Genomic DNA, 70882 nt, shown 5'->3' on the forward strand with positions numbered 1-70882 from the left:
ATCCTTGAGTGCCACCTAACAATTCTCTCCACTTCGCTCTGCAGAAATCAAGGTCTCTGACCACGCACTCGTGTGTCTGTCCATGAATCTGGGAATACAATATTTCATTGTGAGGAAACGCCCCCAGGTCAAGGGAAAGGAGGTAAACACCTACCTTATTCAAGCTGTGCATGTGCTGCCATTCCACTCCGACCTGAGGAAATAAGAAGCCTCAGCACCTGGACATATTTGCTGGAAGCCCATAGAGCCAACTGACAGTCTGGGGTGGCTTTCTGTTTCTGGGTTTGCTGATGTTCCATCCCCCACAGTTCTCAGAATCAACCTGCAAGTCCTCCAGGCCGCTTTCCCACAAGCAGGTGGGAGACACCTGCTTAATTCGTGTCCACCTAGAAACACAAAGTCCAGAGATGGCCAAGAGTGTTCTGGTAAGCCTGGGAGCAGGGGTGTCCCGTGGTGCTTACACCTGGGTGGGGAGCAGACACTGGTCCAATACCATGGACTACTCATGCCCTCTTGAATTTGGAGCTTCTGGATGATCAGGAGGATAGATGGGAATCAAGAAGGGAGAGGTCAGTGTGAAGGGCTGGAGCTGAGATGAGCGAGTGCAGCAGCTTGTCCACTGCCATGTCTGAGGGAGTCTGTGTGTCAGGTGGCAGCATGCAGTCCAGAAGGGCAGGGACAGGTATGGGTGACAGATGAGAATAGGACAGGAACTAGGTTGCAGGTTCCCTTGTATGGGATGCTGACGTCTATGGAGGAGGACAGCAGTGTGAGGTTCTGCATGTTCCTTGAACAAGGAGCTGAGAGAGTCTCTCTGCAGAGTCGATATGGATGTGGAGCAAGCACACTAAATGTCCAGGTAACCCAATGACCACCCTTGCCGGATGAGGTGCCCTCCTACATCCCAGCCAGCACTGAGCCTCTGGAGGCCAGGAGCTCTCGTGGCTATCTTTCAGCACTCCTGTGTGTGGTCATGTTCCTGGGTCTGTTTTTGGCCCTGGCAATCCAGACCAAAGCCTCTAGGTTTTGTGCCTAGGCCATTCCCAATGCCGCCTGCATCCTCGGGCAGACCTGGGATCTTGGAGGCTATTGTCCCATTCCTCCCAACTTGTGGGATGAGATTGCATCTGTATGCAGGTAGTGGGGTCCTTTCACTCCGAGAGGAGTGCAGCTCCACAAAGAGCAATGGCAGGCCCAGGAAGTCCTATGTACACGGATTGGGCTAGTAGCCTGTGGGAAGAGCCCACACGATGAGCAGGAGGTCAGCCTCGGGTAGTAGGGTCATGGATGTTGCCCTTGTATTTAGAGTGGAGGTGCCTCCAGAATGCCCCTGCCCACTGTCCTTGAGTAGTCACTTCAAGGCCCATTTCCTGAAGGCCTGTCTCCCATGCTGCTCCAGGTGACCTGCCAGGATAGGGCTCCTGTCGTCATCCGCAGCGCCCTCGACCTACACTTCCTTACTGAGGAGAATCCAGAGGATTATGAGCTGGGCCAAATCATCTCTCGCCGTCAGAGTAAGTGAGACAATCAGATAGCAGAGAGCAAGGGTCAGGATGTGGACTCAGGTCAACTCTTAGCAACAAAGAGTAGTCTCTGACCCCCAAGAACACTCCAACAGGTGTGTTGGGTTCGTGCACAAAGCCAACTGCACTTCTGCTGGTGGAAGGTCTTGAGGTCCAATAGTATACCCCAGTGGATGTTGCGGCTCCCCACCAGGTGCCCTCCCCTGGACATGAACAGGCATCCAAAGCTGACATCTTTGAGGAGTGAGGAGGAAAGCCTCTCTCCAGGAGCAGTATGTTTTCATGGTCTGGGATAGGAGTGGTTTCAAAGGAACATGGGAATGCATGGGCTAAAGAGGGAACTGGCATTTTGTGGACTGAAGCAGTACTATTGAAAGCCTTCTGTGTGACCAGAAAACCACTGCCTGGGCAGAGCATTGCCAGGATTCTAGCAAGCAGTAACAGGATGAAATTGGGAAGAAAACACAGCCTGGGAGACAGCCTGAATCATCTGTTTTTGCATAAATTCCATGGTCTTACGCACCTGAGTCCACTAGGCAAGGAGTGATCACAATAGCCAGGTTGTGATCCCTAACTAAAGTCAGATGAGGGCTTCCTGAGCACTTAGCCACAGAGCTCATCTGATAATAATGCCAGCGCTTTTTTGTTGGTTGGTTGGTTGGTTTTTGTGAGCCAAACACCACAGCAGCCATTATCCCAGCCTATGTACCCTGAAGACCACCATCCCTATGAGTTCTAGGATCACTTGTCTCCTATCTTAACCTACTGTTAGGTTAGTAGAGTCTATGGAAGAGGAAGTCTGTCTGGGGCCTTGGTAGCCTAAGAAATTCATAGCAGAGATCTCCACATCCAACCCAGAAGGGATGGAGAACAGGCTCTAGGTTAGAGGAGGGCGACAGGAAACACATGTTCAGAGGAAGGAGAAGCGGCTGTTGTATTCCCCCACTCGGGGTCATGGCACCACTGGGCCATACACCATGTTGGAGGGAAGCAGTCCCTTTGCTGGTCTTTGGAACCATTGTTCTCAGTAGGGCAGTATTTGGAATGTGGCCTCCATTCTCAGAAGCCTGGTCCACATGGAGGCGGGCTCCACCAACGCAGAAGCATGGCTCTAACGTGGTATCCGTGCTGGTCAGCCTGTCCTCACTGTGGCCATACTTGAGGAAAATAACTCAGAGGAGGAATCCTAGGCCTTTTCTCCGGGTTTCATAGCTTTCTCTTTGGTTGTGCACTGAGGCTGTCCATAAAGCTCTAGTGTGTGGCAGTGGAGAGCTCCTCAGCCCTTGCCACAAAGGCATAGACTGGGAGAGAGAGAACGAGGCTGGCAGAGAGGGAGAGAGAGAAAGATGGAGAGGGAGGACCTCTACTTGGAGAATGAGGATTCAGTGGAGCCAACAGGAACAAGGTACTGTTGCCCAGGGCACAACCCTGTTTAGGTCTTCCTCCAACCATGCTCAACCTTTCTTCCAGTCCCTCCCACCCCCCAGTAGTGTATTCATCTTGAATGAGAATTTCATGTTGACATCAGAGCACTCACCATCCAATGCTTCCCTCCAAACCCACCTATGAAGATGGCTCATGTGGGGACTGAATCTTCGGCACAGGAGCCTTTTGTGGGAGATTTCAGATGCAAACCCTAGTGGTGTGCTTTGGCAGATGCAAGAGGACCTGAGATATTCTGGAGTCCAAAGCCTTTGGTAGGAACAGACATTAGGTCTGTTGAAGTGCTCTGCCTAGTTCTTCCTCAGGGAGGACTGTGGAGGCTGTCTTTGTTGGTATTGGTGCTGAATTGGAGAGCTCTCAGGTGTGTGGCTCTGGCCTTTTCTGGCACAGGCTCTCAGATGTTGGCGTGTCCTAGGGAGCACCTCCTGAGTGCCACCTTCTTTTTGTACACCCCTCTCTCCCCAGAGCTGAGGATTCCAGCAGAGGCCAACGTATTTTATGCCAAGAATCCTCACAAAAAATCCAACTTTGTGCTGAGGAAAAGGAGCCTCTCCCAAAAGAATGATGGGTGGATCCAGCCTCAACCTCCCTCTCGTCCTGGAAAGAAGGCTCCTGCCCTCCTGAGGATGCTTGCAAAACCATTCTGCTGCTGTGTGCCTGGGCGGGGCTGAGGCAGCCCAGGAATATTTACATTGATTACTATTTTCTTCAAAGTTTGAATCTATAGTTTGCCATTGTCCTTGACCTTGTTTAGTAACACAGTTGTTACTCTATCCTGTATTTGTTGTTTCCATTAATATATTATTATTTTAAAATATATATGTTTTTGTTACCTGATCTACTGTGATGATTTGAGTATACTAAATGTAGCAGTGATTCCTAAAGGACACATCCAAACCAACAGGAAGGAATGTTTCATTCTATCAGCAAGAACTTTGGTTTTTAGGAGTTTGGCAGATGGCGTTATCTGAGTCAGTTTTCCAGTGGGGGCAATGAAGTATCAGCTATGATGGTACAAACACAAACAAAGACACACAAACACACACAAGAGCACACACACTCACTGAGAGATAGATAGACAGATGGAGTTGGTCTCTGCTGAAATACTTTGGAGACACGGTTCTGATTTCTCCCCTTTTGGAGTATTTTCAATTGCACAAGGTGTCTTGCAAATGAACCCATGTCTGAGGAAGACATGCATGTGTACTTCACATGCCACTTTTCACATAGCAGGAAGGTCATGTCATGTAATATTTTTCATGCAGCTGTCTTTTGACTGTGAACCATCCCATGAGGTCAGCTGTGGAATTTTCAACTTGTAGCATCACAATGGGGATCCACTCTTTGGATTTGGGGATATTTCCGATTTTCTTGATTCAGATTGGAATGATATATATATTAGTTTTTGATGAAAATTCTGCATTTGATGGTAATGAATGTCGTGCATCTAGGAATCTGTAGAGTGCAGACAATGAATGGATGCCTCCTGTTGTCTGGACTGGTCTGAAAAGTCCTGTAGCATCTGAGCATGTGTGAGGGCTGTACAGGTCTTGCAAAAAGTCCAGGTCAGATGATCCTGCACAAAGCTGAACTCCTAGTGGTCTCCACAACAGTGTAAGGGCCAAGGAGAAACACACTTCCACACAGAAGTTGGGAAGCTACCTTATGAAGGTGATCATAGATACGGGATTATTAATATATCCAGGTTGGCATCTATTATTTTTTTAGCTTTTGACTTTCGCAGCTGTGGGCATCTTGACAACCATCAACTCCCTGTAAGCACAGACAACTCTATAAGAACCTGAGGATAAATTTCCCTGTGCATGTCCCCTTGTGAAACTGCTTAAGCACCGCCTGGTTTACACACAGGTGGAATTTCTAGGTCAAAGTGTGCATGTTTACTTCTTTGACTAAGCACTGCCAGGTGGCTCTTCTGCATAGCTCTACCTGTGGCCAGGATTGTATTATCTAGCTTTCTAACTTTTGCATGTTGAGTAGATACATAGTGGGAGCACACTGTTTTTGTTGGTATTTTTCTTGGTATCTATTCTGATGCTTTTCACTGGGGGATTTTTTCCTGTGAAAATGGGCTTCCTCTACTTGACCTTATTTTCTTCTTTTTAAAATTTTTTCAATGTGACTTTTTAATTTTAGTTTTATTAAAGACATTGCCCCTTGCTTGCATAGTCTATATCTAAAGCACTAGTCCTTGCTCCAAGGCCCAGCTTGCTCTCAGCTGCCCCAGGAGGGGAACAGTCTTTGGCGGTAGACAAGAGACACCCCTGCAGGGGGCACAAGTGCTTTGGCCCTCTGGTGTCTTGCCAGCAGTGCTTCCCATGCTCACAGAGGGTTTCAGACACTGAGTCAATGGTCCAGGTGGTCTTTTGTTCAGTCTGATCTCAAATTGAGCTCCTCTGAGAGGTCATATTGAAGTCCTTGTGTGTACCTGATCCATCATTTTAAACAATATTCCAAGTTCACTTTTTGTGTGTACGTGGGTTCTGGGGATTGAACCCAGGGCCTTGAGCCTGTGAGGCAAGTGACCTACCTGAGCTACACCCTCAGAGACCCCTGTAAAAGTATTTCCCCTTTGCCTCGGGGTCTAAGTTGCCAAGGCTGACCTCAAACGTTCCTCTTGCCTCAGCCTCCCTGGTGGCTGGCATGACAGGCATGCACCTGGGACTGTCACACTCGAGCCTGTGATGGGAACTCATGTGCATCTGTCCAGGGCTGAGCATGGTTAGGCAGAGCTGTGCTCCAGGCTCCCTGCAGGGCTGTGGAGGCTTCTGCTGCCCAGCAGCCCTGGTGCCATGGCCAGGGCTCCTCCCAGCCGAGGGCAGGCAGCTGCCCATTGCTGTAGGCTGACCTTATTTTCTTCTTATGGCACTCGTCCGTTCTCTGGAGTATGTCGTATGGTTTGTCCATTAGGAGTCTAACAGGTCCTCTAGAACCTTCAAACAATTAGTAAAATTCCTGAACAGTAAGTGAGCACGCGCAGAAATTGGGCTAATATTTTGGGAAGAACAATGTTGGATGATATATTCATGGCTTGAATATATCATCCAACATGAAGTTATATTTTATTACTTACAAAATGATAAAATAATGAAGCAATACCATGGGCTGAGCTAAAATAGATCCTTAGGATCTTAGGCATTCTGTAATAAATCTGTGTCACTTGAAGTGTAGAGTTGATCGACTCTGAGTAATGAAACAGAAGTAAAGGTATCAAAGCAAATGATCATCTGTTTCCAATTTTCTGTGATTTGGTTCAAGTGGTAAAGTGGTGATATTTATTAATAATGGATCAAATAGGTTCATAATTGTTTTAGAGTACAATTAGATGCCTTCAAACTTTAGGCTACATGGGCACATTTGAGAACGGTTCCAGCCATTCTCTCATCCTTTGGGTCATTCCCCTCCTATGTCCTGTGAGACATTTTCTATGTGAGGCTTTAAGAAGAAGAAGAGAATATTCTGTAAAGAAAACCTTGTGATCTGTGCAGTATGAAGTTGAATGGGTTCATTCAGAAATCAGAAATTCTATTGAAAGATATTTATTTGCATGAGCCAAATAAAACCTATTTTTAGGCATCCTGGTGAAGACAAGGTTTTATCTTTATGTCTCATTTTCTATGTTTTGTTGTTGTTGTTGTTGTTAGAATGAAATTCATATGTTGCCAGACCATTCTATCAGATGTGTAACTAGATGCCATTTAAATTACCCACTTTTACATGGTAGACAGTTTTTAATGAACACTGCCTGTCTGCACCTTTTTTAAAAACAGGACTGGGATCAGAAGCCCAAATACCAATGGTTAGCTGGAACATATTTTTCATTTGGCCTATCTGTCAGTATTCCCTGAGGTCATCTGTGCAATCAGCTTCGTTACTCCTGCTCCCTCACTGGATTTCATAGAAACCATATGCTATGTATGAATCAGGGACACCAATCCCACAACATAGCATTCTTGGAATATCCAAAGTCCCACTTTTCACTTCGCCATGCCTGAGATCAGCAGTAATATTTATCAGCAAATGTGAGATTTTCAAAGATCCAATTCTATGTGCTCCTTTCTCATAGAGCCTTAGGCAGGGATATAGCATACATAAATATTAAGTAAAGTCCATAGTTTTTAAAATGTCATCCATTGAATAGTTGACACATGTCTGAGATACTTTTTATTTTGGAGGAGGTCTTATTTAATAGGGAATTCCAACAGCTACCTAATAGTGAAATGAGAAGTCTTGCATCCATTTTATTTTGTTTCTGATGATTTTTATGAGTAAGGGTAAGATACTTCCTTGTTCTGATGCAGATGTTGCCCACTTTTGTGAATGGATGCGGGATGTCACCTACTACTTGCATATCTGCATATTGGGCTTGACACTGCTATCGTACTTGGTAGTTGGCAAAAAGTCAATACTGAAGTTAAGCTCTTGTGTTCTAGCAGCAGAGCTGAAGATCCTTGATGTGCCACCTTCTGCAATCCATGCTGCTCTCTTCATGTTCCTTATTGACTTCCTGGTGATGAGCATCATGGTCTCCTGGTCTTGAGAATGGCCAAGCATTGCTCTGTGAATGTGGAAGATGGGCATGTGGAAGGCTCCAGGGAGGAGGGATCATTGAACATGTACTCGAATCCATGTGCCTGTTGAATGACCTGTTTTTTTATTTTTGGGTTTTAAGGAAGACACTGCCCTCAAACACTTCTGTGCAGCTGGGGATGCAGGCTTCTGCTTCACCTTGCAGGAAGCATTAACGAATCCTTTCCAGAAGACATGAGAAGAGAGAAGTGAGCCTCTGGTATCATGCAGGTTCCTTGCATTGCCCATGGGCTAGAAGAGAGAAGAGTTGCTTCATGAGATTTGATCCCCTTTTTCCTGAAAAGTTCCACACAGAGGTGAGTCCCCAGCATGTTTAGAAATCATTTCAGACACCTTTCTGGACGGAATTGAATCAGAGCCCCTGATGATGTGGAAGAGCTAAAGATGGGTTTGCTATGAATTTTCTATTTCATTCATCAGGGCCTGAGTCAAGTCAGTCATTGTGCTGTCAACACATGAGCTGCTGGTCAAATGTGAGGAAGTGGTCTTGCTTTATGAAAACACCACCCTGATTCAGTGAGCCAGAGGTAGCCTGCAGTCCCTGTTTTCCTGTAAAGGCAGATTGCTGTGGATGGCCTCTGGCCTCGTCATGCAGCCCTGCTCGGAGTAGGGGATTGAGGGACCAGGCAGATCCCTAGTTCCTTTTGACCTTTATTGCCATTGGGCCACCCCAGGATTCTTGGACTCTACCTGGTCTTCTGGCCTGGGTCAGGGGATGTGAGGTTTGGAATCCCCCTCTGTGGCAGGATCCCAGCCCCCCAGCCACTTGAGGTCAGCACATCCTTCCCTAATTGTGTTAGAGTTGGAGACTTCTCCCACCCATCCTCATCCATGCTCATCCCACATTTTGTAGCTTGGCACCTGAGGACCTTTATTCATTGACTTAGTTGTTAGTGATGATGGTTACTAAGACTAAGTGACTCTTTCAAGTCACATCACTTGCATGGTAGGGCTAGAGCATGGATCTTCCTAATTGATTTCATGGGACTCTCTCATGGAAACTGTGACTGCTTCCTAAACACACACTCTACATTTGGAGTGTCAAAATTCTTGCCACTGCCTCCTTGGCAAGTGTATCTTGTCTTCTACGTGGGAATTTCACAAATATTTTCCTTTGGTTTGTGGAGGTCATGCAGAAGGGATTTCATTTGAAATAGCCCAAACAAGAAATACCAGTTGTCTTTTTCGCACATGGATGTGTGTAGTGAACACCCCTTTCTGTGTGCTTGCATGAGTTACTCCTTTGAATTTGTTGAAGAATGGTTGGCTGGGGAGCAAGTTAACGAGAGATGGATATCAATGGTTGTCAAGTATTCTGACGTGAAGAATGTATTGAGGATGTGAAGGCTTTTCTAGCCAGTTCCTATGGCTCAGTCAGGGATCAGTCAGAGGATTCTGTCTGGTAGACTCTTTGGAACATATGTCAAAGTGGCCTGGTCTTACCCTGTCCAGGACTGAATGCTGAGCTTGAGTGGGAGCTTCTTATCAGTTCAAGTACTTCCATGAGTCTGTCCTCTGTTCTCTTTGTTTTTTTTTTTTTTTTTTTTTTTTTTAGTTTTCAGTGGACATATCTTTATTTTATTTTATTTTATATGGTGCTGAGGATCGAACCCACTGACTCGCGCATGCCAGTCGAACACGTTACCACTTGAGCCACATCCCCAGCCCCCTCTGTTCTCTTTTTTCCGAGCAGTTTCTAACAGGAAAGGAGAACAAACATTGAAAGTACAGTGATTGGTTATGTATACCAATGTTATTTGAATCAACTTTGTATAATTCAAAATTAACTTTTTGCTAGTAAAATTTCATATGTTGAGGAAATAATGAAAATATTGGGGTTGGGGGATGAGGATGGGCAAATCAAATATTTTTGAGCACCAAGACCTGTTTTTTTTTTTTTTAACTTAAATCATAAACTGCCTGAGGACCACAGCAAGTAGATATTTCCAGAGACAGTGGGAAGGTAGTAGCACATGAGGAAGGGAAGAGCTCTCAGGATGGGAAGAGGGGGCCGCTTCAGGACTCACCGGGCAAGGCACGAGGCTGCTGGCCATGGTACATGCCTGGGCCCACTGAGTGGGGAAGATCCATGCTCTGTGTCCCTCCACCCTCCTCTGTAGCTTGTGTTGGCAGCAGATCAGGGAATTGGGGTCAGAAGTGCTCCCAGTAATATAGGCACCAGCCCCCAGAGTGTGTTCCTAGCCCTTTCCCCACCTGGCCTGACTTGGTGCTTGTGTTGATGCATGGCTGAAACCCTACAGTCATCAGAGTGTGTCTGCGGTCCAGATCCACCCTGCATGGCCAACATGCTCAGACCTTCGGCTGGGTCCTAGGCCTGCTACAACCAAACTCTGTCAACTGGGTGGCCAACAACAGAGGAAGGGCCTTCCCTCAAGCTCCAGGGGCTCAACACACAAGGTGTTGGGCGGTCTCACTGCCAAAACACCTCACAGGTTCCTAGGGGACTGTCCCCCCAACTCTCCCAGCCCTTGCCCACTCTCCTATTGCTGCCCACGATCTGTGGTTCCCATATGGGCATCCCGCCCTGGCTCCAGCCTCACATAGCTGGTATCCCCAAGTCTCCCTGGTATCTGGGTCCAGACTCTCCTCTTCCTACAAGAATATCAGATATTGGATTTGGTCCCAGTTGATGCTGTGTTCCATCATGTGAGCTCTTAGCTTCATCACTGTGCAAAGACTCTTTTCCCACACAAGTTCGCACGACTTTTGGCTGGCTTAAGAATTTTCAGGCGACACTTTTCTAATGAGTACACTTTCCTTCCTTCCGATCTCCCCCCAGTGAGCATTCCTCGCACCCTTGTCCTAGTTCCTTTATGGCAGTTTCCCTCCTTATGGCTGAGAGGACCTAGTGACCCCTGGATTCACACGTTCTCCTTAATCACCAACACACTGCAGAATTCTCCAAAGGGCCATATATGCTCCTGGAAGTTGGTGTTGGAAATAGTTCTCCATCCATTAATCACTCCCTCACTCACTAATGTCCTTGTGTCCTTGAGAAAGGCTCTCCCTTTCCTGGTTTTCCTGAATAGAAATCCTCTTGCCTCTTGGGTGAATAGGGTTATGGGTTGTGCAGAGGGTGTTGGTCCACTGAGCATCTTAGAGACTGTCCTTTATGGAGCCTAATGATCCTCACTGGGGAATGAGGCCAGGGTCCTAACTGTGGTTAGTGTGAGGACACCCTGGGTTCAGAGAGGGAAAGAAGGACGAGGGAAACTCAGATGTCCCTTCATGGCCCCTGGAGTTAGAGGACTTACCCCTTTGCACCTGGGATCAGGAGACCTCATTTCCTCAAGGACACGCACACTCAGACGTTAATCTTGAGTGTGGGTTCCTTTCTGGGGTCCAGGGCTGTTGTTAGCCACCAGGAATGACAGTGCTCTCCATGCTGAGTGGAGCCATTTTTGCCAGGAAAGAGCCCGTGGTCACGCCTTGTGCAAAGCATCCCGCGCCAGGGGCTCCCATCCCTACATTCCTGTCCTGAAAGGAAACCACTCAGAGGCAAGGTGGGTCCAACCACCTCCCATGTGTTCACTCATCACTGTGTTCCAGCATCACCCCAGTTAACAGTCCTGATGGGATTGGATGTGGCTCAGAGTGTCACCCTCATGAGCTCTACCCTGCCACAGCTGCAGTTCTGCAGTGGGAGAAACTCAAAACCTCAAAACACATGCACATGAAAGAAAAGAGCAAGAGCCAGAGCCCAAACAGGCCAGGTGTGGCAAAGACAGCTGGAGTGCCTAGGTTGGGACTCAGAATTATGTCAGTGGGGTGGCATTGCTGCTGGCACCAGCATGATAACAGAGAGCCAGCCCTGCTCATTTTGGGGAGCAGTGTGTTGGGGAAGGCAGCAGAAATTGAGAGGCAGGATTGAGTTTGGCCCTAGGAGGAGGTTGGGTAAGAGGCCAGTGTGGGTTGGAGGGCCTGGGCAGATAGAGAGAGGCCAGGGCACACCCCAAAGCCTGGAGACTGCACTGGATGTCCGGGGTTGTGAAACACCCTCCCCTCTTACTCACAACTGAGAGCAAGGGGCATTGATGAGTTCAGTTTGTGTGCGGCTGCATCCAAGGTGGCTCGGCTAGGCACCTCTGTTTCCTTGACTCAGGAGGCTGGGAGTCCAGGCTCCACTGAGGCTCGGCTGGGAGGATCGGAGTCTGAGTTTATGCCTGTGTTCCCTGTAGGATCCATGTTGGCTGAGCCTCAGTGTTTTTGTAATGAGAGGATGGGTGACCGTCATGTCTTTATCACAGGACACACTTGCTAAATGGATTTGTTTGCTCTGAGGAGGAAAGAGAGAGGGGGGAGTGGTGCTGGAGACAGGGATGCAGACAGGGGTCATGGACTTGGCATAACTCAGTCTTGGAGGTGATATCCCATCACCTGTACCCACTTCAATTCCCATGAATCCAGAGGCTGAGCCCCCTTGAGGTGAGGGGTGAACCGGTTCTGGGCAGCAGGATGCTGTGGTACCTCGGAGTCTCTGTGAGACCCCAACACTAGACACACTTGGCCCTTTTGAAATCTTAGGAGAAGCCTTGGGAAGTTGTATGGCAGAGGGGAGCAGCCTCTGCATCTCAGTCCCCTCCAACTTGCCATGGTGTAGAGAGGGAACTGCAGCCACGATGGGACGGACATTGGCCATGTCCCTGTGTGGGACACAGGCCTGATTGAGTTAGGGTGCATTCTTTGTCTCTCCCCTTCTTGTGATTGTCCCATCTGTACATTTGTGCTTTAGCCACCTGTGAGTCCCATCTCTGGTTTCAGAGAGAATAGAGGGTGTTAGGGGCCAATAGACACAATAAACCCTAGAGATTAGATGCTACCCTACTTTCCAGAAAAGACTGGGCACACCATGAGTTGCACAATGATGGGACCAGGGTCCAAAAGCTGCTGAGAGGGAAGGACTGGTTGTGAATGCATTTTTGAAGGCTCCAAGCTGGAACTCTAGTGGCACCAAGCAGGGCAGATGCTGGTGGGGATGTTTGGGTAGTTGTTGGTGAACACCTGCGCACCTGAGATGGGTAGGCATGGAGGAGAAATCGGCAGCCCATAGGGCTGTTGAAAGTGGTCTTATGTGAAAAGAGGCTCAGGTATGGGCACAGGAAATGACATCATTGCCTTGACAATGGATCAAACAGAACATGGAACCCTGGTATCCAGGCACCCACTTCACTGACCAAGCCATCCGAGCTCACTTGGTTGGAGCCACTGGAGGGAGAAGGATGTTCTCCTGTGGTTGCAGACAATGCCGAGCCTCAGGCTCCCAGGAATCTCAGGGGGGCCAACTAGCCCTTTTGTGGATACACTGGGTGAGGCTTCATCTTAGACGCCAGAGCCTCTGGCGATTGTCGCAGAGGAGCTCAAGAGTAACAGTGAGTAGCACAGGGCAGGTGAGCCCAGCAGGCCCTCTAGTCTGATCCCTGATGAATGGCCCAGGACTCCTATTCTGACTCTGTGTGTGTGTGTGTGTGTGTGTGTGTGTGTGTGTGTGTGTGTGTGTTTGTACTGATGGGAACTGTCCCATTGTGCTTTGACTCTAGTGTATTGGCACAAGTCATTTTTCTGTTTGTCACCATTTCCATTTTGACCCCACCATTCTTGGTCCCAACCCAGGGTGAAAATGATCAGAACACGGAGGAGCCCTTCAGGGTTCAGAGCCTTGAACCTTACAGGCAGGACCAGCTTAGGAATGAGCTCCTGCCTGTCATTTGTGGGAGGAACCTACATTTCAGCAGCAACATGGGGTTAATCTCCTGGGATTTCATCCCCACCCAGCAGGTGCTGGATCTCTTGTTCCCAAAACAGCCACCTTCTTCAGTCTTTACTCCTGGTGCCACTCCACATCCTCCAAGGGGACAAGAACCTCAGGTTCTGGATGGATGTTGTAGAATGCCCACAGAGCCAACTGCCAGGCTGGGTGGGGTGCAGTTGCTGGGCTTTGCTGATGTTGTCATCCCCCACAGTTCTTGGAACCTTCTGTGGCAGTGGCATCCAGGACCCCAGCAGCTGTGAGTAGCAGCTCCTCACTGCTTCACTCCAGCGAGCAGGTGGAAGACAGCCGCGTTGTTCACGTCCTCCTAGAGGGACAGAGCCTGAGGGAGACAAAGCGCATCCCGGTAAGCCCGACAGCAGGGCTGCCTCCTGGGTGTCCACACAGTGGAAGGCAGGAGACACAGCCAACCCCAGGGCTATGGTGGGAAATAAAGAAGAGAGAGGTCCGTCTTAAGGGCTTGACCTGAGGAGGGAGAGCATCAGCATGCCCAGCTTCAGTGGTGAGTGGGCCTGTGTATTGTGGGTTTTGCAGGCCAGAAGTGCAGACGGAAGTGCTGTGGACAGATGAAGGCAGAGATATGTCCAGGGTGCAGGCTGCAGTGCCTAGAACTTGGTATTCTCAATGAGTGAAGTTGGAGCAGAGGAGGTGGCAGTGACTTGTCACATGTGTAGGAGGGGATGTGTTCCTGGTGGCAGGGAAGAGAACCTCCTTAGCATGACTAGGTGTAGGAATTTGGGGTCGGGATCACCTGGGGGGGTCATGCCAAAGCTTCGGAAATGTTAGGCTTTGCATGTATGTAAATACGGAGCTAAAGGGGTTCTTGGCAGAATTTCTATGGATGTGCAGTAGACACGCTAATGCTGCAGGTGTCCAGCTGCAGAGGAGACATGTTCAGTGACTGCCAGTGCTGAGTCAAGTACATCATTACAACCAGACCCGCACCGAGCTTCCAGAGGCCAGGGCCTCTCAAAGCTATCATGAAGCACTCAAGTGCACACTCTTGTATCTGAGTCTGTTTTGTGTCGTGGCAGTCAGGACCCAAATTTTCAGTGCATCTGCCTCTTCCACCCACAAAGGCAGCCTGCATCCCAGATCACACTTGGTGCGCAGATCCCTGGCCCATTGCTCTCATCTCAGTGAGATGAGAGTGTGTCTGTGCATAGGCAGTTTGGTCCTTTGACATGAGTGGAATGTGGCTCCCCAGGGGGAGGGGAGATGGCAGGTACAGGCAGATATTTGTACCAGGATTGTTCTAGTAGCACATTGCAAGAACCCAGGTGGTATACGGAGGACACACTCAGGTAGCAGGATAACAAGATTGTGCCCTTGTATATGTAGCTGAGATTTCTCCTGAATGTTTGACCACAGTCTTCTGGGTAGCTCTTCTAAAAGCCATTCTCTGATGACATTTGTCCCACCCTGATCCAGGTGACCTTTCAGGAGACGGTGACAAGCCTCATCCGCAGGGCCTTGGACCAAAATTTGTTGCAGCATGAGGATGTGGACAACTTTGAGCTGCTGTATATGATGTCTGAGGATGAGAGTAAGTAGGACAATCAGACAGTGGGGAGACATGATCCACAGTGGGCTCAGGATAACTGACAGCCAAGAGAAAGTGGGCCTTGGCCCCAAAATACCAAAGTGTGATGGGCCTGGCGGAGACTCTCAGGGGTTGTGGGTGTTTTGTGGTATAATCCTTGAGTGCCACCTAACAATTCTCTCCACTTCGCTCTGCAGAAATCAAGGTCTCTGACCACGCACTCGTGTGTCTGTCCATGAATCTGGGAATACAATATTTCATTGTGAGGAAACGCCCCCAGGTCAAGGGAAAGGAGGTAAACACCTACCTTATTCAAGCTGTGCATGTGCTGCCATTCCACTCCGACCTGAGGAAATAAGAAGCCTCAGCACCTGGACATATTTGCTGGAAGCCCATAGAGCCAACTGACAGTCTGGGGTGGCTTTCTGTTTCTGGGTTTGCTGATGTTCCATCCCCCACAGTTCTCAGAATCAACCTGCAAGTCCTCCAGGCCGCTTTCCCACAAGCAGGTGGGAGACACCTGCTTAATTCGTGTCCACCTAGAAACACAAAGTCCAGAGATGGCCAAGAGTGTTCTGGTAAGCCTGGGAGCAGGGGTGTCCCGTGGTGCTTACACCTGGGTGGGGAGCAGACACTGGTCCAATACCATGGACTACTCATGCCCTCTTGAATTTGGAGCTTCTGGATGATCAGGAGGATAGATGGGAATCAAGAAGGGAGAGGTCAGTGTGAAGGGCTGGAGCTGAGATGAGCGAGTGCAGCAGCTTGTCCACTGCCATGTCTGAGGGAGTCTGTGTGTCAGGTGGCAGCATGCAGTCCAGAAGGGCAGGGACAGGTATGGGTGACAGATGAGAATAGGACAGGAACTAGGTTGCAGGTTCCCTTGTATGGGATGCTGACGTCTATGGAGGAGGACAGCAGTGTGAGGTTCTGCATGTTCCTTGAACAAGGAGCTGAGAGAGTCTCTCTGCAGAGTCGATATGGATGTGGAGCAAGCACACTAAATGTCCAGGTAACCCAATGACCACCCTTGCCGGATGAGGTGCCCTCCTACATCCCAGCCAGCACTGAGCCTCTGGAGGCCAGGAGCTCTCGTGGCTATCTTTCAGCACTCCTGTGTGTGGTCATGTTCCTGGGTCTGTTTTTGGCCCTGGCAATCCAGACCAAAGCCTCTAGGTTTTGTGCCTAGGCCATTCCCAATGCCGCCTGCATCCTCGGGCAGACCTGGGATCTTGGAGGCTATTGTCCCATTCCTCCCAACTTGTGGGATGAGATTGCATCTGTATGCAGGTAGTGGGGTCCTTTCACTCCGAGAGGAGTGCAGCTCCACAAAGAGCAATGGCAGGCCCAGGAAGTCCTATGTACACGGATTGGGCTAGTAGCCTGTGGGAAGAGCCCACACGATGAGCAGGAGGTCAGCCTCGGGTAGTAGGGTCATGGATGTTGCCCTTGTATTTAGAGTGGAGGTGCCTCCAGAATGCCCCTGCCCACTGTCCTTGAGTAGTCACTTCAAGGCCCATTTCCTGAAGGCCTGTCTCCCATGCTGCTCCAGGTGACCTGCCAGGATAGGGCTCCTGTCGTCATCCGCAGCGCCCTCGACCTACACTTCCTTACTGAGGAGAATCCAGAGGATTATGAGCTGGGCCAAATCATCTCTCGCCGTCAGAGTAAGTGAGACAATCAGATAGCAGAGAGCAAGGGTCAGGATGTGGACTCAGGTCAACTCTTAGCAACAAAGAGTAGTCTCTGACCCCCAAGAACACTCCAACAGGTGTGTTGGGTTCGTGCACAAAGCCAACTGCACTTCTGCTGGTGGAAGGTCTTGAGGTCCAATAGTATACCCCAGTGGATGTTGCGGCTCCCCACCAGGTGCCCTCCCCTGGACATGAACAGGCATCCAAAGCTGACATCTTTGAGGAGTGAGGAGGAAAGCCTCTCTCCAGGAGCAGTATGTTTTCATGGTCTGGGATAGGAGTGGTTTCAAAGGAACATGGGAATGCATGGGCTAAAGAGGGAACTGGCATTTTGTGGACTGAAGCAGTACTATTGAAAGCCTTCTGTGTGACCAGAAAACCACTGCCTGGGCAGAGCATTGCCAGGATTCTAGCAAGCAGTAACAGGATGAAATTGGGAAGAAAACACAGCCTGGGAGACAGCCTGAATCATCTGTTTTTGCATAAATTCCATGGTCTTACGCACCTGAGTCCACTAGGCAAGGAGTGATCACAATAGCCAGGTTGTGATCCCTAACTAAAGTCAGATGAGGGCTTCCTGAGCACTTAGCCACAGAGCTCATCTGATAATAATGCCAGCGCTTTTTTGTTGGTTGGTTGGTTGGTTTTTGTGAGCCAAACACCACAGCAGCCATTATCCCAGCCTATGTACCCTGAAGACCACCATCCCTATGAGTTCTAGGATCACTTGTCTCCTATCTTAACCTACTGTTAGGTTAGTAGAGTCTATGGAAGAGGAAGTCTGTCTGGGGCCTTGGTAGCCTAAGAAATTCATAGCAGAGATCTCCACATCCAACCCAGAAGGGATGGAGAACAGGCTCTAGGTTAGAGGAGGGCGACAGGAAACACATGTTCAGAGGAAGGAGAAGCGGCTGTTGTATTCCCCCACTCGGGGTCATGGCACCACTGGGCCATACACCATGTTGGAGGGAAGCAGTCCCTTTGCTGGTCTTTGGAACCATTGTTCTCAGTAGGGCAGTATTTGGAATGTGGCCTCCATTCTCAGAAGCCTGGTCCACATGGAGGCGGGCTCCACCAACGCAGAAGCATGGCTCTAACGTGGTATCCGTGCTGGTCAGCCTGTCCTCACTGTGGCCATACTTGAGGAAAATAACTCAGAGGAGGAATCCTAGGCCTTTTCTCCGGGTTTCATAGCTTTCTCTTTGGTTGTGCACTGAGGCTGTCCATAAAGCTCTAGTGTGTGGCAGTGGAGAGCTCCTCAGCCCTTGCCACAAAGGCATAGACTGGGAGAGAGAGAACGAGGCTGGCAGAGAGGGAGAGAGAGAAAGATGGAGAGGGAGGACCTCTACTTGGAGAATGAGGATTCAGTGGAGCCAACAGGAACAAGGTACTGTTGCCCAGGGCACAACCCTGTTTAGGTCTTCCTCCAACCATGCTCAACCTTTCTTCCAGTCCCTCCCACCCCCCAGTAGTGTATTCATCTTGAATGAGAATTTCATGTTGACATCAGAGCACTCACCATCCAATGCTTCCCTCCAAACCCACCTATGAAGATGGCTCATGTGGGGACTGAATCTTCGGCACAGGAGCCTTTTGTGGGAGATTTCAGATGCAAACCCTAGTGGTGTGCTTTGGCAGATGCAAGAGGACCTGAGATATTCTGGAGTCCAAAGCCTTTGGTAGGAACAGACATTAGGTCTGTTGAAGTGCTCTGCCTAGTTCTTCCTCAGGGAGGACTGTGGAGGCTGTCTTTGTTGGTATTGGTGCTGAATTGGAGAGCTCTCAGGTGTGTGGCTCTGGCCTTTTCTGGCACAGGCTCTCAGATGTTGGCGTGTCCTAGGGAGCACCTCCTGAGTGCCACCTTCTTTTTGTACACCCCTCTCTCCCCAGAGCTGAGGATTCCAGCAGAGGCCAACGTATTTTATGCCAAGAATCCTCACAAAAAATCCAACTTTGTGCTGAGGAAAAGGAGCCTCTCCCAAAAGAATGATGGGTGGATCCAGCCTCAACCTCCCTCTCGTCCTGGAAAGAAGGCTCCTGCCCTCCTGAGGATGCTTGCAAAACCATTCTGCTGCTGTGTGCCTGGGCGGGGCTGAGGCAGCCCAGGAATATTTACATTGATTACTATTTTCTTCAAAGTTTGAATCTATAGTTTGCCATTGTCCTTGACCTTGTTTAGTAACACAGTTGTTACTCTATCCTGTATTTGTTGTTTCCATTAATATATTATTATTTTAAAATATATATGTTTTTGTTACCTGATCTACTGTGATGATTTGAGTATACTAAATGTAGCAGTGATTCCTAAAGGACACATCCAAACCAACAGGAAGGAATGTTTCATTCTATCAGCAAGAACTTTGGTTTTTAGGAGTTTGGCAGATGGCGTTATCTGAGTCAGTTTTCCAGTGGGGGCAATGAAGTATCAGCTATGATGGTACAAACACAAACAAAGACACACAAACACACACAAGAGCACACACACTCACTGAGAGATAGATAGACAGATGGAGTTGGTCTCTGCTGAAATACTTTGGAGACACGGTTCTGATTTCTCCCCTTTTGGAGTATTTTCAATTGCACAAGGTGTCTTGCAAATGAACCCATGTCTGAGGAAGACATGCATGTGTACTTCACATGCCACTTTTCACATAGCAGGAAGGTCATGTCATGTAATATTTTTCATGCAGCTGTCTTTTGACTGTGAACCATCCCATGAGGTCAGCTGTGGAATTTTCAACTTGTAGCATCACAATGGGGATCCACTCTTTGGATTTGGGGATATTTCCGATTTTCTTGATTCAGATTGGAATGATATATATATTAGTTTTTGATGAAAATTCTGCATTTGATGGTAATGAATGTCGTGCATCTAGGAATCTGTAGAGTGCAGACAATGAATGGATGCCTCCTGTTGTCTGGACTGGTCTGAAAAGTCCTGTAGCATCTGAGCATGTGTGAGGGCTGTACAGGTCTTGCAAAAAGTCCAGGTCAGATGATCCTGCACAAAGCTGAACTCCTAGTGGTCTCCACAACAGTGTAAGGGCCAAGGAGAAACACACTTCCACACAGAAGTTGGGAAGCTACCTTATGAAGGTGATCATAGATACGGGATTATTAATATATCCAGGTTGGCATCTATTATTTTTTTAGCTTTTGACTTTCGCAGCTGTGGGCATCTTGACAACCATCAACTCCCTGTAAGCACAGACAACTCTATAAGAACCTGAGGATAAATTTCCCTGTGCATGTCCCCTTGTGAAACTGCTTAAGCACCGCCTGGTTTACACACAGGTGGAATTTCTAGGTCAAAGTGTGCATGTTTACTTCTTTGACTAAGCACTGCCAGGTGGCTCTTCTGCATAGCTCTACCTGTGGCCAGGATTGTATTATCTAGCTTTCTAACTTTTGCATGTTGAGTAGATACATAGTGGGAGCACACTGTTTTTGTTGGTATTTTTCTTGGTATCTATTCTGATGCTTTTCACTGGGGGATTTTTTCCTGTGAAAATGGGCTTCCTCTACTTGACCTTATTTTCTTCTTTTTAAAATTTTTTCAATGTGACTTTTTAATTTTAGTTTTATTAAAGACATTGCCCCTTGCTTGCATAGTCTATATCTAAAGCACTAGTCCTTGCTCCAAGGCCCAGCTTGCTCTCAGCTGCCCCAGGAGGGGAACAGTCTTTGGCGGTAGACAAGAGACACCCCTGCAGGGGGCACAAGTGCTTTGGCCCTCTGGTGTCTTGCCAGCAGTGCTTCCCATGCTCACAGAGGGTTTCAGACACTGAGTCAATGGTCCAGGTGGTCTTTTGTTCAGTCTGATCTCAAATTGAGCTCCTCTGAGAGGTCATATTGAAGTCCTTGTGTGTACCTGATCCATCATTTTAAACAATATTCCAAGTTCACTTTTTGTGTGTACGTGGGTTCTGGGGATTGAACCCAGGGCCTTGAGCCTGTGAGGCAAGTGACCTACCTGAGCTACACCCTCAGAGACCCCTGTAAAAGTATTTCCCCTTTGCCTCGGGGTCTAAGTTGCCAAGGCTGACCTCAAACGTTCCTCTTGCCTCAGCCTCCCTGGTGGCTGGCATGACAGGCATGCACCTGGGACTGTCACACTCGAGCCTGTGATGGGAACTCATGTGCATCTGTCCAGGGCTGAGCATGGTTAGGCAGAGCTGTGCTCCAGGCTCCCTGCAGGGCTGTGGAGGCTTCTGCTGCCCAGCAGCCCTGGTGCCATGGCCAGGGCTCCTCCCAGCCGAGGGCAGGCAGCTGCCCATTGCTGTAGGCTGACCTTATTTTCTTCTTATGGCACTCGTCCGTTCTCTGGAGTATGTCGTATGGTTTGTCCATTAGGAGTCTAACAGGTCCTCTAGAACCTTCAAACAATTAGTAAAATTCCTGAACAGTAAGTGAGCACGCGCAGAAATTGGGCTAATATTTTGGGAAGAACAATGTTGGATGATATATTCATGGCTTGAATATATCATCCAACATGAAGTTATATTTTATTACTTACAAAATGATAAAATAATGAAGCAATACCATGGGCTGAGCTAAAATAGATCCTTAGGATCTTAGGCATTCTGTAATAAATCTGTGTCACTTGAAGTGTAGAGTTGATCGACTCTGAGTAATGAAACAGAAGTAAAGGTATCAAAGCAAATGATCATCTGTTTCCAATTTTCTGTGATTTGGTTCAAGTGGTAAAGTGGTGATATTTATTAATAATGGATCAAATAGGTTCATAATTGTTTTAGAGTACAATTAGATGCCTTCAAACTTTAGGCTACATGGGCACATTTGAGAACGGTTCCAGCCATTCTCTCATCCTTTGGGTCATTCCCCTCCTATGTCCTGTGAGACATTTTCTATGTGAGGCTTTAAGAAGAAGAAGAGAATATTCTGTAAAGAAAACCTTGTGATCTGTGCAGTATGAAGTTGAATGGGTTCATTCAGAAATCAGAAATTCTATTGAAAGATATTTATTTGCATGAGCCAAATAAAACCTATTTTTAGGCATCCTGGTGAAGACAAGGTTTTATCTTTATGTCTCATTTTCTATGTTTTGTTGTTGTTGTTGTTGTTAGAATGAAATTCATATGTTGCCAGACCATTCTATCAGATGTGTAACTAGATGCCATTTAAATTACCCACTTTTACATGGTAGACAGTTTTTAATGAACACTGCCTGTCTGCACCTTTTTTAAAAACAGGACTGGGATCAGAAGCCCAAATACCAATGGTTAGCTGGAACATATTTTTCATTTGGCCTATCTGTCAGTATTCCCTGAGGTCATCTGTGCAATCAGCTTCGTTACTCCTGCTCCCTCACTGGATTTCATAGAAACCATATGCTATGTATGAATCAGGGACACCAATCCCACAACATAGCATTCTTGGAATATCCAAAGTCCCACTTTTCACTTCGCCATGCCTGAGATCAGCAGTAATATTTATCAGCAAATGTGAGATTTTCAAAGATCCAATTCTATGTGCTCCTTTCTCATAGAGCCTTAGGCAGGGATATAGCATACATAAATATTAAGTAAAGTCCATAGTTTTTAAAATGTCATCCATTGAATAGTTGACACATGTCTGAGATACTTTTTATTTTGGAGGAGGTCTTATTTAATAGGGAATTCCAACAGCTACCTAATAGTGAAATGAGAAGTCTTGCATCCATTTTATTTTGTTTCTGATGATTTTTATGAGTAAGGGTAAGATACTTCCTTGTTCTGATGCAGATGTTGCCCACTTTTGTGAATGGATGCGGGATGTCACCTACTACTTGCATATCTGCATATTGGGCTTGACACTGCTATCGTACTTGGTAGTTGGCAAAAAGTCAATACTGAAGTTAAGCTCTTGTGTTCTAGCAGCAGAGCTGAAGATCCTTGATGTGCCACCTTCTGCAATCCATGCTGCTCTCTTCATGTTCCTTATTGACTTCCTGGTGATGAGCATCATGGTCTCCTGGTCTTGAGAATGGCCAAGCATTGCTCTGTGAATGTGGAAGATGGGCATGTGGAAGGCTCCAGGGAGGAGGGATCATTGAACATGTACTCGAATCCATGTGCCTGTTGAATGACCTGTTTTTTTATTTTTGGGTTTTAAGGAAGACACTGCCCTCAAACACTTCTGTGCAGCTGGGGATGCAGGCTTCTGCTTCACCTTGCAGGAAGCATTAACGAATCCTTTCCAGAAGACATGAGAAGAGAGAAGTGAGCCTCTGGTATCATGCAGGTTCCTTGCATTGCCCATGGGCTAGAAGAGAGAAGAGTTGCTTCATGAGATTTGATCCCCTTTTTCCTGAAAAGTTCCACACAGAGGTGAGTCCCCAGCATGTTTAGAAATCATTTCAGACACCTTTCTGGACGGAATTGAATCAGAGCCCCTGATGATGTGGAAGAGCTAAAGATGGGTTTGCTATGAATTTTCTATTTCATTCATCAGGGCCTGAGTCAAGTCAGTCATTGTGCTGTCAACACATGAGCTGCTGGTCAAATGTGAGGAAGTGGTCTTGCTTTATGAAAACACCACCCTGATTCAGTGAGCCAGAGGTAGCCTGCAGTCCCTGTTTTCCTGTAAAGGCAGATTGCTGTGGATGGCCTCTGGCCTCGTCATGCAGCCCTGCTCGGAGTAGGGGATTGAGGGACCAGGCAGATCCCTAGTTCCTTTTGACCTTTATTGCCATTGGGCCACCCCAGGATTCTTGGACTCTACCTGGTCTTCTGGCCTGGGTCAGGGGATGTGAGGTTTGGAATCCCCCTCTGTGGCAGGATCCCAGCCCCCCAGCCACTTGAGGTCAGCACATCCTTCCCTAATTGTGTTAGAGTTGGAGACTTCTCCCACCCATCCTCATCCATGCTCATCCCACATTTTGTAGCTTGGCACCTGAGGACCTTTATTCATTGACTTAGTTGTTAGTGATGATGGTTACTAAGACTAAGTGACTCTTTCAAGTCACATCACTTGCATGGTAGGGCTAGAGCATGGATCTTCCTAATTGATTTCATGGGACTCTCTCATGGAAACTGTGACTGCTTCCTAAACACACACTCTACATTTGGAGTGTCAAAATTCTTGCCACTGCCTCCTTGGCAAGTGTATCTTGTCTTCTACGTGGGAATTTCACAAATATTTTCCTTTGGTTTGTGGAGGTCATGCAGAAGGGATTTCATTTGAAATAGCCCAAACAAGAAATACCAGTTGTCTTTTTCGCACATGGATGTGTGTAGTGAACACCCCTTTCTGTGTGCTTGCATGAGTTACTCCTTTGAATTTGTTGAAGAATGGTTGGCTGGGGAGCAAGTTAACGAGAGATGGATATCAATGGTTGTCAAGTATTCTGACGTGAAGAATGTATTGAGGATGTGAAGGCTTTTCTAGCCAGTTCCTATGGCTCAGTCAGGGATCAGTCAGAGGATTCTGTCTGGTAGACTCTTTGGAACATATGTCAAAGTGGCCTGGTCTTACCCTGTCCAGGACTGAATGCTGAGCTTGAGTGGGAGCTTCTTATCAGTTCAAGTACTTCCATGAGTCTGTCCTCTGTTCTCTTTGTTTTTTTTTTTTTTTTTTTTTTTTTTTTTTTAGTTTTCAGTGGACATATCTTTATTTTATTTTATTTTATATGGTGCTGAGGATCGAACCCACTGACTCGCGCATGCCAGTCGAACACGTTACCACTTGAGCCACATCCCCAGCCCCCTCTGTTCTCTTTTTTCCGAGCAGTTTCTAACAGGAAAGGAGAACAAACATTGAAAGTACAGTGATTGGTTATGTATACCAATGTTATTTGAATCAACTTTGTATAATTCAAAATTAACTTTTTGCTAGTAAAATTTCATATGTTGAGGAAATAATGAAAATATTGGGGTTGGGGGATGAGGATGGGCAAATCAAATATTTTTGAGCACCAAGACCTGTTTTTTTTTTTTTTAACTTAAATCATAAACTGCCTGAGGACCACAGCAAGTAGATATTTCCAGAGACAGTGGGAAGGTAGTAGCACATGAGGAAGGGAAGAGCTCTCAGGATGGGAAGAGGGGGCCGCTTCAGGACTCACCGGGCAAGGCACGAGGCTGCTGGCCATGGTACATGCCTGGGCCCACTGAGTGGGGAAGATCCATGCTCTGTGTCCCTCCACCCTCCTCTGTAGCTTGTGTTGGCAGCAGATCAGGGAATTGGGGTCAGAAGTGCTCCCAGTAATATAGGCACCAGCCCCCAGAGTGTGTTCCTAGCCCTTTCCCCACCTGGCCTGACTTGGTGCTTGTGTTGATGCATGGCTGAAACCCTACAGTCATCAGAGTGTGTCTGCGGTCCAGATCCACCCTGCATGGCCAACATGCTCAGACCTTCGGCTGGGTCCTAGGCCTGCTACAACCAAACTCTGTCAACTGGGTGGCCAACAACAGAGGAAGGGCCTTCCCTCAAGCTCCAGGGGCTCAACACACAAGGTGTTGGGCGGTCTCACTGCCAAAACACCTCACAGGTTCCTAGGGGACTGTCCCCCCAACTCTCCCAGCCCTTGCCCACTCTCCTATTGCTGCCCACGATCTGTGGTTCCCATATGGGCATCCCGCCCTGGCTCCAGCCTCACATAGCTGGTATCCCCAAGTCTCCCTGGTATCTGGGTCCAGACTCTCCTCTTCCTACAAGAATATCAGATATTGGATTTGGTCCCAGTTGATGCTGTGTTCCATCATGTGAGCTCTTAGCTTCATCACTGTGCAAAGACTCTTTTCCCACACAAGTTCGCACGACTTTTGGCTGGCTTAAGAATTTTCAGGCGACACTTTTCTAATGAGTACACTTTCCTTCCTTCCGATCTCCCCCCAGTGAGCATTCCTCGCACCCTTGTCCTAGTTCCTTTATGGCAGTTTCCCTCCTTATGGCTGAGAGGACCTAGTGACCCCTGGATTCACACGTTCTCCTTAATCACCAACACACTGCAGAATTCTCCAAAGGGCCATATATGCTCCTGGAAGTTGGTGTTGGAAATAGTTCTCCATCCATTAATCACTCCCTCACTCACTAATGTCCTTGTGTCCTTGAGAAAGGCTCTCCCTTTCCTGGTTTTCCTGAATAGAAATCCTCTTGCCTCTTGGGTGAATAGGGTTATGGGTTGTGCAGAGGGTGTTGGTCCACTGAGCATCTTAGAGACTGTCCTTTATGGAGCCTAATGATCCTCACTGGGGAATGAGGCCAGGGTCCTAACTGTGGTTAGTGTGAGGACACCCTGGGTTCAGAGAGGGAAAGAAGGACGAGGGAAACTCAGATGTCCCTTCATGGCCCCTGGAGTTAGAGGACTTACCCCTTTGCACCTGGGATCAGGAGACCTCATTTCCTCAAGGACACGCACACTCAGACGTTAATCTTGAGTGTGGGTTCCTTTCTGGGGTCCAGGGCTGTTGTTAGCCACCAGGAATGACAGTGCTCTCCATGCTGAGTGGAGCCATTTTTGCCAGGAAAGAGCCCGTGGTCACGCCTTGTGCAAAGCATCCCGCGCCAGGGGCTCCCATCCCTACATTCCTGTCCTGAAAGGAAACCACTCAGAGGCAAGGTGGGTCCAACCACCTCCCATGTGTTCACTCATCACTGTGTTCCAGCATCACCCCAGTTAACAGTCCTGATGGGATTGGATGTGGCTCAGAGTGTCACCCTCATGAGCTCTACCCTGCCACAGCTGCAGTTCTGCAGTGGGAGAAACTCAAAACCTCAAAACACATGCACATGAAAGAAAAGAGCAAGAGCCAGAGCCCAAACAGGCCAGGTGTGGCAAAGACAGCTGGAGTGCCTAGGTTGGGACTCAGAATTATGTCAGTGGGGTGGCATTGCTGCTGGCACCAGCATGATAACAGAGAGCCAGCCCTGCTCATTTTGGGGAGCAGTGTGTTGGGGAAGGCAGCAGAAATTGAGAGGCAGGATTGAGTTTGGCCCTAGGAGGAGGTTGGGTAAGAGGCCAGTGTGGGTTGGAGGGCCTGGGCAGATAGAGAGAGGCCAGGGCACACCCCAAAGCCTGGAGACTGCACTGGATGTCCGGGGTTGTGAAACACCCTCCCCTCTTACTCACAACTGAGAGCAAGGGGCATTGATGAGTTCAGTTTGTGTGCGGCTGCATCCAAGGTGGCTCGGCTAGGCACCTCTGTTTCCTTGACTCAGGAGGCTGGGAGTCCAGGCTCCACCGAGGCTCGGCTGGGAGGATCGGACTCTGAGTTTATGCCTGTGTTCCCTGTAGGATCCATGTTGGCTGAGCCTCAGTGTTTTTGTAATGAGAGGATGGGTGACCGTCATGTCTTTATCACAGGACACACTTGCTAAATGGATTTGTTTGCTCTGAGGAGGAAAGAGAGAGGGGGGAGTGGTGCTGGAGACAGGGATGCAGACAGGGGTCATGGACTTGGCATAACTCAGTCTTGGAGGTGATATCCCATCACCTGTACCCACTTCAATTCCCATGAATCCAGAGGCTGAGCCCCCTTGAGGTGAGGGGTGAACCGGTTCTGGGCAGCAGGATGCTGTGGTACCTCGGAGTCTCTGTGAGACCCCAACACTAGACACACTTGGCCCTTTTGAAATCTTAGGAGAAGCCTTGGGAAGTTGTATGGCAGAGGGGAGCAGCCTCTGCATCTCAGTCCCCTCCAACTTGCCATGGTGTAGAGAGGGAACTGCAGCCACGATGGGACGGACATTGGCCATGTCCCTGTGTGGGACACAGGCCTGATTGAGTTAGGGTGCATTCTTTGTCTCTCCCCTTCTTGTGATTGTCCCATCTGTACATTTGTGCTTTAGCCACCTGTGAGTCCCATCTCTGGTTTCAGAGAGAATAGAGGGTGTTAGGGGCCAATAGACACAATAAACCCTAGAGATTAGATGCTACCCTACTTTCCAGAAAAGACTGGGCACACCATGAGTTGCACAATGATGGGACCAGGGTCCAAAAGCTGCTGAGAGGGAAGGACTGGTTGTGAATGCATTTTTGAAGGCTCCAAGCTGGAACTCTAGTGGCACCAAGCAGGGCAGATGCTGGTGGGGATGTTTGGGTAGTTGTTGGTGAACACCTGCGCACCTGAGATGGGTAGGCATGGAGGAGAAATCGGCAGCCCATAGGGCTGTTGAAAGTGGTCTTATGTGAAAAGAGGCTCAGGTATGGGCACAGGAAATGACATCATTGCCTTGACAATGGATCAAACAGAACATGGAACCCTGGTATCCAGGCACCCACTTCACTGACCAAGCCATCCGAGCTCACTTGGTTGGAGCCACTGGAGGGAGAAGGATGTTCTCCTGTGGTTGCAGACAATGCCGAGCCTCAGGCTCCCAGGAATCTCAGGGGGGCCAACTAGCCCTTTTGTGGATACACTGGGTGAGGCTTCATCTTAGACGCCAGAGCCTCTGGCGATTGTCGCAGAGGAGCTCAAGAGTAACAGTGAGTAGCACAGGGCAGGTGAGCCCAGCAGGCCCTCTAGTCTGATCCCTGATGAATGGCCCAGGACTCCTATTCTGACTCTGTGTGTGTGTGTGTGTGTGTGTGTGTGTGTGTGTGTTTGTACTGATGGGAACTGTCCCATTGTGCTTTGACTCTAGTGTATTGGCACAAGTCATTTTTCTGTTTGTCACCATTTCCATTTTGACCCCACCATTCTTGGTCCCAACCCAGGGTGAAAATGATCAGAACACGGAGGAGCCCTTCAGGGTTCAGAGCCTTGAACCTTACAGGCAGGACCAGCTTAGGAATGAGCTCCTGCCTGTCATTTGTGGGAGGAACCTACATTTCAGCAGCAACATGGGGTTAATCTCCTGGGATTTCATCCCCACCCAGCAGGTGCTGGATCTCTTGTTCCCAAAACAGCCACCTTCTTCAGTCTTTACTCCTGGTGCCACTCCACATCCTCCAAGGGGACAAGAACCTCAGGTTCTGGATGGATGTTGTAGAATGCCCACAGAGCCAACTGCCAGGCTGGGTGGGGTGCAGTTGCTGGGCTTTGCTGATGTTGTCATCCCCCACAGTTCTTGGAACCTTCTGTGGCAGTGGCATCCAGGACCCCAGCAGCTGTGAGTAGCAGCTCCTCACTGCTTCACTCGAGCGAGCAGGTGGAAGACAGCCGCGTTGTTCACGTCCTCCTAGAGGGACAGAGCCTGAGGGAGACAAAGCGCATCCCGGTAAGCCCGACAGCAGGGCTGCCTCCTGGGTGTCCACACAGTGGAAGGCAGGAGACACAGCCAACCCCAGGGCTATGGTGGGAAATAAAGAAGAGAGAGGTCCGTCTTAAGGGCTTGACCTGAGGAGGGAGAGCATCAGCATGCCCAGCTTCAGTGGTGAGTGGGCCTGTGTATTGTGGGTTTTGCAGGCCAGAAGTGCAGACGGAAGTGCTGTGGACAGATGAAGGCAGAGATATGTCCAGGGTGCAGGCTGCAGTGCCTAGAACTTGGTATTCTCAATGAGTGAAGTTGGAGCAGAGGAGGTGGCAGTGACTTGTCACATGTGTAGGAGGGGATGTGTTCCTGGTGGCAGGGAAGAGAACCTCCTTAGCATGACTAGGTGTAGGAATTTGGGGTCGGGATCACCTGGGGGGGTCATGCCAAAGCTTCGGAAATGTTAGGCTTTGCATGTATGTAAATACGGAGCTAAAGGGGTTCTTGGCAGAATTTCTATGGATGTGCAGTAGACACGCTAATGCTGCAGGTGTCCAGCTGCAGAGGAGACATGTTCAGTGACTGCCAGTGCTGAGTCAAGTACATCATTACAACCAGACCCGCACCGAGCTTCCAGAGGCCAGGGCCTCTCAAAGCTATCATGAAGCACTCAAGTGCACACTCTTGTATCTGAGTCTGTTTTGTGTCGTGGCAGTCAGGACCCAAATTTTCAGTGCATCTGCCTCTTCCACCCACAAAGGCAGCCTGCATCCCAGATCACACTTGGTGCGCAGATCCCTGGCCCATTGCTCTCATCTCAGTGAGATGAGAGTGTGTCTGTGCATAGGCAGTTTGGTCCTTTGACATGAGTGGAATGTGGCTCCCCAGGGGGAGGGGAGATGGCAGGTACAGGCAGATATTTGTACCAGGATTGTTCTAGTAGCACATTGCAAGAACCCAGGTGGTATACGGAGGACACACTCAGGTAGCAGGATAACAAGATTGTGCCCTTGTATATGTAGCTGAGATTTCTCCTGAATGTTTGACCACAGTCTTCTGGGTAGCTCTTCTAAAAGCCATTCTCTGATGACATTTGTCCCACCCTGATCCAGGTGACCTTTCAGGAGACGGTGACAAGCCTCATCCGCAGGGCCTTGGACCAAAATTTGTTGCAGCATGAGGATGTGGACAACTTTGAGCTGCTGTATATGATGTCTGAGGATGAGAGTAAGTAGGACAATCAGACAGTGGGGAGACATGATCCACAGTGGGCTCAGGATAACTGACAGCCAAGAGAAAGTGGGCCTTGGCCCCAAAATACCAAAGTGTGATGGGCCTGGCGGAGACTCTCAGGGGTTGTGGGTGTTTTGTGGTATAATCCTTGAGTGCCACCTAACAATTCTCTCCACTTCGCTCTGCAGAAATCAAGGTCTCTGACCACGCACTCGTGTGTCTGTCCATGAATCTGGGAATACAATATTTCATTGTGAGGAAACGCCCCCAGGTCAAGGGAAAGGAGGTAAACACCTACCTTATTCAAGCTGTGCATGTGCTGCCATTCCACTCCGACCTGAGGAAATAAGAAGCCTCAGCACCTGGACATATTTGCTGGAAGCCCATAGAGCCAACTGACAGTCTGGGGTGGCTTTCTGTTTCTGGGTTTGCTGATGTTCCATCCCCCACAGTTCTCAGAATCAACCTGCAAGTCCTCCAGGCCGCTTTCCCACAAGCAGGTGGGAGACACCTGCTTAATTCGTGTCCACCTAGAAACACAAAGTCCAGAGATGGCCAAGAGTGTTCTGGTAAGCCTGGGAGCAGGGGTGTCCCGTGGTGCTTACACCTGGGTGGGGAGCAGACACTGGTCCAATACCATGGACTACTCATGCCCTCTTGAATTTGGAGCTTCTGGATGATCAGGAGGATAGATGGGAATCAAGAAGGGAGAGGTCAGTGTGAAGGGCTGGAGCTGAGATGAGCGAGTGCAGCAGCTTGTCCACTGCCATGTCTGAGGGAGTCTGTGTGTCAGGTGGCAGCATGCAGTCCAGAAGGGCAGGGACAGGTATGGGTGACAGATGAGAATAGGACAGGAACTAGGTTGCAGGTTCCCTTGTATGGGATGCTGACGTCTATGGAGGAGGACAGCAGTGTGAGGTTCTGCATGTTCCTTGAACAAGGAGCTGAGAGAGTCTCTCTGCAGAGTCGATATGGATGTGGAGCAAGCACACTAAATGTCCAGGTAACCCAATGACCACCCTTGCCGGATGAGGTGCCCTCCTACATCCCAGCCAGCACTGAGCCTCTGGAGGCCAGGAGCTCTCGTGGCTATCTTTCAGCACTCCTGTGTGTGGTCATGTTCCTGGGTCTGTTTTTGGCCCTGGCAATCCAGACCAAAGCCTCTAGGTTTTGTGCCTAGGCCATTCCCAATGCCGCCTGCATCCTCGGGCAGACCTGGGATCTTGGAGGCTATTGTCCCATTCCTCCCAACTTGTGGGATGAGATTGCATCTGTATGCAGGTAGTGGGGTCCTTTCACTCCGAGAGGAGTGCAGCTCCACAAAGAGCAATGGCAGGCCCAGGAAGTCCTATGTACACGGATTGGGCTAGTAGCCTGTGGGAAGAGCCCACACGATGAGCAGGAGGTCAGCCTCGGGTAGTAGGGTCATGGATGTTGCCCTTGTATTTAGAGTGGAGGTGCCTCCAGAATGCCCCTGCCCACTGTCCTTGAGTAGTCACTTCAAGGCCCATTTCCTGAAGGCCTGTCTCCCATGCTGCTCCAGGTGACCTGCCAGGATAGGGCTCCTGTCGTCATCCGCAGCGCCCTCGACCTACACTTCCTTACTGAGGAGAATCCAGAGGATTATGAGCTGGGCCAAATCATCTCTCGCCGTCAGAGTAAGTGAGACAATCAGATAGCAGAGAGCAAGGGTCAGGATGTGGACTCAGGTCAACTCTTAGCAACAAAGAGTAGTCTCTGACCCCCAAGAACACTCCAACAGGTGTGTTGGGTTCGTGCACAAAGCCAACTGCACTTCTGCTGGTGGAAGGTCTTGAGGTCCAATAGTATACCCCAGTGGATGTTGCGGCTCCCCACCAGGTGCCCTCCCCTGGACATGAACAGGCATCCAAAGCTGACATCTTTGAGGAGTGAGGAGGAAAGCCTCTCTCCAGGAGCAGTATGTTTTCATGGTCTGGGATAGGAGTGGTTTCAAAGGAACATGGGAATGCATGGGCTAAAGAGGGAACTGGCATTTTGTGGACTGAAGCAGTACTATTGAAAGCCTTCTGTGTGACCAGAAAACCACTGCCTGGGCAGAGCATTGCCAGGATTCTAGCAAGCAGTAACAGGATGAAATTGGGAAGAAAACACAGCCTGGGAGACAGCCTGAATCATGTTTTTGCATAAATTCCATGGTCTTACGCACCTGAGTCCACTAGGCAAGGAGTGATCACAATAGCCAGGTTGTGATCCCTAACTAAAGTGAGATGAGGGCTTCCTGAGCACTTAGCCACAGAGCTCATCTGATAATAATGCCAGCGCTTTTTTGTTGGTTGGTTGGTTGGTTTTTGTGAGCCAAACACCACAGCAGCCATTATCCCAGCCTATGTACCCTGAAGACCACCATCCCTATGAGTTCTAGGATCACTTGTCTCCTATCTTAACCTACTGTTAGGTTAGTAGAGTCTATGGAAGAGGAAGTCTGTCTGGGGCCTTGGTAGCCTAAGAAATTCATAGCAGAGATCTCCACATCCAACACAGAAGGGATGGAGAACAGGCTCTAGGTTAGAGGAGGGCGACAGGAAACACATGTTCAGAGGAAGGAGAAGCGGCTGTTGTATTCCCCCACTCGGGGTCATGGCACCACTGGGCCATACACCATGTTGGAGGGAAGCAGTCCCTTTGCTGGTCTTTGGAACCATTGTTCTCAGTAGGGCAGTATTTGGAATGTGGCCTCCATTCTCAGAAGCCTGGTCCACATGGAGGCGGGCTCCACCAACGCAGAAGCATGGCTCTAACGTGGTATCCGTGCTGGTCAGCCTGTCCTCACTGTGGCCATACTTGAGGAAAATAACTCAGAGGAGGAATCCTAGGCCTTTTCTCCGGGTTTCATAGCTTTCTCTTTGGTTGTGCACTGAGGCTGTCCATAAAGCTCTAGTGTGTGGCAGTGGAGAGCTCCTCAGCCCTTGCCACAAAGGCATAGACTGGGAGAGAGAGAACGAGGCTGGCAGAGAGGGAGAGAGAGAAAGATGGAGAGGGAGGACCTCTACTTGGAGAATGAGGATTCAGTGGAGCCAACAGGAACAAGGTACTGTTGCCCAGGGCACAACCCTGTTTAGGTCTTCCTCCAACCATGCTCAACCTTTCTTCCAGTCCCTCCCACCCCCCAGTAGTGTATTCATCTTGAATGAGAATTTCATGTTGACATCAGAGCACTCACCATCCAATGCTTCCCTCCAAACCCACCTATGAAGATGGCTCATGTGGGGACTGAATCTTCGGCACAGGAGCCTTTTGTGGGAGATTTCAGATGCAAACCCTAGTGGTGTGCTTTGGCAGATGCAAGAGGACCTGAGATATTCTGGAGTCCAAAGCCTTTGGTAGGAACAGACATTAGGTCTGTTGAAGTGCTCTGCCTAGTTCTTCCTCAGGGAGGACTGTGGAGGCTGTCTTTGTTGGTATTGGTGCTGAATTGGAGAGCTCTCAGGTGTGTGGCTCTGGCCTTTTCTGGCACAGGCTCTCAGATGTTGGCGTGTCCTAGGGAGCACCTCCTGAGTGCCACCTTCTTTTTGTACACCCCTCTCTCCCCAGAGCTGAGGATTCCAGCAGAGGCCAACGTATTTTATGCCAAGAATCCTCACAAAAAATCCAACTTTGTGCTGAGGAAAAGGAGCCTCTCCCAAAAGAATGATGGGTGGATCCAGCCTCAACCTCCCTCTCGTCCTGGAAAGAAGGCTCCTGCCCTCCTGAGGATGCTTGCAAAACCATTCTGCTGCTGTGTGCCTGGGCGGGGCTGAGGCAGCCCAGGAATATTTACATTGATTACTATTTTCTTCAAAGTTTGAATCTATAGTTTGCCATTGTCCTTGACCTTGTTTAGTAACACAGTTGTTACTCTATCCTGTATTTGTTGTTTCCATTAATATATTATTATTTTAAAATATATATGTTTTTGTTACCTGATCTACTGTGATGATTTGAGTATACTAAATGTAGCAGTGATTCCTAAAGGACACATCCAAACCAACAGGAAGGAATGTTTCATTCTATCAGCAAGAACTTTGGTTTTTAGGAGTTTGGCAGATGGCGTTATCTGAGTCAGTTTTCCAGTGGGGGCAATGAAGTATCAGCTATGATGGTACAAACACAAACAAAGACACACAAACACACACAAGAGCACACACACTCACTGAGAGATAGATAGACAGATGGAGTTGGTCTCTGCTGAAATACTTTGGAGACACGGTTCTGATTTCTCCCCTTTTGGAGTATTTTCAATTGCACAAGGTGTCTTGCAAATGAACCCATGTCTGAGGAAGACATGCATGTGTACTTCACATGCCACTTTTCACATAGCAGGAAGGTCATGTCATGTAATATTTTTCATGCAGCTGTCTTTTGACTGTGAACCATCCCATGAGGTCAGCTGTGGAATTTTCAACTTGTAGCATCACAATGGGGATCCACTCTTTGGATTTGGGGATATTTCCGATTTTCTTGATTCAGATTGGAATGATATATATATTAGTTTTTGATGAAAATTCTGCATTTGATGGTAATGAATGTCGTGCATCTAGGAATCTGTAGAGTGCAGACAATGAATGGATGCCTCCTGTTGTCTGGACTGGTCTGAAAAGTCCTGTAGCATCTGAGCATGTGTGAGGGCTGTACAGGTCTTGCAAAAAGTCCAGGTCAGATGATCCTGCACAAAGCTGAACTCCTAGTGGTCTCCACAACAGTGTAAGGGCCAAGGAGAAACACACTTCCACACAGAAGTTGGGAAGCTACCTTATGAAGGTGATCATAGATACGGGATTATTAATATATCCAGGTTGGCATCTATTATTTTTTTAGCTTTTGACTTTCGCAGCTGTGGGCATCTTGACAACCATCAACTCCCTGTAAGCACAGACAACTCTATAAGAACCTGAGGATAAATTTCCCTGTGCATGTCCCCTTGTGAAACTGCTTAAGCACCGCCTGGTTTACACACAGGTGGAATTTCTAGGTCAAAGTGTGCATGTTTACTTCTTTGACTAAGCACTGCCAGGTGGCTCTTCTGCATAGCTCTACCTGTGGCCAGGATTGTATTATCTAGCTTTCTAACTTTTGCATGTTGAGTAGATACATAGTGGGAGCACACTGTTTTTGTTGGTATTTTTCTTGGTATCTATTCTGATGCTTTTCACTGGGGGATTTTTTCCTGTGAAAATGGGCTTCCTCTACTTGACCTTATTTTCTTCTTTTTAAAATTTTTTCAATGTGACTTTTTAATTTTAGTTTTATTAAAGACATTGCCCCTTGCTTGCATAGTCTATATCTAAAGCACTAGTCCTTGCTCCAAGGCCCAGCTTGCTCTCAGCTGCCCCAGGAGGGGAACAGTCTTTGGCGGTAGACAAGAGACACCCCTGCAGGGGGCACAAGTGCTTTGGCCCTCTGGTGTCTTGCCAGCAGTGCTTCCCATGCTCACAGAGGGTTTCAGACACTGAGTCAATGGTCCAGGTGGTCTTTTGTTCAGTCTGATCTCAAATTGAGCTCCTCTGAGAGGTCATATTGAAGTCCTTGTGTGTACCTGATCCATCATTTTAAACAATATTCCAAGTTCACTTTTTGTGTGTACGTGGGTTCTGGGGATTGAACCCAGGGCCTTGAGCCTGTGAGGCAAGTGACCTACCTGAGCTACACCCTCAGAGACCCCTGTAAAAGTATTTCCCCTTTGCCTCGGGGTCTAAGTTGCCAAGGCTGACCTCAAACGTTCCTCTTGCCTCAGCCTCCCTGGTGGCTGGCATGACAGGCATGCACCTGGGACTGTCACACTCGAGCCTGTGATGGGAACTCATGTGCATCTGTCCAGGGCTGAGCATGGTTAGGCAGAGCTGTGCTCCAGGCTCCCTGCAGGGCTGTGGAGGCTTCTGCTGCCCAGCAGCCCTGGTGCCATGGCCAGGGCTCCTCCCAGCCGAGGGCAGGCAGCTGCCCATTGCTGTAGGCTGACCTTATTTTCTTCTTATGGCACTCGTCCGTTCTCTGGAGTATGTCGTATGGTTTGTCCATTAGGAGTCTAACAGGTCCTCTAGAACCTTCAAACAATTAGTAAAATTCCTGAACAGTAAGTGAGCACGCGCAGAAATTGGGCTAATATTTTGGGAAGAACAATGTTGGATGATATATTCATGGCTTGAATATATCATCCAACATGAAGTTATATTTTATTACTTACAAAATGATAAAATAATGAAGCAATACCATGGGCTGAGCTAAAATAGATCCTTAGGATCTTAGGCATTCTGTAATAAATCTGTGTCACTTGAAGTGTAGAGTTGATCGACTCTGAGTAATGAAACAGAAGTAAAGGTATCAAAGCAAATGATCATCTGTTTCCAATTTTCTGTGATTTGGTTCAAGTGGTAAAGTGGTGATATTTATTAATAATGGATCAAATAGGTTCATAATTGTTTTAGAGTACAATTAGATGCCTTCAAACTTTAGGCTACATGGGCACATTTGAGAACGGTTCCAGCCATTCTCTCATCCTTTGGGTCATTCCCCTCCTATGTCCTGTGAGACATTTTCTATGTGAGGCTTTAAGAAGAAGAAGAGAATATTCTGTAAAGAAAACCTTGTGATCTGTGCAGTATGAAGTTGAATGGGTTCATTCAGAAATCAGAAATTCTATTGAAAGATATTTATTTGCATGAGCCAAATAAAACCTATTTTTAGGCATCCTGGTGAAGACAAGGTTTTATCTTTATGTCTCATTTTCTATGTTTTGTTGTTGTTGTTGTTGTTGTTGTTAGAATGAGATTCATATGTTGCCAGACCATTCTATCAGATGTGTAACTAGATGCCATTTAAATTACCCACTTTTACATGGTAGACAGTTTTTAATGAACACTGCCTGTCTGCACCTTTTTTAAAAACAGGACTGGGATCAGAAGCCCAAATACCAATGGTTAGCTGGAGCATATTTTTCATTTGGCCTATCTGTCAGTATTCCCTGAGGTCATCTGTGCAATCAGCTTCGTTACTCCTGCTCCCTCACTGGATTTCATAGAAACCATATGCTATGTATGAATCAGGGACACCAATCCCACAACATAGCATTCTTTGAATATCCAAAGTCCCACTTTTCACTTCGCCATGCCTGAGATCAGCAGTAATATTTATCAGCAAATGTGAGATTTTCAAAGATCCAATTCTATGTGCTCCTTTCTCATAGAGCCTTAGGCAGGGATATAGCATACATAAATATTAAGTAAAGTCCATAGTTTTTAAAATGTCATCCATTGAATAGTTGACACATGTCTGAGATACTTTTTATTTTGGAGGAGGTATTATTTAATAGGGAATTCCAACAGCTACCTAATAGTGAAATGAGAAGTCATGCATCCATTTTATTTTGTTTCTGATGATTTTTATGAGTAAGGGTAAGATACTTCCTTGTTCTGATGCAGATGTTGCCCACTTTTGTGAATGGATGCGGGGTGTCACCTACTACTTGCATATCTGCATATTGGGCTTGACACTGCTATCGTACTTGGTAGTTGGCAAAAAGTCAATACTGAAGTTAAGCTCTTGTGTTCTAGCAGCAGAGCTGAAGATCCTTGATGTGCCACCTTCTGCAATCCATGCTGCTCTCTTCATGTTCCTTATTGACTTCCTGGTGATGAGCATCATGGTCTCCTGGTCTTGAGAATGGCCAAGCATTGCTCTGTGAATGTGGAAGATGGGCATGTGGAAGGCTCCAGGGAGGAGGGATCATTGAACATGTACTCTAATCCATGTGCCTGTTGAATGACCTGTTTTTTTATTTTTGGGTTTTAAGGGAGACACTGCCCTAAAACACTTCTGTGCAGCTGGGAATGCAGGCTTCTGCTTCACCTTGCAGGAAGCATTAACGAATCCTTTCCAGAAGACATGAGAAGAGAGAAGTGAGCCTCTGGTATCATGCAGGTTCCTTGCATTGCCCATGGGCTAGAAGAGAGAAGAGTTGCTTCATGAGATTTGATCCCCTTTTTCCTGAAAAGTTCCACACAGAGGTGAGTCCCCAGCATGTTTAGAAATCATTTCAGACACCTTTCTGGACGGAATTGAATCAGCGCCCCTGATGATGTGGAAGAGCTAAAGATGGGTTTGCTATGAATTTTCTATTTCATTCATCAGGGCCTGAGTCAAGTCAGTCATTGTGCTGTCAACACATGAGCTGCTGGTCAAATGTGAGGAAGTGGTCTTGCTTTATGAAAACACCACCCTGATTCAGTGAGCCAGAGGCAGCCTGCAGTCCCTGTTTTCCTGTAAAGGCAGATTGCTGTGGATGGCCTCTGGCCTCGTCATGCAGCCCTGCTCAGAGTAGCGGATTGAGGGACCAGGCAGATCCCTAGTTCCTTTTGACCTGTATTGCCATTGGGCCACCCCAGGATTCTTGGACTCTACCTGGTCTTCTGGCCTGGGTCAGGGGATGTGAGGTTTGGAATCCCCCTCTGTGGCAGGATCCCAAGCCCCCCCAGCCACTTGAGGACAGGCACAGCCTTCCCTAATTGTGTTAGAGTTGGAGACTTCTCCCACCCATCCTCATCCATGCTCATCCCACATTTTGTAGCTTGACACCTGAGGACCTTTATTCATTGACTTAGTTGTTAGTGATGATGGTTACTAAGACTAAGTGACTCTTTCAAGTCACATCACTTGCATGGTAGGGCTAGAGCATGGATCTTCCTAATTGATTTCATGGGACTCTCTCATGGAAACTGTGACTGCCTCCTAAACACACACTCTACATTTGGAGTGTCAAAATTCTTGGCACTGCCTCCTTGGCAAGTGTATCTTGTCTTCTACGTGGGAATTTCAAAAATATTTTCCTTTGGTTTGTGGAGGTCATGCAGAAGTGATTTCATTTGAAATAGCCCAAACAAGAAATACCAGTTGTCTTTTTCGCACATGGATGTGTGTAGTGAACATCCCTTTCTGTGTGCTTGCATGAGTTGCTCCTTTGAATTTGTTGCAGAATGGTTGGCTGGGGAGCAAGGTAACGAGAGATGGATATCAATGCTTGTCCAGTATTCTGAAGTGAAGAATGTATTGAGGATGTGAAGGCTTTTCTAGCCAGTTCCTATGGCTCAGTCAGGGATCAGTCAGAGGATTCTGTCTGGTAGACTCTTTGGAACATATGTCAAAGTGGCCTGGTCTTACCCTGTCCAGGACTGAATGCTGAGCTTGAGTGGGAGCTTCTTATCAGTTCAAGTACTTCCATGAGTCTGTCCTCTGTTCTCTTTTTTTTTTTTTTTTTCCAGTTTTCAGTGGACATATCTTTATTTTATTTTATTTTATTTTATATGGTGCTGAGGATCGAACCCACTGACTCGCGCATGCCAGTCGAACACGTTACCACTTGAGCCACATCCCCAGCCCCCTCTGTTCTCTTTTTTCCGAGCAGTTTCTAACAGGAAAGGAGAACAAACATTGAAAGTACAGTGATTGATTATGTATACCAATGTTATTTGAATCAACTTTGTATAATTCAAAATTAACTTTTTGCTAGTAAAATTTCATATGTTGAGGAAATAATGAAAATATTGGGGTTGGGGGATGAGGATGGGCAAATCAAATATTTTTGAGCACCAAGACCTGTTTTTTTTTTTTTTAACTTAAATCATAAACTGCCTGAGGACCACAGCAAGTAGATATTTCCAGAGACAGTGGGAAGGTAGTAGCACATGAGGAAGGGAAGAGCTCTCAGGATGGGAAGAGGGGGCCGCTTCAGGACTCACCGGGCAAGGCACGAGGCTGCTGGCCATGGTACATGCCTGGGCCCACTGAGTGGGGAAGATCCATGCTCTGTGTCCCTCCACCCTCCTCTGTAGCTTGTGTTGGCAGCAGATCAGGGAATTGGGGTCAGAAGTGCTCCCAGTAATATAGGCACCAGCTCCCAGAGTGTGTTCCTAGCCCTTTCCCCACCTGGCCTGACTTGGTGCTTGTGTTGATGCATGGCTGAAACCCTACAGTCATCAGAGTGTGTCTGCGGTCCAGATCCACCCTGCATGGCCAACATGCTCAGACCTTCGGCTGGGTCCTAGGCCTGCTACAACCAAACTCTGTCAACTGGGTGGCCAACAACAGAGGAAGGGCCTTCCCTCAAGCTCCAAGGGCTCAACACACAAGGTGTTGGGCGGTCTCACTGCCAAAACACCTCACAGGTTCCTAGGGGACTGTCCCCCCAACTCTCCCAGCCCTTGCCCACTCTCCTATTGCTGCCCACGATCTGTGGTTCCCATATGGGCATCCCGCCCTGGCTCCAGCCTCACATAGCTGGTATCCCCAAGTCTCCCTGGTATCTGGGTCCAGACTCTCCTCTTCCTACAAGAATATCAGATATTGGATTTGGTCCCAGTTGATGCTGTGTTCCATCATGTGAGCTCTTAGCTTCATCACTGTGCAAAGACTCTTTTCCCACACAAGTTCGCACGACTTTTGGCTGGCTTAAGAATTTTCAGGCGACACTTTTCTAATGAGTACACTTTCCTTCCTTCCGATCTCCCCCCAGTGAGCATTCCTCGCACCCTTGTCCTAGTTCCTTTATGGCAGTTTCCCTCCTTATGGCTGAGAGGACCTAGTGACCCCTGGATTCACACGTTCTCCTTAATCACCAACACACTGCAGAATTCTCCAGGGGGCCATATATGCTCCTGGAAGTTGGTGTTGGAAATAGTTCTCCATCCATTAATCACTCCCTCACTCACTAATGTCCTTGTGTCCTTGAGAAAGGCTCTCCCTTTCCTGGTTTTCCTGAATAGAAATCCTCTTGCCTCTTGGGTGAATAGGGTTATGGGTTGTGCAGAGGGTGTTGGTCCACTGAGCATCTTAGAGACTGTCCTTTATGGAGCCTAATGATCCTCACTGGGGAATGAGGCCAGGGTCCTAACTGTGGTTAGTGTGACGACACCCTGGGTTCAGAGAGGGAAAGAAGGACGAGGGAAACTCAGATGTCCCTTCATGGCCCCTGGAGTTAGAGGACTTACCCCTTTGCACCTGGGATCAGGAGACCTCATTTCCTCGAGGACACGCACACTCAGACGTAAAACTTAAGTGTGGGTTCCTTTCTGGGGTCCAGGGCTGTTGTTAGCCACCAGGAATGACAGTGCTCTCCATGCTGAGTGGAGCCATTTTTGCCAGGAAAGAGCCCGTGGTCACGCCTTGTGCAAAGCATCCCGCGCCAGGGGCTCCCATCCCTACATTCCTGTCCTGAAAGGAAACCACTCAGAGGCAAGGTGGGTCCAACCACCTCCCATGTGTTCACTCATCACTGTGTTCCAGCATCACCCCAGTTAACAGTCCTGATGGGATTGGATGTGGCTCAGAGTGTCACCCTCATGAGCTCTACCCTGCCACAGCTGCAGTTCTGCAGTGGGAGAAACTCAAAACCTCAAAACACATGCACATGAAAGAAAAGAGCAAGAGCCAGAGCCCAAACAGGCCAGGTGTGGCAAAGACAGCTGGAGTGCCTAGGTTGGGACTCAGAATTATGTCAGTGGGGTGGCATTGCTGCTGGCACCAGCATGATAACAGAGAGCCAGCCCTGCTCATTTTGGGGAGCAGTGTGTTGGGGAAGGCAGCAGAAATTGAGAGGCAGGATTGAGTTTGGCCCTAGGAGGAGGTTGGGTAAGAGGCCAGTGTGGGTTGGAGGGCCTGGGCAGATAGAGAGAGGCCAGGGCACACCCCAAAGCCTGGAGACTGCACTGGATGTCCGGGGTTGTGAAACACCCTCCCCTCTTACTCACAACTGAGAGCAAGGGGCATTGATGAGTTCAGTTTGTGTGCGGCTGCATCCAAGGTGGCTCGGCTAGGCACCTCTGTTTCCTTGACTCAGGAGGCTGGGAGTCCAGGCTCCACCGAGGCTCGGCTGGGAGGATCGGACTCTGAGTTTATGCCTGTGTTCCCTGTAGGATCCATGTTGGCTGAGCCTCAGTGTTTTTGTAATGAGAGGATGGGTGACCGTCATGTCTTTATCACAGGACACACTTGCTAAATGGATTTGTTTGCTCTGAGGAGGAAAGAGAGAGGGGGGAGTGGTGCTGGAGACAGGGATGCAGACAGGGGTCATGGACTTGGCATAACTCAGTCTTGGAGGTGATATCCCATCACCTGTACCCACTTCAATTCCCATGAATCCAGAGGCTGAGCCCCCTTGAGGTGAGGGGTGAACCGGTTCTGGGCAGCAGGATGCTGTGGTACCTCGGAGTCTCTGTGAGACCCCAACACTAGACACACTTGGCCCTTTTGAAATCTTAGGAGAAGCCTTGGGAAGTTGTATGGCAGAGGGGAGCAGCCTCTGCATCTCAGTCCCCTCCAACTTGCCATGGTGTAGAGAGGGAACTGCAGCCACGATGGGACGGACATTGGCCATGTCCCTGTGTGGGACACAGGCCTGATTGAGTTAGGGTGCATTCTTTGTCTCTCCCCTTCTTGTGATTGTCCCATCTGTACATTTGTGCTTTAGCCACCTGTGAGTCCCATCTCTGGTTTCAGAGAGAATAGAGGGTGTTAGGGGCCAATAGACACAATAAACCCTAGAGATTAGATGCTACCCTACTTTCCAGAAAAGACTGGGCACACCATGAGTTGCACAATGATGGGACCAGGGTCCAAAAGCTGCTGAGAGGGAAGGACTGGTTGTGAATGCATTTTTGAAGGCTCCAAGCTGGAACTCTAGTGGCACCAAGCAGGGCAGATGCTGGTGGGGATGTTTGGGTAGTTGTTGGTGAACACCTGCGCACCTGAGATGGGTAGGCATGGAGGAGAAATCGGCAGCCCATAGGGCTGTTGAAAGTGGTCTTATGTGAAAAGAGGCTCAGGTATGGGCACAGGAAATGACATCATTGCCTTGACAATGGATCAAACAGAACATGGAACCCTGGTATCCAGGCACCCACTTCACTGACCAAGCCATCCGAGCTCACTTGGTTGGAGCCACTGGAGGGAGAAGGATGTTCTCCTGTGGTTGCAGACAATGCCGAGCCTCAGGCTCCCAGGAATCTCAGGGGGGCCAACTAGCCCTTTTGTGGATACACTGGGTGAGGCTTCATCTTAGACGCCAGAGCCTCTGGCGATTGTCGCAGAGGAGCTCAAGAGTAACAGTGAGTAGCACAGGGCAGGTGAGCCCAGCAGGCCCTCTAGTCTGATCCCTGATGAATGGCCCAGGACTCCTATTCTGACTCTGTGTGTGTGTGTGTGTGTGTGTGTGTGTGTGTGTTTGTACTGATGGGAACTGTCCCATTGTGCTTTGACTCTAGTGTATTGGCACAAGTCATTTTTCTGTTTGTCACCATTTCCATTTTGACCCCACCATTCTTGGTCCCAACCCAGGGTGAAAATGATCAGAACACGGAGGAGCCCTTCAGGGTTCAGAGCCTTGAACCTTACAGGCAGGACCAGCTTAGGAATGAGCTCCTGCCTGTCATTTGTGGGAGGAACCTACATTTCAGCAGCAACATGGGGTTAATCTCCTGGGATTTCATCCCCACCCAGCAGGTGCTGGATCTCTTGTTCCCAAAACAGCCACCTTCTTCAGTCTTTACTCCTGGTGCCACTCCACATCCTCCAAGGGGACAAGAACCTCAGGTTCTGGATGGATGTTGTAGAATGCCCACAGAGCCAACTGCCAGGCTGGGTGGGGTGCAGTTGCTGGGCTTTGCTGATGTTGTCATCCCCCACAGTTCTTGGAACCTTCTGTGGCAGTGGCATCCAGGACCCCAGCAGCTGTGAGTAGCAGCTCCTCACTGCTTCACTCGAGCGAGCAGGTGGAAGACAGCCGCGTTGTTCACGTCCTCCTAGAGGGACAGAGCCTGAGGGAGACAAAGCGCATCCCGGTAAGCCCGACAGCAGGGCTGCCTCCTGGGTGTCCACACAGTGGAAGGCAGGAGACACAGCCAACCCCAGGGCTATGGTGGGAAATAAAGAAGAGAGAGGTCCGTCTTAAGGGCTTGACCTGAGGAGGGAGAGCATCAGCATGCCCAGCTTCAGTGGTGAGTGGGCCTGTGTATTGTGGGTTTTGCAGGCCAGAAGTGCAGACGGAAGTGCTGTGGACAGATGAAGGCAGAGATATGTCCAGGGTGCAGGCTGCAGTGCCTAGAACTTGGTATTCTCAATGAGTGAAGTTGGAGCAGAGGAGGTGGCAGTGACTTGTCACATGTGTAGGAGGGGATGTGTTCCTGGTGGCAGGGAAGAGAACCTCCTTAGCATGACTAGGTGTAGGAATTTGGGGTCGGGATCACCTGGGGGGTCATGCCAAAGCTTCGGAAATGTTAGGCTTTGCATGTATGTAAATACGGAGCTAAAGGGGTTCTTGGCAGAATGTCTATGGATGTGCAGTAGACACGCTAATGCTGCAGGTGTCCAGCTGCAGAGGAGACATGTTCAGTGACTGCCAGTGCTGAGTCAAGTACATCATTACAACCAGACCCGCACCGAGCTTCCAGAGGCCAGGGCCTCTCAAAGCTATCATGAAGCACTCAAGTGCACACTCTTGTATCTGAGTCTGTTTTGTGTCGTGGCAGTCAGGACCCAAATTTTCAGTGCATCTGCCTCTTCCACCCACAAAGGCAGCCTGCATCCCAGATCACACTTGGTGCGCAGATCCCTGGCCCATTGCTCTCATCTCAGTGAGATGAGAGTGTGTCTGTGCATAGGCAGTTTGGTCCTTTGACATGAGTGGAATGTGGCTCCCCAGGGGGAGGGGAGATGGCAGGTACAGGCAGATATTTGTACCAGGATTGTTCTAGTAGCACATTGCAAGAACCCAGGTGGTATATGGAGGACACACTCAGGTAGCAGGATAACAAGATTGTGCCCTTGTATATGTAGCTGAGATTTCTCCTGAATGTTTGACCACAGTCTTCTGGGTAGCTCTTCTAAAAGCCATTCTCTGATGACATTTGTCCCACCCTGATCCAGGTGACCTTTCAGGAGACGGTGACAAGCCTCATCCGCAGGGCCTTGGACCAAAATTTGTTGCAGCATGAGGATGTGGACAACTTTGAGCTGCTGTATATGATGTCTGAGGATGAGAGTAAGTAGGACAATCAGACAGTGGGGAGACATGATCCACAGTGGGCTCAGGATAACTGACAGCCAAGAGAAAGTGGGCCTTGGCCCCAAAATACCAAAGTGTGATGGGCCTGGCGGAGACTCTCAGGGGTTGTGGGTGTTTTGTGGTATAATCCTTGAGTGCCACCTAACAATTCTCTCCACTTCGCTCTGCAGAAATCAAGGTCTCTGACCACTCACTCGTGTGTCTGTCCATGAATCTGGGAATACAATATTTCATCGTGAGGAAACGCCCCCAGGTCAAGGGAAAGGAGGTAAACACCTACCTTATTCAAGCTGTGCATGTGCTGCCATTCCACTCCGACCTGAGGAAATAAGAAGCCTCAGCACCTGGACATATTTGCTGGAAGCCCATAGAGCCAACTGACAGTCTGGGGTGGCTTTCTGTTTCTGGGTTTGCTGATGTTCCATCCCCCACAGTTCTCAGAATCAACCTGCAAGTTCTCCAGGCCGCTTTCCCACAAGCAGGTGGGAGACACCTGCTTAATTCGTGTCCACCTAGAAACACAAAGTCCAGAGATGGCCAAGAGTGTTCTGGTAAGCCTGGGAGCAGGGGTGTCCCGTGGTGCTTACACCTGGGTGGGGAGCAGACACTGGTCCAATACCATGGACTACTCATGCCCTCTTGAATTTGGAGCTTCTGGATGATCAGGAGGATAGATGGGAATCAAGAAGGGAGAGGTCAGTGTGAAGGGCTGGAGCTGAGATGAGCGAGTGCAGCAGCTTGTCCACTGCCATGTCTGAGGGAGTCTGTGTGTCAGGTGGCAGCATGCAGTCCAGAAGGGCAGGGACAGGTATGGGTGACAGATGAGAATAGGACAGGAACTAGGTTGCAGGTTCCCTTGTATGGGATGCTGACGTCTATGGAGGAGGACAGCAGTGTGAGGTTCTGCATGTTCCTTGAACAAGGAGCTGAGAGAGTCTCTCTGCAGAGTCGATATGGATGTGGAGCAAGCACACTAAATGTCCAGGTAACCCAATGACCACCCTTGCCGGATGAGGTGCCCTCCTACATCCCAGCCAGCACTGAGCCTCTGGAGGCCAGGAGCTCTCGTGGCTATCTTTCAGCACTCCTGTGTGTGGTCATGTTCCTGGGTCTGTTTTTGGCCCTGGCAATCCAGACCAAAGCCTCTAGGTTTTGTGCCTAGGCCATTCCCAATGCCGCCTGCATCCTCGGGCAGACCTGGGATCTTGGAGGCTATTGTCCCATTCCTCCCAACTTGTGGGATGAGATTGCATCTGTATGCAGGTAGTGGGGTCCTTTCACTCCGAGAGGAGTGCAGCTCCACAAAGAGCAATGGCAGGCCCAGGAAGTCCTATGTACACGGATTGGGCTAGTAGCCTGTGGGAAGAGCCCACACGATGAGCAGGAGGTCAGCCTCGGGTAGTAGGGTCATGGATGTTGCCCTTGTATTTAGAGTGGAGGTGCCTCCAGAATGCCCCTGCCCACTGTCCTTGAGTAGTCACTTCAAGGCCCATTTCCTGAAGGCCTGTCTCCCATGCTGCTCCAGGTGACCTGCCAGGATAGGGCTCCTGTCGTCATCCGCAGCGCCCTCGACCTACACTTCCTTACTGAGGAGAATCCAGAGGATTATGAGCTGGGCCAAATCATCTCTCGCCGTCAGAGTAAGTGAGACAATCAGATAGCAGAGAGCAAGGGTCAGGATGTGGACTCAGGTCAACTCTTAGCAACAAAGAGTAGTCTCTGACCCCCAAGAACACTCCAACAGGTGTGTTGGGTTCGTGCACAAAGCCAACTGCACTTCTGCTGGTGGAAGGTCTTGAGGTCCAATAGTATACCCCAGTGGATGTTGCGGCTCCCCACCAGGTGCCCTCCCCTGGACATGAACAGGCATCCAAAGCTGACATCTTTGAGGAGTGAGGAGGAAAGCCTCTCTCCAGGAGCAGTATGTTTTCATGGTCTGGGATAGGAGTGGTTTCAAAGGAACATGGGAATGCATGGGCTAAAGAGGGAACTGGCATTTTGTGGACTGAAGCAGTACTATTGAAAGCCTTCTGTGTGACCAGAAAACCACTGCCTGGGCAGAGCATTGCCAGGATTCTAGCAAGCAGTAACAGGATGAAATTGGGAAGAAAACACAGCCTGGGAGACAGCCTGAATCATCTGTTTTTGCATAAATTCCATGGTCTTACGCACCCGAGTCCACTAGGCAAGGAGTGATCACAATAGCCAGGTTGTGATCCCTAACTAAAGTCAGATGAGGGCTTCCTGAGCACTTAGCCACAGAGCTCATCTGATAATAATGCCAGCGCTTTTTTGTTGGTTGGTTGGTTGGTTTTTGTGAGCCAAACACCACAGCAGCCATTATCCCAGCCTATGTACCCTGAAGACCACCATCCCTATGAGTTCTAGGATCACTTGTCTCCTATCTTAACCTACTGTTAGGTTAGTAGAGTCTATGGAAGAGGAAGTCTGTCTGGGGCCTTGGTAGCCTAAGAAATTCATAGCAGAGATCTCCACATCCAACCCAGAAGGGATGGAGAACAGGCTCTAGGTTAGAGGAGGGCGACAGGAAACACATGTTCAGAGGAAGGAGAAGCGGCTGTTGTATTCCCCCACTCGGGGTCATGGCACCACTGGGCCATACACCATGTTGGAGGGAAGCAGTCCCTTTGCTGGTCTTTGGAACCATTGTTCTCAGTAGGGCAGTATTTGGAATGTGGCCTCCATTCTCAGAAGCCTGGTCCACATGGAGGCGGGCTCCACCAACGCAGAAGCATGGCTCTAACGTGGTATCCGTGCTGGTCAGCCTGTCCTCACTGTGGCCATACTTGAGGAAAATAACTCAGAGGAGGAATCCTAGGCCTTTTCTCCGGGTTTCATAGCTTTCTCTTTGGTTGTGCACTGAGGCTGTCCATAAAGCTCTAGTGTGTGGCAGTGGAGAGCTCCTCAGCCCTTGCCACAAAGGCATAGACTGGGAGAGAGAGAACGAGGCTGGCAGAGAGGGAGAGAGAGAAAGATGGAGAGGGAGGACCTCTACTTGGAGAATGAGGATTCAGTGGAGCCAACAGGAACAAGGTACTGTTGCCCAGGGCACAACCCTGTTTAGGTCTTCCTCCAACCATGCTCAACCTTTCTTCCAGTCCCTCCCACCCCCCAGTAGTGTATTCATCTTGAATGAGAATTTCATGTTGACATCAGAGCACTCACCATCCAATGCTTCCCTCCAAACCCACCTATGAAGATGGCTCATGTGGGGACTGAATCTTCGGCACAGGAGCCTTTTGTGGGAGATTTCAGATGCAAACCCTAGTGGTGTGCTTTGGCAGATGCAAGAGGACCTGAGATATTCTGGAGTCCAAAGCCTTTGGTAGGAACAGACATTAGGTCTGTTGAAGTGCTCTGCCTAGTTCTTCCTCAGGGAGGACTGTGGAGGCTGTCTTTGTTGGTATTGGTGCTGAATTGGAGAGCTCTCAGGTGTGTGGCTCTGGCCTTTTCTGGCACAGGCTCTCAGATGTTGGCGTGTCCTAGGGAGCACCTCCTGAGTGCCACCTTCTTTTTGTACACCCCTCTCTCCCCAGAGCTGAGGATTCCAGCAGAGGCCAACGTATTTTATGCCAAGAATCCTCACAAAAAATCCAACTTTGTGCTGAGGAAAAGGAGCCTCTCCCAAAAGAATGATGGGTGGATCCAGCCTCAACCTCCCTCTCGTCCTGGAAAGAAGGCTCCTGCCCTCCTGAGGATGCTTGCAAAACCATTCTGCTGCTGTGTGCCTGGGCGGGGCTGAGGCAGCCCAGGAATATTTACATTGATTACTATTTTCTTCAAAGTTTGAATCTATAGTTTGCCATTGTCCTTGACCTTGTTTAGTAACACAGTTGTTACTCTATCCTGTATTTGTTGTTTCCATTAATATATTATTATTTTAAAATATATATGTTTTTGTTACCTGATCTACTGTGATGATTTGAGTATACTAAATGTAGCAGTGATTCCTAAAGGACACATCCAAACCAACAGGAAGGAATGTTTCATTCTATCAGCAAGAACTTTGGTTTTTAGGAGTTTGGCAGATGGCGTTATCTGAGTCAGTTTTCCAATGGGGGCAATGAAGTTTCAGCTATGATGGTACAAACACAAACAAAGACACACAAACACACACAAGAGCACACACACTCACTGAGAGATAGATAGACAGATGGAGTTGGTCTCTGCTGAAATACTTTGGAGACACGGTTCTGATTTCTCCCCTTTTGGAGTATTTTCAATTGCACAAGGTGTCTTGCAAATGAACCCATGTCTGAGGAAGACATGCATGTGTACTTCACATGCCACTTTTCACATAGCAGGAAGGTCATGTCATGTAATATTTTTCATGTAGCTGTCTTTTGACTGTGAACCATCCCATGAGGTCAGCTGTGGAATTTTCAACTTGTAGCATCACAATGGGGATCCACTCTTTGGATTTGGGGATATTTCCGATTTTCTTGATTCAGATTGGAATGATATATATATTAGTTTTTGATGAAAATTCTGCATTTGATGGTAATGAATGTCGTGCATCTAGGAATCTGTAGAGTGCAGACAATGAATGGATGCCTACTGTTGTCTGGACTGGTCTGAAAAGTCCTGTAGCATCTGAGCATGTGTGAGCGCTCTACAGGTCTTGCAAAAAGTCCAGGTCAGATGATCCTGCACAAAGCTGAACTCCTAGTGGTCTCCACAACAGTGTAAGGGCCAAGGAGAAACACACTTCCACACAGAAGTTGGGAAGCTACCTTATGAAGGTGATCATAGATACGGGATCCTCTTGGTAGGACCCATTTTCTATTGGGCCAGAACTGTGCTCTGAATGTGGTTGCTAGAAGAACTTGGAATTTTCTAACTGAAGCAGTTCGTGCAAGCTACTTCCACTTGCAGGAACAAAGTGTGTTCTCATTGAGCACTTTAGGCTGTCCCTGGTTGAACTAGAGTGTCAGAAGCACTTGTAATGATTGGCATTCACGGTTTCACATTGAAGCCTCTGTGCCATCTGTCAACCAGTGATGGCTGCAAGTGGGGAATGGAAGCCATTTGCTGCAAGCAGTTTCAACTTGCAGGACTAACTTTGTTGTAAGTGGGCACATGGTGTTTTTCCTATGTGAGCTAGAAGAAAGCAAAACTGCTTCTTACAGGTGACAGGCATGCTTTCACATTGAAGCTTTTGTGCCGTTGATCCAAAACAGTTCACTCATGTGGGCACCTGCACTTCAACTGTATGTTGTAAACAAGTGTGACAAATGGATGTCAGTGAGACTTTGGAAAACGGACCTTCTCAGCTGGTCCTCTTTCCTCCTGCAAGTTGGTGATCTCTTTCTGTCACACTTTGTGTTTCATGCCTGAACTGTGCTCTGAATGTGCTTGATGAGAACAGTTTAGAAGTGCAGAAGTGAAGCTGTTTGCAGAAGCAGCTTCAAGTAGCACAAGCTAACTTGTTCTCAGTGAGCACATGGAGATTTTTCCTTAGGTGAAGCAGTGTGAATGAGAAGGGCTTCTCAGAGCTGGTAGGCATGTTTGCATTTGGCAAACATTGCCATCTATCACCCAGAGTTCCTTGCATGCAGAAACCTTCTTTTTAAGTGTTCTCAGAAAGGTCTGATGAGTGGATTTCCATGGAATTTCGTGGAATTGATCTTTTCAGCAGTCCTCATTGGCTTCTCAAAATTGGTGATCCTGGGCACAAGGACTCTCTTGCCAGCCAACATTGTATTTTGGGCCTGACCTCGGCTCTGAATGTGCTTGCTGAGAGTAGTTTGGGAGTACAAAAGTAAAGCAGTCTCTCAGCAGCTTCAACATTCAGGAGCTCATTTTGTTCCCAGTGAGCACATTGGGGTTTGTCACTACTTAAACTAGCATGAAGAACCACCGCTTCTCAGAGGTGGCAGTTTCCCTCTGAAGCGTCTGTACAATTGGTCAATGCGAGTTCAATGCAGGCAGGCACTTGGATTTCAAGTGAATTCTGTGACAAACAATTGAGCAATGGATTTCAATCCACCTTGGGGAACTGCTCTTCCCAGTGGGCCCACAGTTCTCCTCCAGTTGCTGAACCTAGGTCCAAGGGCTCTCTTGCTAGCACTCTTTGCATATGGGCTGAAACTGTGCTCTGAGTGTGCTTCCTGAAAATATTTTGGAAGTGCAAAACAGAAGAATTTTGGCAAGCAGCTTTCATATTAGGAAATGACTTTTTTCTCATCGTGCCCATTGAGCTTTGTACCTGGCTGAAGTAGCCTTAAATCCAATGGCTTCTGAGAGCTGGCAGGCCCAGTTTCCATTGGAAGCAACTGTGCTCTTGGTCAATGGCAAGTTGGTTACTGTCAGGTACCTGCAGTTTCAATGAGTTTTTAGAAGAAGGAGACCAAGGGGATAAGATGAAACTTGTGCAATTCATTTCCTAATCAATGTTGGAGATGCTAGGCCAGAGTGGACTTTTGCAATGATACTTTCTCATGTTTTTTTCAGGAAATGTGTTCTGAATGTGCATCCTGAGATGCATTTGTAGGGGGCAAACAGAAAAAGTTTGTGCACAAAGTAGATTTGTTCTCAGTGAACACGTGGCGGGTTTTCCTTGGTTGAACATGCAGGAAGCAGAACCTCTTATCAGAGCTGATGGCACCATTTCACTTGGAACCATCTATGCACTCAATAAAGCAGAGGTCATTGGAAACAGGGTCATGCAACTTCAAGATAGTTTTCAGAATCCGTTTGAGGAATGGATTCCAAAGAATCTTTGAGGTATTGACCCACCCATCAGTCCTATCACTTCCTATCTGAGCAAGTGCTCCGAGGTACAAGGGCTCTCCTGCTAGCACACTTTGGATATTGAGCCTGAACTGTTCTCTGAATGTGCTCAATGAGAAGAGTGTGAAGTGCAGAAGAGAAGCAGAGTGTACAAACAGCTTCAATTGCAGGATGTAAAAGTGTTTCTAGAGAGCATATTGGGATTTGGGCTTGGTTGAACTAGTAGGAATTGGAATCCTTCTTAGAGCCAGCAGTTACGGGCTTTACTTAGAAGTTTCTGTGTCTTGTATAAAGCAGAGTTTGTTGCTCATGGGTACCTTCGTTTCCAGTGAGTTTTCAAAAAATTTGAGAAAAATATTTCAATGAAACTCTGGGCCATTAATCTTGTCAACCATCCAATGTTCCACGTGAATATTGGTGATGTCCCAAGGGATCTCTGGGTAGCACAATTTGCACTTTGGGTGTAAACGTCATCTGAACGTGCTGGCTGAGAAAAGCTTGGAAGTGCAGAACAGAAGCATTTTGTGCAGGCAGCTTCCAATTGAAGGAACGGTCTTGTTCCCTGTAAGCACATTGAGGTTTGTTTCTGGTTGAAGCTGCATGAAGTGGAACCGCTTCTCAGAGCCGGCACTCTCAGTTTCTCTCTGAAGCATCTGTTCCATTGGAAATGTAGATTCCCTTCGATAGGGCCTCATCTAGGGAGCCTGCCCATGTGCCTCCCACTTGATTCAAACCTCCAGTGCACTTGTTGTCAAAGCAGGGACTCCAAGGAGAGAGGGGCTCTCCATTCGCCACACTGACATCTCTCAGCAGGGAGGACTCCTCCATGCTTGGATGGCAGGGCTGTGATCACCTGGGAAGGTGGAAATAGGAGGCTGGTGGTGTTCCTAGCCAGGATGCTGGTGACTGCAGTGCATTTAATCTATGGATCTCAAGGAGCCTTATGCTGCAGATTTGTGTACTTCTGCATCTGTATGCACACAGTTCTTCATGTGGGGAAAAAGCAGTGTTCTCAAAGTTTGCTTTATATTATACTCAATTGGCAATTTACAAACCCCAGTGTCCCATCTTAGCCCAGAGCCATTCCATCAGCCCAGGGCCAGTGGGTGGTCCAGCGGTCAGTACTATGCACAGCTCCCAGGTGGCTCCAGTGTGTAGCTGAATTTGACAGCCAGTGTACTGTAGGATTTGCCCTTGAGGTTAGAATTCATTGACTTCCTCTTATGTCATTTGACTAGTCAGGATGTCTCATTAACTATCTGTGAAATCTTCAAGTTAGCAATCTCTGGTCATTTCTACCCTCTGAGGCACCTGGTTCAGCGGTTGGTCATGGTCATGGGTAGTCCTGGGTCACAATGAGGGAGAAGAAGACAATAATGTGGAATGGTGGTGTAGAGAGTAAGGGTGGGGCCAGAGCCCACACTGTGGTTAGGGTAGGGAAGGGATCTGAAGAGACTACCTTGAAAGCGAGCTCTGGCTGCATTAACCAGGAATCAGGGCCTGGAATTGGAAGCCATGACAGGGCTTCTGACTAGAAAGGACACATCCTTCTGGGCTGAGTTGGAGGTCCATCCAGGCAGAGGCAAACAGAGAGGATGCAGGAGAGGGGGATGGTCTAGATCACAGAGCAGCTCCGTCATCATATCTTAGAGAATGGATTTTTTTCTTCCAGTTGTTGGTAAATGCTAATTCATTTACGTGTTACATTCACATCCACCTCGTCCATTGGAAAGGCCACTCAACCACCATAGGCAGTGATATCTTGGTGGATGTGTGCATTCTAAAAGGAGGTGAGGTTGGCGCCAATAGAGTGTGTGGGCACTCAGGCATTGGCAAGCTTGCTTTGGAGAGTGAATCCTCTAAATGTTATTGGGATGGCTTTTGAGAGCTCCTGTGGTTTGGCTAGACGTAGAATTCTTCCACACAATTTAGCATGGTGTATATTTTAGAGAGCATGATCACTGAGGGGCAGCTTGCCGGTTTGAAGCCGTGAGCATTAACATCTTTCAAGTTTCTCACCTGGAGTTGGCTACCTACCACTGGTGACAGTGTTTTGCTACTGCTGAGCAATACTGAACAAGTCTCTGGGCCAATAATCCATTGCTGAACTACATCACCAACAAAAAGACACTGAGTGAAGGTGAGGACCAGAAGAGCCCGGGAACCACCTGACAGCAGCCCTGAAGTCCTGAGCTCTGGCACATCATATGCCAACTCAACTGGGTATCAACCTTGTCTTCCTGGGCTCATTAGAACTGTGTGCTTCAACTTTCAGAAGCAAATGCAGAATGACAGAATCTTCTCTGAGGACACTTTTCTAAGTCTTATTTGCAGCACGTCTTCACTGGAATGAGTAGTCATTTGGCATTCTGTTGTACTTAAAATTTAATGAGATTCTACCCCTACTTGGTAGGTTGTGTGAAAGTGACTCGGCCTGAATGCATTTTACATCCCAAAATATGGCTTGTCTTTCCTCCTAAACCTATCAGGGCAGTCAGAGCAGCCAAGGAGTACTATAAATTTAGGCATAAAATGGCCAGATAGACTGGGATCACTGTACATCTTTCTAGAACCTTCTTTCATGCTCTGGCTTCCCTGAGGTAAAGTGTGGGGACTCTGGGATCCAGATTTGTTAGAAAGTAGTTTTCTTGGAAGGCGATGCTAGAAAACTCCAGGTGGGAACAGGAAGTGATTAGGAACTGGAAGACAGGGTGTACAAGCCAGTTGTTGTCATTGAGTGACTAAACACAGTTCTGATAAGGAGTGCTGGGGGTCCATGTAGATCATGCTACTAATAGAAGCCTTCCTACAGGGTGAGAGAGCTGGGGGTTCTCCACCCACTCCTGCCAGCCATGGCAGGATTCTGCTGCTGGCCTTCACTGTAGGCAAATGGGCCATGGTGCTGGGGGCTGGAGGTCAGCTGGGGTGTGAAGAAATGGCATAGTGCTGGACAATGTCATCCAGCTTTGAATCCCCAGACTGGGATCTTTAGCAGGGCAAGGTCAGAGACTGTACTCATTGCAGCGTCTACTTCTCAGCATAGTGCCAGGCACACAGCAGAACTTCATCAATGCCCGTGGAATGTGCTGGCTCACCCCAGCCCTGCTCCAGGCCTCTCAGCTGGGCTCTCTCTGCTGGTCCTGTCTGTTCTAGTATATTCAGCTCTTGCTTCTTTGTATTTCGCTTTCCTGAATTATGTCCTCTTTCTCCACACTCCTGTGGTCACTCTTTCTCCACACTCCTGTGGTCCCAAATGGCTATCTGGTGGGACTGTGGCAGAGAGATCTCATTACTACCAAAGATGGAGTTTTTAAACCAAATAAGACACGTGCTCTGCTGCTTAGGATTGTCTTCAGCATAACGTGAGGTAGAAGGTTTGAAATTAGGATTGTCCTCCCAATCTTAAGGCATGTCATCCCTGTGTGCAGACCAGGAAGTGCCCTGGGAAGAAAGGCAGGTGTGGGTTTGGAATCAGAGACCAGCATGAGAAACACTTTCACTGCTTACTAGACAATGAGCTTGGGCATGTTCTGTAACCTCTTGGGACCTCAGTGTTTGCAAATCTGAAATGGGGATAGTTGTATGACTGACTTCAGAAGGTGGGTAGACAGAATCCTAGAACTAGAGGAAGAAAACGACTGGCATCTGTGAAGCACCCCGTCCCCATCTTTAGTCTTTCCATGATTTTCTAAGCGTGTGTTGATTGACTGTTGGTTAGAGCATGCCTGCAGATCTACCTGATGTCCCGTCTAATCCACATGGATGGAGAAGCTCACTTTTGCCCAGTTGCCACATTTGCAAAGACACCTTCTAATAGAATCGGATCTAGGAAGCTGGGGTCCCTTTGCAGAACATACAGGATCCACAGAAAAGTTCAAGCCCCTGAGACACAGGGCTTCTGCTGGTGTCCTCATGTCCTCATGGGCACTGCAATGCCTTTCTCCACTGATGTTCATTGAGAGCCTGGTCCAGGCCAGGCCAGGGCTCCCTGCTGAGGATGTGGCAGAGAATGAAGCACATGCCTGGCTGGCTTGTAGGGGACTCAACAATCAGGGGCAAGACAGGCCAGTGATGGTGAAGACAAGACCAGTTTGTTGACTTGTCCGAAGGTCTTGGAGCCAAGCACTCTTCTAAGCACCTTATCATAAAAGCTTCCTCATCCCTCAATAGTTGCAGGAGGAACAGTGCTTTGGTTGTCCCCATTTTCCATAGGTGACAACTGAGGCACTGCAAGATCAGGTCACTTGGCCAAGGTCATGGAGATAGCACAGGGGGAAGTGTTGGCTGCAAACCCTCCCAGGGGGCAACAGCTTTGGGCTCTTTATCACCCAAGGCCTGCAACCTCTTGGTCATGCTGTGGCCCCTGTGACTTGTCTGTCACCAAATAGTGATTCACTGCAGGGCCTTTCCCGAGTCCTCTTCCACCTCAGAGTGCCTGTGTCTCACAGAGAGTTAACCAGTTTCCTGGGCCCCACTGGAGTTCCTGGTTTTGCCAATCTGGGGTGGGGTCTGAGAATGTGTGTTTGTAACAAGGTCTCAGGTGACCCTGAAGGTGATGGGTCTCAACACAGGTGACTTTCCCCCTCCCCTTGGGTCATTTGACAGTGCCTGGAGACCTTTTGTGATATCATAAACCAGGGGTGCTGGTGCACAGCTCAGGTAGAGGCCATGGGTGCTGCTGAATGTCTACACTGCTCGGGGAAGACCTCTACAGACTAAGAAGGATATGGCCTGATGGGCCAAGGGCATCAAGGTGAGGAACCCAGTGTGGAGTACAAGCACATGAACTTGGGTGTGTGAAGGTATGGCCTTGGGGCTTGTTTCAAACATGGCTTCTGTCAGTGCAAAATTCCAGCACCTCTGAGTGGCAGCGTATCTGACAAGCTCTGAGCAGGGATGCTGGTGCTGCTGACCAAGCGACCCCACTTTGAGTAGTCAAAGTGAAGTGGAGTTCTTAGGACACCATGAACTTCTCAGAAATGCAAAGTGGACATCTCCTGCATTGGTTCAGAAGGAAAGAAACTCTGAGTTGGAATAATCCTCTTTGGACTCACCTAGTTACAAGTTTGCCCTTAAAGCAGCGCTGAGACAGCGGGGCCAGGTGGGGGACAGAGCTCCACTCCTCTCCTAGCCACAGGCAGAGGCCTGCTGGAAATGAGGAGGGTGCAGAGGTGGGTGAGAACTGCCTTGCTTCAGTCCCAAGCATCCAGTCAAGTCTATTGTCACCTGAAGTGGTGGCTTCTTCTCCAGGGTCCACGCTAGCATTGGGGTTTGCATCTGCCTGACTTTCAGTTCTGTGAATGGAAGGTGGGAACTGGCTGCTTGAGACATTGTTGCTCTCTTGGGAGAGGGTATGGGAGAAATTACAGGACTCCAAGCCCTCCTGAGCCCACACCCCTGCCCCTGTGATAAATGGCAGCATTAACAAGGTTTGGTTGAGAGGGTCCCCCAGATTTGTGACTTCCTATGTCTGCCAGGAGATGTCTCTATGGCTGGCAGAACAGAAGGCCTTTCAAGAGTGAGCTGGGGGGAGCAGAGAGGGGAAAATATCATCAAATAGAAGGCAGAAGCCAAAAGTACCCTTGGCCTAGTGGGATATGGTCCATACTATCATTTTAGGAATGGGGGACATTCTCCAATAAACCCACTATCAGATCGTGTCACTGAGGTCCAGCTTCTGAGAGTTAGGCAGAAACTCTCCAATGAAACACAAAGTTCCTGGCTTCTCTCAACTGAGAAAGTCTCCAGGTTTTGACTCCTGGCCTATATGTATCAGGAAACATTTTCTTGAAGGAAACAAACACGTTGCACTGAATAAACATATATTTGTTGTAGCTTACCCTGAGACATCATATTTTTTAAAAATTGATTCATTTTACAAATTCAGCAGCTTATTCTGAAGTTCCATTGCCCTCAAAATCCCTTATGATTGGCACATTAGCCAACAAGCAGAATTCTCTGAAGCCCCAGCAAGAAAAAAATAAAGTCAAATTCCTATTTGTTGACATTTGAGGAAAACAAGGGAGAAGCAAGGGGCCCCACTCATTGGTGACAAGGTCTGTTTGAACATCTTTTATCTAATGCTTACCAAGAATGGTAGCAGAAACAGCACTGGTTCCTCAAACAGGGCAAGAGAGAGGTTGACACAGATGAAGAAGTATGTGGCCATCCACATGGCCCAGTGATTATAAAAATAGTAAAGTCTGGAGAGGAAAAACAGTAAAGGTGGTTATAACCACTGAGCAGGAGTTCTATAACACTCAAACTTCTGTGCTAAGACAAACAGGGGCCGGGGCTGGGGCGGCAGCTCAGTGGTAGAGCAGTACCCAGCACGCACCAGGTCCTGTGTTCCATCCCCAGCACTGCCAAATAAACGGGTAAATAAACAAATAAATAAATAAGACTCGTGGTGGGTCACATGCCCTTTAGGTTCTCAGGAGCAGGGGTGATATTACTTGAGCTCAAACTATAAAACACTAACAGAAAACATCAAGATGATGATCATATCTCAAAGCACACTTGATGGACAGTCTCGAGCCAGCTTTAGCACCTTCTTCACGGAGTTGTTGTGACAGTAATAAGAGAACACTCTGAACCAGAGACTGACAAGGTGGACCCTCAGTTAAAGTGACCTAATGCCATGTGGGCGTAGCTGAGTCCAATGTGATAATGTGCACAGCCTGTCTCAACGCGGTATACTCAGGACAGATGTGGCTGCCACACGCCAGATCCCTGCAGGGTGGGACAGTTCCCCACTCCTGCTTGCAGTCTGGGCATATGAGGTGTTTGTTGCTTTTGGAGACACTGACACCGAGCGCTGATGTAAGAGTGGGTTTTTCCTTACTCTAGCCAAGGGCTTGGTCTTAGTTGAAACTTTAGGGGGAGATAGAAAAGGCTGGATTCCCAGGAAAGCAGTGAATGTGTGGGTAGCATTAGGAGGTGACAGAAGGGAAAAGAGAAGCCCTCTTTTGCACTCCAGGTAACGCTGGCTAGAAAGAAAGGTGGCCATGTGCGTCCAGCTTGGGCACTCCATCTCCTGGCCTTGGTGGTGTCCATTACCCCCGATCTGCTCTTAACTGACTGGATGCTCCCTGCACGTGGGACACTGTGCTCTTAGAACTTAACCCAAACCACCAGGCTCTGGGGCTGGGCTGCAGCTCCGTGGTGGAGCGCTTGCCTAGCACAGCCCCGTCTCTGGGTCGGCTCCCAGCACCGCAGAACACAACACTCTTGGGTTTTACCCAAATTATGTGCAGTACCTAGACCCCTCTGAAAAGTTTCTGTAGAAAGAATGCCTCCAGGTTTGTCTCAACCTCTAGAACTTAAGGTGGACAAGTGGGACAGCTAGATGATTAAATTACCTGATAGCCTGAGGGGAAGTTTGGAATGGAACGTTCCTGTTGTACTGGGCATCAGAAACATAGGCAGCTCCAAGAGAAGGTTCTGGAAGGGAGAAAACGTCAGCACAGGAACTAAACTGCTTTTTCCTTGTGGGAATGCATCAGGCACAGAGGGGAGCCCTGCCCCTCCACCTCCAGCCTGGCTCCCTAGAGGTTGCCACCATCAGCAGAGCCATAGGTGCCTTTCCTGGTGGGTCCTCTGGGACCAAGGATCCTGCAGCAGAGCTGGCCACGTGCACACTGCATTTTCTAGAACTCAAATACAGGTTCTCATTTGAGGAAGGAAAATAAGAAAGCACTGAACAGAATATGTACATGGCTTATGTGGCATATTTACACATAAATAAAGGTTCCATCTGTCCAAAAATACATATGAGTATATGCACACAAACCCAAGTATAGAAACCCCAAATTATATTTAAGCCACTTGGTGGGTGATTGAAGGGATTTTTGAGGTGAAATCTGACAAGTGAATTATCCATGTCTTCCAAATCTACTTAAGGTAGATCTCTATTCATACATGGAACTGAAAACCAGTCACAAGGCTTTCATGTAAATCATGGTGGACACTTTTCAGCCAATATATTCTGGACTTTATCCCCCTGTCAGGACACAGAGTTGTATTCTTCTTAACAAGCAACTTATCATTCTGATAGTACTCATTTTTTTTTCTATTCAAACATAGTTGCATTACATATTCTTATGGGGGTGGGTACGACGGAACTCAGGGAGCTTAACCACTCAGCAACATCCCCAGTCCCCCTCCCCTCCCCCAGCCTTGAGACAGGGGCTTGCTAAGTTGCTGAGGCTGGCTTTGAACTTGCAATCCTCCTACCCCAGCCTCCAAGTGCTGGGATTACAGGTGTGTGCCAATGTGCTCAGCTCAACATTCTTTTGTATATTATACACACACACACACACACACACACACAAGAATATCACACGTGCACACATAAATATCTTGGGGCCCTATGAGTGTTTTTGTAGGATTAAAAAAGTGCACTACTTCTTGATGAAAGAAGACATAGATATCCCACAGGCTTCCAAATGGTATGGGAAAGAAGACATGCAGGTAAGCATGTGCATGCACACGCCCAAACACATACACACGTGCGTGCACGTTCTCCTGCTTGTCACTAAGGGTGATGAGATTTTAAACAGTGTCTAATACCGACCAGCCAAAGGGGCTTCTAGAGACTTTGTTTGCCTTTCCTTAGGACCAGGACTGCTGCCTCCCTGTGTGATGATTCACATTCTGATTCTCCATCGATGAGATAAGAACATACACACACTGACCAGCTATTTAGCCCTTTCCATAGACTTCAGAAAGAAAAATAGTCTGAGAAGCTAATTGACTGCCTGAGCTATCCACTGTAAACAGAAGCCATCTTCCTGCCTGTTTGGAATGGGTGTCTCTTACTGGTCAGGCAAGTTAATCTTAAAAATGCATCACGTATTCATAGGGTCAAAAGATTCCCAACTGTATGCAGATGGTCAGTCATAGTTCTATAAAGCTGTTAAAAATTATCCAAACAGAAAAGAAATGCTTGAATTAAAAGTTGATGCAGAACCATATCCTTAGAGATGGATTCACTGCTGTAAGAATGGATCGCTTTTGGAGTCTCACGCATTCCAGGGCAGGCGGACACTTCACCAGGGCACGTTACCAAAACCTAAGATGCACTATATATGTTTTTGACACATTATACATTTTTCTTTAACATATCTAATAAAATATTAATAGAAAAACTATTAATATCAATTATTTTTCCATCAAGCATCTTTAATATTGAGCAATAAAGAGTTTCCCAGTATACTCTTAGAATTCTGTTTTAGGTAAAAACATCTTGTATCAATAAGAGTTGATTTGTTTCTAGCTTTTTTCAGTGCATGCACATCAACTTTAAGAAAATTCTTTACCTTATATAAATGTTAAAATAGATTCTACTGTCTTTTATGCCTAAAAAAGAAAAAAAATAAATATATGTTTAAAAAAATAAAGTCCTATTAAACCTCAGAAAGATCATACTGGGGCAGCAAAGAATTCTGACTTTTTAAAAAAGTATTTACAGCAATATCTTTTTAAAGTTGCTGCTGTTCCTGGTTTGAGAAGATGATGCAGGGTTTGGTGTAGAGTGTGGGCTCAGCATGTACAAAGCCTGGATTTGATTGACACCCAGGAAAAGAAATTTAAAGAATGAAGCTATTCACATTCTTATGACTGGAGCCTGAGACAGGAGGCCTTTGACACTCACAAGCTTGAGGCAGACCATTCACAGGCCCTCCAGAGGGAGGATGGGGAAAACCACTCCCACCATCCCTGGGAGCCAGGCCAGGGGGTTATCTCCCTGAGACATCATCCAGACCATAGACCTTAATGAGACCAGCACAGGTTTTCCTCCAGTGCCCCTGGCCATCCGGACACCCCTGGTTGTCAAGATCTGCTCAGGCTCTGTAACACCAAGCCTGCTCCAGGACTGCCCACAGAAGTGCTCTCGAGGCTTTCCCTGCCTTAAGAGGAGGCACATTTCTGACACCTGTCTCCACTTGCAATCTCCTCTACTTTGCCTTCTGGGCCTACTTCCCTCCTTCCCGTTACTGTGCGACTTCTTTCTCCTGCCCATTTCACTTGGGAAATGTTGTTCTCAGCAGATGAACTGTAGTAAGCACACTTACTTGCACTAAAGCCATTTGTGTCTTCCCATAAAACAAATTCTTTCATCCAACCCAAGAATGTGACCTATCTTAAACACCCCATTCTAACACTTTATACTTTTTAAGTTCATATGGTATATTAGTTGGCTTTCTGCCACTGTAAGACCTGACATTGCTCATTTATAAAGAGAAAATGTTTATTTGGCTCACAGATTCCATATCCAGTTCACATTTGATTGACCTGTTGCTTTAGACCTGTAGTGAGGCAGCACAATATGGCAGGCAGTGCATGGCAGAGCTACCCACTCACCTCACAGCAGCTGGGAAGTAGAAAGAGAAAGCCAGGAAGGGACCAGGGTCCCAATATGCCCTTCAAAGGCACACCCTCAATGACCTCAGATCCCCCACTGGAGCCCACCTCTGAAACATTCCACTACCTGCCAAGAGAGTCACAGGCTGAGGATGGAGCCTTTAATATATGGGACTTTGGGGAACATTCTTGATCCGAATGATAGCCTTTGGGAACCACTGTCAGTATCTACCGTGAAAATGGCAACCACCAAATACAGATGCTCCCCTGGAGGCACCTCATACAGGCTGCACCAGCCCACAGAGGGCCCTGGTGGACACAGGGGTTCTCAGTCCCCACGGCAGGGGTCCACTCCCTGGGGAGCTTTCAACGACCCTGGTGCCAAGAACACCCCACACCAGCCATGTCAGAACCCACAGGAGGCGGGACCTGGGATCTGCTTTTTAAAGTTCAAATGTGACTTGACGGTCCAGTGACAGTGGGAAACACGGTCTACACTGGCCTTTCCCTGCAGCTTCCCTCCTGAGGTCGGTTCTCACTGCACCGTGAGGGATGCACCTCCCTGACTCCCTTGTCTCCTCTTCTCATAGCTGTGAGGTTTCCTCTTCTCCTCGAGATTGAAAACTGGATTTTAAACAGTTGTGTTTCCTCCCTCCCCTCCTGACCCAACTTTGTAAGCCTTAGAAGGGAGGGGAGAGCACAGAAAGGAGGGACAGATGACTCCAGAGGTTCTCAGGGGAGAGCAAGGACGTTCCTTCCAAACGCCCAGCAGACACCCTCTTCAGTCTCCCCTGCCTTAGGAGTGACCACCGCGAGCCCCAGATTCCCTCAGGCAGGCAGGCGACAGGAGCCGGGAATCGGAAGCTGCTGATGGAAGTGCTTTGAAAACACACTAACATGTCTTGATGATATAGATAAGAAAGTCAGCAAAACTAGCCCTATCTCAAGGTCAAGAGAAGTCCCCACACGTCTTAACTTACATTCTTCCACTCGGGTTTTTCCTCCCATTGCCAACACTCGGTCTGTCACTACAAACAGTCTTGCCCCGTCTTGCCTGACTCCACTCCTGCCATAAACTCATCCTGCACGTGGATAAACAGAGCAGGCCCCCGTTTCCCAGGGCCCCCTGTGCGAAAGCTGCCAGTGACTTCTCTTCCCTTAGAGCTACTCTCCTTTCCCAGATAACCAAGTGGGAAATCCTTGGCTTGGCCTTTAGGGGCCCCACAATCCCCTCTCTCCAACTTTCTCTCCCTGGCTTTCCCTCCAGGAACAACTTTCTCTGGAAAAAACAGATGGGATTCCTTGTCCACTGCCCTCCACGGGCCCCACCTCCACGCCTGAACTCATGCTTAGGCGCTGCCCTCCCACTGTCCTTCCTTGGACTCCATCTCACATGCAGTCTCTCCTGGAGGACGAGCGATCCCACATTTCCACATGGAAAGACCACCTGGAGAAGCTGGGGCAGTGCCCGTACAGTGCGCATCCCGTACAGACAGCAGCCACAGGTGGAGGGCACCGGCCACTCTGGCAAGAAGGGTGAGTGAGTGAGTGACTGCAAACAGGCATTAGGACAAACACCTCGTGTCCCTCAGCATAGCCACTTGCAAACCAACAACCCACAGGCCAAGTGCAGTCTAAAGGTATGTTTTGTTTGGCCTGTAGAATGTGTTTAGGATGTTGGCTACTAATTCAATTTTTTTCAAAACTGGAACTTACACAAAAATTTGAAATTATGATTTCTATTTAAAAGATGGATAACATCTGGCACGGTGGGACTGTTATAGTTAGTTTTTGCCACTCACTCCCGCGGCTGGGCCTGTCCGGGGCATCGCGGCTGTGGCGCACCAGAAAGGGATGCTCCAGCGTGGAGGCCACAGGCTCTATCTTTGAATTCCCAGCACCTGACCTAGAATGGTAAAGAAAATTCACACTGGCTGCTGGCCACGGAGCTGTCTACAGGATGTATCCAAGACTCACCTTCGCAACTGTTGATTGAATGGGTTATATAAAACTGCCTGCCTGCTCTTGAGAAAGGCCAAATATTCCATTTCTATCTTAAGTGACAACTTATAGAATGGTTGCTTTATGGTAGTGTCTTTTAAAATGGCTTTTTTTTTTTTTGTAAATGTGTTCAGTGTGAAGAGTTAAAACAACTAATCAAAGATCGAGCCACTGTGAGCACATTTTGATGGACAGCCTTCCCTACAGCTCCTTATCTGCACTTACACAAGCAGGCACACATGCTTCTGTAAAACAAATATCCTACCTGCACCCACTGTGGATGGCCTTCTCCCCTGCATCCCAGGCTCAGGTCAGACTTTCACCCCTCTGTGTGGGAGGCCAACCTTACAGGTAACTGAGTTACACTCCCCAGCTGGGTGCTGAGGCACTTAGTCACAGAAATGGGTGTGTCTTGCTACAGCCCCATGGGTGAAGCTATGCTCACCTGTTCCTTTGTAATATAACCCCTTGCCCTGTTTAGGATAGAATCTTCCATGGAAGTGCCTTGTGTGTGTCCCCTCCTCTTACTGTGCCCTTGGGTATGGCCTACCCAGGTGTCAGTCAACCTGCTGACAGTGGACATCATGAAGATACTCAGCCCCCTGAAACCTGACCCCTTGCCTCATTTGAATAGCTTCTCCTCAATAAAAGGCGTCAGCACGGGCTCTCTGTCTCTCTCTCTTTCTGCAGACCCTTAAGGTCAGAGGAGCCATCACAGCAACCCCAAAGAAATAGATATTTGTGTCTCTTGTGTGGTTATTTCATGCAGCCCAGTAAGCCCAGTTTAACTAGAGTGACCCCTGAGCCTTTTAGTCACGAGAACAGAAACCCGGCATCTCTGTCCACAGGAGGTTCCACCTTGATCTTGGTTAGTCTTCACAGGGAACTTTCTATAAGGCAAGTACATGACTGAAGTTTGCTCAAACTGACTAAAAAGAAGCAGTGGGTTGAAGGGGAGAGATGTCCTTCTCTCTTCCTCTCTTGTGCCTATGAAAGTAGACTTTAAAAGCATGTGTTCCTGGCTGGGTGCAGTGGTGCACGCCTGAGGCTAATCCCAGTGGCTCGGGAGCCTGAGGCAGGAGGATCATGGGTCAAGGCCAGCCTTAGCAGTTTAGCAAAGTCCTAAGCAACTCAGCAAGACCCTGCATCAAGGAGTTTTACCCAAGGCTTCAGTGCGCAGAGGTTTTCTTGGGACTTGGTCACAGGCTGCGTGGCTAACCCGCAGGGAGAGACTGCCGCCTCTCTCTGGGCTAATACCTTTGGTTTGGTTCCTCTAGAGGTTGGAACTAATACTCCATAGCCCAGAGCCCCCAGGCAAACTCCATGTTTCTGCCCAGCAGGATGTTCCCAGTCCAGAGGATCTCCCAGTGACTGAGGGCAGAGGCTAGATCTCTCTTTGGCCAGGGTTAGTTCTTCACAACATACTTGTACTTATATTTGTTTTCTTTTTGCAAATTCTCTTCTTTTACTATTTATTCTCAAAAGGATAAAACAATCTAAATATTCACTAAAAGGGGACTAGTAGAATAAGCCAGCTAGAAAAAAAAATGGGGGATATACCTATAGACTATGAGGCGATGGCCAGTATGTTACTCAGCTGTCCATCCCTATAACAAAGTACATGAGATAATTAACTTATAAAGAGAAAATGGTTATTTGGGGCTCAGTTTTGGAGGATCTAGTTCATGTTTGGGAAGACCCAGTATATTTAGGCTTCTTAGTGGGATTGCTGGGTGGCAATGATGGGGAGCACGTGGCCGAGAAAAACTGCTCACCTCGTGTCCAAGAAGCAAAAGAGAAGATGAGGGGGCACGGTTCCCAAATCCCCTCCAAGTGTGTGCCCCAGAGACCCAAAGACCTCTATTAATTCTCCCTCTGAAATCCTCTACCACATCCCAATAGTGCTACCCTGAGGACCAAACCTTGAATACACAGGTTGCTGGGACACTTAGCCAAACTGCTGAAAGGAACTATTTAGTGAAAAGAGAAAGACGATGTTCATAGCAGCACAATTCACAAGAGCTAGACTGTGGAACCAACCCAGATGCCCTTCAATAGATGAATGGATAAAAAAAATGTGGCATTTGTACACAATGGAATATTAATCTGCACTAAAAAATGACAAAATCATGGAATTTGCAGGGAAATGGATGGCACTAGAGCAGATTATGCTAAGTGAAGCTAGCCAATCCCTAAAAAACAAATGCCAAATGTCATCTTCGATATAAAGAGAGCAACTAAGAACAGAATAGGGAGGAAGAGCATGAGAAGATGATCACCATTAAACAGGGACGAGAGGGGGGAGGGAAAGAGAGAGAGAAGGGAAATTGCATGGTAAAGGAAGGAGACCCTCATTGTTATACAAAATTATATATAAGAGGAAGTGAGGGGAAAGGGAAAAAACGAGAGAAATGAATTACAGTAGATGGGGTGGAGAGCGAAGATGGGAGGGAAGGGGAGGGGAGGGGAGGGGGGATAGTAGAGGAGAGGAAGGGCAGCAGAATACAACAGACACTAGTATGGCAGTATGTAAAAACGTGGATGTGTAACCCATGTGAATCTGCAATATGTATACGGGGTAAAAATGGGAGTTCATAATCTGCTTAAATCAAATGAAATCAAATGAATGAAATATGATATGTTAAGAGCTTTGTAATGTTTTGAACAACTAATAATAAAAAAAGAAAAAAAAATTAAAAAAAAGAAAAGAGAAAGTTGGAAAAGACCTGGTTGGAAAAGACCTGTACATGTCATAACATCATATTTCTGTTTACCTGGAGGGGCTTGAATATGTAAACAGTCACTCATAATAAAGACACGAAGGAAGGTGATACTAGAAACCTTTTTAAAGGTCATCTCGGGGGGAAAAAATAAGGTCATCTTGGGGAATAAGAGAATGAGGCATCTCCCATGTGCAGATGCAGTTTTTAAATAGTCCGCATTACTAAAAGGAGAAATGGCTTATTCCAGAGACGGAAATACTCTACTCCTTGACTTGCAATGGGTCACAGCCTAATAAATCCATCACAAGTGGAAAATGTGGGGCTGGGGTATGACTCAGGATACAGCACTTACCCTGCATACATGAGGCCCTGGGTTTGTTCCACAGTGTGCGCGCACGCACACACACTCACACACACACACACTCACACATTTTTAAGTCAAAAGTGCATTTAATAACCTCACCTATGGAATATCATAGCCTAGCCTTGCCTATCTTAAGCATGTTCTTGGATAGGCAGAATTAACATTATCAAAATGACCATACTTTAAGGTCTGGTATAGTGATGCCACCTGCTTCACTCTTCCTGCTAAGGATTGCTTAGCTATTCTGGGCCTCTTATTTTTCCAGATGAATTTCATGATTGCTTTTTCTGTTTCTGTGAGGAATGTCATTGGAATTTTGATTTTAATTTTGCATTAAATCTGTATAGTGCTTTTGGTAGTATGATCATTTTGATAATATTAATTCTGCCTATCCAAGAGCAAGGTAGATCTTTCCATCTTCTAAGGTCTTCTTTTATTTCTTTCTCTAGGGTTCTGTAGTTTTCATTGTATAGATCTTTCACCTCTTTCATTAAGTTGATTCCCAATTATCTTTTTTTTGAGGTTATTATAAATGGGGTAGTTTTCCTCATTTCCTTTTCAGAGAATTTGTCACTGATGTACAGAAATGCCTTTGATTTATGGGTGTTGATTTTATATCCTGCTATTTTGATGAATTCATTTACTAGTTCTAGAAATTTTCTGGTGGTACTTTATGTGTCTTCAAGATATAGAATCAAATCATCAGCAAATAGTGCTAATTTAAGTTTTTCCTTTCCTCTACATATCCCTTTGATTTCTCTCATCTGTCTAATTGCTCTGGCCAGTGTTTCAAGAACTATGTTGAATAGAAGTGGTGAAAGAGAGCATCCCTGTCTTGTTCCAATGTTTAGAGGGAATCCCTTTAATTTTTCTCCATTTGGAATGATGTTGGCCTGGGGCTTAGCATAGATAGCCTTTACGATATTGAGATGTTCCTGTGATCCCTAGTTTATCTAGTGTCTTGAACATTAATGGGTGCTGTATTTTGTCAAATGCTTTTTCTACATCTATTGAGATGATCATATGATTCTTATCTTTGAGTCTATTGATGTGATGAATTACATTTATTGATTTCATATGTTGAACCAACCTTTCGTCCCTAGGATAAATCCCACTTGATCATGGTTCACAATCTTTTTGATATGTTTTTGTATTCTATTTGCCAGAATTTTATTGAGAATTTTTGCATCTATGTTCATTAGAGATATTGGTCTGAAATTTTCTTTCTTTGATGTGTCTTTGCCTGATTTGGGGATCAGGGTGATATTGGACTCACAGAATGAGTTTGGAAGTGCTGCCTCTTTTTCTATTTCCTGAAATAAATTGTAGAGTATTGGTATTAGTTCTTCTTTTAAGGTCTTGTAGCAAAAGACTTAAAAACAGCATACTATAGGGACACAGCTACATCAATGTTTATAGCAGCACAATTCACAATAGCTAAAGTATGGAGCCAACCTAGTTGCCCTTCAGTGGATGAATGAATAAAAATAAATGTGGCATATATACACAATGGAATTTTACTCAACAATAAAACAGAATAAAATCATGGTATTTGCAGGTAAATGGATGGCATTGGAGAAGATAATGCTAAATGTAGTCAGCCAATCCCAAAAAGACAAATGCCAAATGTTTTCTCTGATATAAGGAGACTGATTCATAGTGGGGTGGGGAGGCGGGGCATGGGAGGAATAGACAAACTCTGGATAGGGCATGGGGGTGTGAGAGGAAGGGAGGGAGCATGAGGTTAAAAATGATGGTGGAATGTGATGGCCATCATTATCCAAAGTACATGTATGAAGACACAAATTGGTGTGAATATACTTTATATACAACCAGAGATATGAAAAATTGTTCCCTATATGTATAATATGAATTGTAATGCATTCTGCTATCTTATATAAAAAATTAATTAAAAAATTTGTTTAAGAAAATGAAGAAACCAAAAATCTGATTCTTAAATCCTTTGCCTTGGGCTGGGATTGTGGCTCACTTGCCTTGCACATGTGAGGCACTGGGCTTGATACTCAGCACCACATAAAAATAAACAAACAAAATAAAGATATTGTGTCCATGTATAACTAAATATATATATATATATATATATATATATATATATATATATATATATAAAATCCCTTTCCTGAGAAATAGTGGTAATGTGCCATAAAACCCGGGCCACAGAAGAAACATGGGTGTTGGGAATTATGGGCAAGAATCCTGAAATGGCTATTTCATGGTATCATAACCCACTCAATGCACAAGATGTCCAAGCAAGAAGGTGAAAATCAGAGATTTTCATGGTTGGAGAACCTGCTTCTTATCCACTTGTGGTTCCCTAAGACTCATCAACACCTGAAAGTTTTGGAGACACTTTAAAGTAATGACATGTTGAATTTATCTCACATGCTAGAAAAGTTTTCTTTCTAGCAATCAGCCTTTCCTATGTGTCCAAATAAGAATTGTAACTACAGGGGTCCCTGAAGACCAACAGAGCAAATTTTTGAGCTAAGAATGATAATTTATTCCTCAGGTTCACCATTTCTTTTCGTATTCAATTTGCTTTTTAATTTATCTTTTTTGTGGGAATCATTAGTAGACAAGCAATACGAGGATCCAAAGGTTTAGGAGAAAACTGTGGACAGTACATTTTACATTGAGGAAAATCTATCAATTATCAAGTTTTTCTTACTGGAAATTAGGGAGTGACTGCCACATTAGTAAAGTAGACTGTTACTGTAACAACTCCCAGTTTTGGGTTTTGCTTACATGATAGCTCTTGGGGTATTTAGCCAACATCCTTCTGTGTGGTTAATAGAGAAACCTGCTGCTCCTTTGAGGATTTTGGAGCCCTCCACTGCAGCCTCTGCATGGGCCACAGATTGAGGAGAGACAGCTTGCAGCTTCTCCAGCCTGAAGACGGTGTGGTGTGTATGATTGTGGCCCACAGTCCCCTATCCTGAAATTCAACAAAAGCCCCTACCTAATTGTGAAGATGAAGGCTTTTAATGATAAGAGCTAACATTTATTAAGCACTTCATTCTGCCCCATGTCCTGCCTTAACACACCCCATTTATTCATTAATTCATTTTATAGAGGAAGCACCATGAATTTTTGCATTTGGCAGATGAGAAAACTGAGACCAAGAAAACTAACTCAATTAAGGTCAGAGAGCAGCAACTGGCAGAGCCAGGACCCAAACCCACAGCTGGACCCACAGCTCTTATTCTCTTGGTTATGCTACTGCTGTGTTACGATTATTAAAAGGAGCCACTCCAGCAGGCATGGTGGCCCTGCCACATGGGAAGCTAAGGCAGGGGGATCACAAGTTTGAGGCTAGGCTCAGCAACTTAGCAAGGCCCTAAGCGACTTTGTGAGACCCTGTCTGTAAACAAAAAATAAAAAGGGCTGGGGATGTGGCTCAGTGGTGAAGCACCTCTGGGTTCAATCCCTAATATTAAAAAAAAAAAAAAGGAACCACTATAAAGCCATATTAGCTGCCAGGCATATTTTTTAGTGACCTTACAATACCAAAATTTCATACTTAAAAACTAGTCATTCTCACCCTTCCCCAAAGTAAAGATGCCTAGAGACAGAAATTAACATAGCAACATGTTAGTACATGTGATCTCAGCAACTCAGGAGGCT

At 47.5% G+C, this 70882-nt stretch overlaps 3 protein-coding genes and 1 long non-coding RNA gene across 4 annotated transcripts; all 4 read left to right on the top strand.

The window, feature by feature from the left end:
* The first annotated feature begins 318 nt into the window (after positions 1-318).
* On the top strand, positions 319-3644 carry LOC144249595 (ral guanine nucleotide dissociation stimulator-like). The gene is made up of 3 exons (XM_077791713.1): positions 319-425; positions 1400-1514; positions 3432-3644. The coding sequence occupies exons 1-3, from the start codon at positions 408-410 to the stop codon at positions 3635-3637; spliced, it is 339 nt and encodes a 112-aa protein (XP_077647839.1). The 5' UTR covers positions 319-407; the 3' UTR covers positions 3638-3644.
* An 11727-nt stretch (positions 3645-15371) lies between these two features.
* LOC144249593 (ral guanine nucleotide dissociation stimulator-like) lies at positions 15372-18702 on the top strand. The gene is made up of 3 exons (XM_077791711.1): positions 15372-15483; positions 16458-16572; positions 18490-18702. Exons 1-3 carry the CDS (start codon positions 15466-15468, stop codon positions 18693-18695), a joined length of 339 nt encoding a protein of 112 aa, XP_077647837.1. The 5' UTR covers positions 15372-15465; the 3' UTR covers positions 18696-18702.
* Positions 18703-30429: 11727 nt separating this feature from the next.
* LOC144249594 (ral guanine nucleotide dissociation stimulator-like) lies at positions 30430-33753 on the top strand. The gene is made up of 3 exons (XM_077791712.1): positions 30430-30536; positions 31511-31625; positions 33541-33753. Exons 1-3 carry the CDS (start codon positions 30519-30521, stop codon positions 33744-33746), a joined length of 339 nt encoding a protein of 112 aa, XP_077647838.1. The 5' UTR covers positions 30430-30518; the 3' UTR covers positions 33747-33753.
* An 11773-nt stretch (positions 33754-45526) lies between these two features.
* Positions 45527-48789, top strand: LOC144249640 (uncharacterized). Its single transcript, XR_013342254.1, has 3 exons — positions 45527-45582; positions 46557-46671; positions 48589-48789. It is a non-coding gene; the product is annotated as an uncharacterized LOC144249640 (long non-coding RNA).
* The last annotated feature ends 22093 nt before the right edge of the window (positions 48790-70882 follow it).

This window comes from Urocitellus parryii, chromosome 12 (assembly GCF_045843805.1).
Source record: "Urocitellus parryii isolate mUroPar1 chromosome 12, mUroPar1.hap1, whole genome shotgun sequence".
In the NCBI taxonomy this organism is placed as follows: Eukaryota; Metazoa; Chordata; class Mammalia; order Rodentia; family Sciuridae; genus Urocitellus; species Urocitellus parryii.

What these genes read in the sequence shown, in the direction of transcription:
- LOC144249595 (XM_077791713.1), top strand. An exon ending in AATCATCTCTCGCCGTCAGA is followed by an intron (nt 1,515 to 3,431) that starts GTAAGTGAGACA and finishes CTCTCTCCCCAG; the next exon opens with AGCTGAGGATTCCAGCAGAG.
- LOC144249593 (XM_077791711.1), top strand. An exon ending in AATCATCTCTCGCCGTCAGA is followed by an intron (nt 16,573 to 18,489) that starts GTAAGTGAGACA and finishes CTCTCTCCCCAG; the next exon opens with AGCTGAGGATTCCAGCAGAG.
- LOC144249594 (XM_077791712.1), top strand. An exon ending in AATCATCTCTCGCCGTCAGA is followed by an intron (nt 31,626 to 33,540) that starts GTAAGTGAGACA and finishes CTCTCTCCCCAG; the next exon opens with AGCTGAGGATTCCAGCAGAG.